Source organism: Xenopus tropicalis, chromosome 9, assembly GCF_000004195.4.
Source record: "Xenopus tropicalis strain Nigerian chromosome 9, UCB_Xtro_10.0, whole genome shotgun sequence".
NCBI classification, from domain to species: domain Eukaryota; kingdom Metazoa; phylum Chordata; class Amphibia; order Anura; family Pipidae; genus Xenopus; species Xenopus tropicalis.
In genome coordinates this window covers 72292531-72364619 of record NC_030685.2, presented here as the reverse complement: position 1 = coordinate 72364619, position 72089 = coordinate 72292531, and the positions used below count along the sequence as shown (strand labels likewise).

Genomic DNA, 72089 nt, shown 5'->3' with positions numbered 1-72089 from the left:
AAATTGGTCTATGCTTTCTATAAAACAAACTAGTTCTCATTGGACACAACTCTAAGGGGAATATTTATCAAAATGTGAGTTTAGAGCTCAGTACATACAAACTCACCCATGTTCTATTCATTCCTATAGGATTTTTAGAAGCGTATTTATCAATGGGTAAAAGTTAGTGTTCACCATTTGATAAATACAACTCTTTAAATTCCATAGGAATGAATGAAACATGGGTGTGTTTTTATGTATTTAGCTCTAAACTCACATTTTGATAAATCTGCCCCTAAGGGGATTACATTCAAATTTTATTGCACCAAAACTCATTAATTTGAATTATGTGTTTTTAAAGACTTAAATGTTCAATAATGTGCAAAAAGACCAAAGCTTGCAAGTTCATGTAGAAGTCAATGGGAGTTGTTTTTCAATTCCAGTTTTTTGAGAGTTTGTAGACCCATTGAAAATGATGGATAGAATACAAATCCACGGTTCCATTTGATTGAGTTTTTTTAAATATCAATGTTTTATTACATCACCAAACATTCAAGTTTAGTAAAACAGAAAAAAAACCTTCTAAAAATGCACAAATTCAAAAAAATTACGTATATTATCTTATTGATTACAGTCTACAGACACCCTCCCTGTAGTATCCTGGACAACTCTGGCTTGATGGGGCTAAAAATCTGTCTACTAGGATTAGTGAGTACAGTTTACAAGAAAAAGACATTTTTCACAGGTGTGCAATTTAATATAAAAATGGATAATCAGGCGTGACTAAAGATAGCCTAGGCTGCACAAAAATAATTTGTAATTATCACACATGGAATTTGATTTGCACTTACATAAATGTGATTATAATGGGATACTGTTATGGCAGGGAAATGTACATATGTATAAATGTGTATTACATTATTGGTGGCTAATAGATAACACTCTGCAGTAGCCAAGAGCACAATCTAACAACAGGGCTTCTGATTTTTAGCACAATTCTGAAGAAAAAAAAGCTTTAATATGTTTGATTCAGCTTTGCAGTGCTTTATAGCGAGGACATTACATGTATTAAAGACACAAGGGGGTATGCAATACAAAATGGAATGGAATAAAAATTTGCAATGAACTGAAAAAATAAATTTTTCAATTTTTCAACACTGGGCAAATTTGAATTTGCCCATGGGCAGTAACCTATAGCAACCAATTAGTGATTGGCCTTATTTTTTAGCCAGCTACAGGTAGAACAAAATATCTTCTAGAAGGTGGCATTTTTAGCAGTCAAAATAACTACTCTTCTTAATAAGATCTCTTTTCCAGTGATCTTTAAGCCAACTCCTGATCAGGATAACATTGAGTCAGTGTATGCCAAAATAATTTTATCTACCATCAGGTGATGCCCAAGGTTTACACAATAGTATATGGCAACATGGTCCCAGAAAGCACTATGTTGAAATGCATTTGCTGTAGAGGTCCTGATCACAAGTTTAAATTTAAACATTAAATATACCCAATATAATTGATAAATGAACCAAACCCTCCACTTTGGAAAGAGGCAAAAGTTGTCAAATGTTTTTTAACCTTAGATATAAGTTATTATGTTGCCGACAGATTTTAAAATTAGTTTTGCAGTTTAAAATAAAGGGTCAGATGTATCTAGAAGTCCTGCAGGATTCCTATACATTTAAGCTTTGGTGGAAGTGATCCAATATGAATTGTTCCAGTTTGATCAATTCAATATACAGAGATCAAAATCATGATCTATTGTTGTCCAAACCTTTAGGATTTGCTAACCCAGGCCAGTCAAAAAGAATGGGTGGTAAGGGATTTCAAATCCCACAGATGGTAATGCACAATTATATTTTTGAAAAATGTTTTTTCCCCATGGCTTTGATCAGTAATATTTTGAATCCATATTCATGGCAGTAAATTCCAGTAAATTATGTAATGATATTGAATCATTACATAATGCCATTAAATGTTAATATGAATAACTAGTGTTGAGGGTAACTTACCTCTGAAAAAATCGCAGAAACATTTGCAAATGGTGACATTTTGCAGAATGCATTGTTATCAATTGGCCACATTTTTCTTGTACCATATACATTGGCGTCAATGGCCATTTTTTCTCACTCGAGTGCCTTGGAGTCATTGGGTGTTTTTTCCTGCGCGAGACAAATTTCTTTTCAGCCAGAACAAAATACATGGTGCAATTGCAGGGCAGATATTCACTGCTTAATTGTCTAGTTTTCTTTTTAGGCAGTATTCATTGCATTATTTTTCTGCCATTCAATCAAATGCCTGAAAAAAAAATTCAAAAATATATAAGTAAAATTAAGCAAAATGAATAATAAAATGTAAGAGTGTAAAGACCATATAAAAACATATCTTTAAATTGTCCAGGGTAAACAGGGGTGAACTTTCTTGTTCTGTTAATCCTAGTTCAATCATGAAGTCCCCCCCTTAAATTTATTTATCAGGTCTTGTCAACAGTTTGGTCCAGGTTCCAGGGCACAGATAAAGAACAGGCAGTAATAAACAGTATTTATACTGTTCTTAGTTATAATTATATACTAGATTATGTATATATAATTTTATTTTAATAACCCCTTAAAGCAGTCAACTGCCATATATTATATATAATTATAAGTTGCAATTAAAAGCCTTGTATTAGTAGCATCCCCAAGCAAAAATGTCACCGTCCTTCTCTGCTCTAGGACCTTTCTCAAGTCAATCATCACATATTATAGAGTGTTAAATTGAGCCAATCAGCCTTTTACTTAATAACTTTTTTATTTTAATCAGATTTCTAACCTTTCGTCAGGGTTCCTTGAGCAATAAATAAATAATAAATATAAGCCTGACAATATTACTATCAACTATAGAAATAAAGAAAATATATAATGCTTTATTATTATTGTCGTAGTGAACGATCTCTGCTTATAGAGGATGCAATGAGAATTTACAGCACTTCACAAAGGTTTAACCTTTCGTTATTATCTTGTTAAAGCGTGATTATTCTTCCTTAATATCTCATTCTGTTCTTCGGGTCTCCAGGGATCAAGTGTAGCTGTGAGGATTTGCTTTCCTCCAAATGCAGCACTGCAGGTGATCATTGACTGGTTAGTCTGTGCTATTGTGTGGGAGTAGACATCTAATAAACAAGGCTGCTGCAGTGCAAGGGGGTAGAGAAATGGAATCCGTAGAACACAAATGAGGTCACCTTGCCTGCCGCATTTCCATTGTGGTTTCAATGAAAAACAGAATGAGATTTATTAGTTATTTGTATTAGTGCTAATTTAATGCATTTTTCTATTTTCTGGAAAATAATAATATCACACTTAATTAGCCAGGGTTCAGGTCTGTAAACTCAACTTGTAGAACAGGCACCTAATAAATACCTATGTGATATATATTAAAAGATAAAATACTATAAATTATGAAAAGTGACTGCTCTGTATTTATAAAACACTTCAATTAAGTATAACTGAATGATTTCTCTTGCCTGAAGTAATGCTACATCTAAGATCATCTTATGTACGCAAATAACAATTATATTTCTGCTAATCATGAGCTGAATGATATATGAAGCAAGAACGTTTAACAGGAATTTGCATATAGGCTCAAAACACAAGTGGCTAAAATATTGCAGGTGAAGCAGCGCCAAACCCAGTGTTGCAGACTTTCATTTGGAAACCAGCTGGGCATAGCTGTATATTGGGATGAAGATGTGAGCACTTCTCCCTCGTCTCGGCTGAAAAACGCCAACAGATTAGAAACATACGTGATATAAAAGCAGAATAAAACATATCAATACAGGTATCGGACCCCTAATCCGGAAACCCATTATCCAAAAAATTCTGAATTACGGAAAGGCTATCTCCCACAGACTTCATTTTAATCAAATAATTCACATTTTTAAAAATGGTTTTCTTTTTTTCTGTAATAATAAAACAGTACCTGTACTTGATCCCAACTAAGATATAATTACCCCTTATTGGGGGCAGAACAGTCCTATTGGGTTTATTTAATGGTTAAATGATTCCCTTTTCTCTGTAATAATAAAACAGTACCTGTACTCGATCCCAACTAATATATAATTACCCCTTATTGGGGGCAGAACAGCCCTATTGGGTTTATTTCATGGTTAAATGATTCCCTTTTCTCTGTAATAATAAAACAGTACCTGTACTTGATCCCAACTAAGATATAATTACCCCTTATTGGGGGCAGAACAGCCCTATTGGGTTTATTTCATGGTTAAATGATTCCCTTTTCTCTGTAATAATAAAACAGTACCTGTACTTGATCCCAACTAAGATATAATTACCCCTTATTGGGGCAGAACAGCCCTATTGGGTTTATCTAATGGTTAAATGATTCCCTTTTCTCTGTAATAATAAAAGAGTACCTGTACTTGATCCCAACTAAGATATAATTACCCCTTATTGGGGGCAGAACAGCCCTATTGGGTTTATTTAATGGTTAAATGATTCCCTTTTCTCTGTAATAATAAAACAGTACCTGTACTTGATCCTAACTAAGATATAATTACCCCTTATTGGGGCAGAACAGCCCTATTGGGTTTATTTAATGGTTAAATGATTCCCTTTTCTCTGTAATAATAAAACAGTACCTGTATTGGAGGCAAAACAACCCTATTGGGTTTAATTACCGTTTAAATAATTTTTAGACTTAAGGTAGGAGATCCGAATTACGGAAAGACCCCTTATAAGGAAAACCCCAGGTCCCGAGCATTCTGCATAATGGGTCCTATACCTGTAGTGTGTAGAAAGCAATACAATGCATTATGTTAACGGCAACCAATCAGAGGTTTGTTTGCTACCTGCTATTTGGTTTGTCAGAAATGGTGTAAACATTATGACTTGCAGGAAATTTCCCTCAAAACATTAAAAAGTAAGGCCATTTACAGAGAGGCCTATTTATTAATTCGTATTTATATAGTTTTATTATTTTTTTTCTAATGCAAATAAACTTGAAATTTTAGAAAACTCGAATGTTTGTTTAGTTATTGAAAAATACCTTGAATTTGTATCTTACTCATGTTTCTTAATTGGTGTAAAAACTCTAAAAAAAAATGCAGAAAAATTTGAACTAAATAAATAGATCAAATTTGGCCAAGGAGGGCTCCCATTGACTTCTACGTGACCTTAATATAAAAAAATTTAGTTTTTTTAAACAATAAGTCGAATTCATTGTTTTTAGCAGCAAAAAAATTTGAATGGGAGTAAAATACAAAGGTTGATAAATTAGCTCCTTATTGTCTCAGAATATCAGTGTCTGCATCAAACTAACAGTAAGGGGTATAGATATCATGTTGTGTAAAAAGTGGAGTAAAACATTACCGGTGATGTTGCTCACAGCAGCCAATTACATATTTTGCTTTGGTTTTCTAATTGTTGAAATCTAATTGCTGATTGGTTGCCCTGAGCTACATTAGCAGTAATACTTCACCCCACTTTTTACACAGCATGATAAATATACCCCCTTCAAGAACATTGACTCTAGCAACTGCCAACATGAACTTTTAGGAAATATAGGTAAAATAAAGGGCAATTTTATCTCATAATGTAATTATTAGCACAAAGCTGAGAATGGTTTTAAAGCACTTTTTAAGGGCCTTTATATTTTATGGATTGTTCAGTACATCTCTTTGTAACTTGAACTGCACACTGGAAGATAAAGAATGAATAAAGAATGGAAGATAAGTCTCAAAAGTAATAATTAATCCTCACAAACAGTTACTTAATAGCAACTGTCAAAGAATGCCAAAAGAAAAGGGGTTTCAAGGAAAATATAGCGTTGTGGTAGGGGTTGTGGTGGACTATAGTTTGGCCAAGTTTTAGTTTTGAAGTTTACTTGTCCTTTAAAGGAGAAGGAAAGTAATTTTGGCATTTTATTGCCAATAGATTTGCCACATTAGTGCCACCTACAACAATATATTTATTCTGCAGAAACCATTACTATACCTGAATAAACAGCTTTAGAAGCTTTCTCCATTTGCTTAAGATTGCAGCTGCCATTTTAAGTAGCTTCCTTCCTGCAGCTCTAGCCTTTATAGCTTAGATGTGAGGAAATGTGCCTTACCGGCACGGCGGGGACGCCCGCCGCGCTACCATCGGCGGGGACGCCCGCCGCGCCGTCTGTTCCCTGTGCCTGCCCCTTCATAGTGTGCGCGCGCGCGCACTTCCGTATACTTAAAGGCGCAGGCGCGCTGACGAATGACGTCATGACGCATGACGCATGACGTCAGCGCGCAATGGCGCCAAATTTGAAATATTTAAAGGGCCTTTCTATTGTTACTCATTGCCCGTGATAGGATTTGATTCCTGGTGCCTTTTGAGCCTTGTGTATTTTGTTCCTGTATCCTGCTTGTTGCCTTCCTGTGTTTTGACCCGGCTTGCTCCTGACTATCCTGATTTTCCATATCTGACCTCGGCTTGTACTTCGACTACGTTTTCGTCTCATCCTGCTGTATCGATTATTCCGGTTTGACCCTTGCCTGTCTGACTATCCTTGATTGCTGCCCGCCCCGACCTAGCCTGCCTGACGACGTCCTTGTTTAACCCTATTTGTACCGTGATCTTCGGCCTAACTGACGTTATCTACAGTCGTGCCCCTTTGTTTGCCAGAACTCCTGCCTCGTTCCCCTCGTTAAGTCCAGGTGGCATCTGAGTAGCTGAGGGCTCCTCCCGAAGCCAAAGGCGGTCACAACACTGGTGAAGCCGAGCCGAGACAAGGGAACTTGGCATCTGTTCTGGTTTAGGGTGCCGACCGTGACATTATCACGGGCCATGGAGGACCAAGATCACGTTGAGTCCGCTGCTGCTCCTCCCACTACTTCTGCTACCACTGAAGCGCTTCTTACTGTCTTGCTACAGCGCTTGGAGGATCAGGAGCAAAAGCAGAATTATCTCCTGCAGGGTTTCCACAATCTAACCCGCCAGCTGGAGACTACGCAATCTTCGCAGCAGCAACCTGTTCCTAGTTCTTCCCCTTCTGTGGGGGCATCTGCTATGGGAGGTAACACCTATAGACCCCAGGAGCCTAAGATTGCATTTCCTGAGAAATTCTCTGGGGACAGGTCAAAGTTTTTCGTCTTCAAAGAGGCGTGTAAATTATATCTTAGCTTTTTCCCTCATTCATTCCCTTCTGGTGAGGAGAAAGTAAGATTTGTTATGACCCTTCTTCTGGGAGATCCCCAGGTTTGGGCCCTTAGGCTGCCTCCCTCTGATCCAGCCCGCTTTTCCCTTGATGTATTCTTTAATTCCATGGCAATCCTTTATGATGACCCGGATCGTGCCTCATCTGCCGATTCGGCGATTCGTAAACTGCGCCAAGGGAGACGGGATGCAGAGGTGTATTGCACAGAGTTCCGCCGGTGGGCAGGAGAAACTGAGTGGAACGATGCAGCCCTGCGCAGTCAGTTCCGTATCGGGCTATCCGACTCTATTAAAGATAGCCTGGTGAATTACCCCTTGTCGTCTAGTCTGGATGATCTCATGTCCCTAGCCATCCAGATTGATAGGAGACAAAGGGAAAGAAGGAGTGAAAGGGGTCATACTAATTTTTCTGGGGTTACTTATATGAGGCCTGACTTAGGGACCAATGTTAAGTCTTCGGCTTCCCCGGTGTCTCCACCTCAGGAGGAGCCTATGCAACTAGGCCTATTCCATCTCTCTCCTGAGGAAAAGACACGCAGGCGGACCCTTGGGTTATGTTTATATTGTGGGGACAAGGGTCACTTTCTCAAACAATGTACCAAGAGGCCGGGAAACGCCCAAGCCTAAATGAAGAAGGGGAGCTTCATTTAGGTGCAGGCGTTTCCTCTCCCCAATTTGCCTCCAAGGTTCAGCTACCGGTCAAACTGTCCTGGCCTACGGGCTCCGTTAACTTGTCCGCTTTCGTGGACTCTGGGGCAGAGGGTAACTTTATTGAGGCCAGATTTGCTGCTAAACATGGCATTCCTGTAGTCCCTCTTAGTGTTCCCATGAAATTATTAACGGTGGACAAAAGACCTTTAGGGTCTGGTGTAGTAAATAAGAAAACTGTATCTTTATCCTTATGTGTGAACGATTTCCATGTTGAAGAGATAGTCCTTTTTCTTATTGAAGGTGCCTCTTCTCCACTCATTTTGGGTTTACCCTGGCTCCAGGTTCATAACCCCCAGATTAATTGGGTTACTGGGGAGGTTTCTCAATGGGGTTCTTATTGTAGGGGTACCTGTATTCCCTCAACTATAGCAGCCACCTCACTTGAGGGGTTACCTGCAGCCTATTCGGCTTATGCCGATGTCTTTTCCAAAAAGGCGGCCGAGACCTTACCCCCACACAGACAGTATGACTGTCCCATTGATCTGGTTCCAGGTTCCTCTCCCCCTCGTGGTCGTACATACCCTCTTTCCCTACCTGAGTCCCAATCCATGAAGGAATATATCCAGGAAAACCTCGAAAGAGGTTTTATCCGGCCTTCTAATTCTCCTGCAGGTGCTGGGTTTTTCTTTGTGGGTAAGAAGGATGGGGGTCTCCGTCCTTGTATAGATTACAGGGGCTTAAACAAAGTCACTATTAAAAATCGCTACCCTCTCCCTCTAATTTCTGAGTTATTTGACCAGGTTAAAACAGCCAAGATCTATACCAAGCTTGATCTTAGAGGTGCATACAATCTCATCCGCATTAGAGAGGGGGACGAGTGGAAAACTGCTTTTAACACCAGGGACGGCCACTACGAGTATTTAGTAATGCCCTTTGGGCTCTGTAACGCCCCCGCAGTTTTTCAAGAATTTGTCAACGACATCTTTCGTGACCTACTGGGGGTATTCGTAGTGGTCTACCTCGACGATATTCTTATTTTCTCTTCTAATCTAAATGTACATCGTAAACATGTGTGTGAGGTCTTAAAAAGGCTAAGGGAGAATAATCTGTATGCAAAACTAGAGAAATGTACCTTTGAAGTTTCTACTGTTCAGTTTTTGGGTTTTATTATCTCCGGCAAGGGTCTAGAAATGGATCCAGGTAAAGTGAGGGCTGTCCTAGATTGGGCCCAACCCTTTTCGTTACGCGCTATACAAAGGTTTCTTGGTTTTGCCAATTATTATCGTCAATTTATTAAGAATTTTTCTCTAATTGTAGCTCCCATCACGAATTTAACTAAAAAGGGCGCTGATCCCAGTATATGGCCTCCTGAGGCTGTACAAGCGTTTGAAACCCTCAAAAAAGAGTTTAGTTCTGCCCCTATCCTTAGACCTCCCAATTCCGCTCTCCCTTTCATTGTAGAGGTAGATGCCTCTGAGGTAGGAGCTGGGGCAGTCCTGTCTCAAAGACATCCGATAACCAACAAGATGCATCCCTGTGCCTTTTTCTCTAGAAAGTTTTCACCTGCAGAGATCAATTATGACATAGGGAACAGGGAATTGCTGGCCGTGAAATTGGCTTTCGAGGAATGGCGCCATCTTTTAGAAGGGGCTAAACATCTAGTTACGGTCTATACCGACCATAAGAATTTACTTTATATTGAATCCGCTAAGCGCCTGAATCCAAGGCAAGCCAGGTGGGCTTTATTCTTTTCAAGGTTCAATTTTTCTTTAACTTTTAAGCCCGGCTCAAAGAATACCAAGGCGGATGCACTCTCTAGGAGTTTCGACTCAGTTTCCTCCGACTCTAGTGAGTGCACTCCTATCATTCCCAGGGAGATAATTGTTGCTACCTTGAGGTCTGACCTCTCTTCCTTATTGTCCCCTTTACAGTCTTCTGCTCCTACTGAGACACCATCTGGTAAATGGTTTGTTCCTGAGGTACTTAGGGAGCAAGTATTAAGAGAGGCTCATGATTCCAGGGTGGCGGGTCATCCCGGTATTGCAAAAACCATTTGTTTATTGTCCCGACATGTTTGGTGGCCCTCCTTCAAACAGGATGTTAAAACTTTTGTCAATTCCTGTTCAGTCTGCCAAAGGTCTAAGTCATCTCATCATCGGTCCCAGGGTCTGTTAAATCCCTTACCCATCCCAGAGAAACCATGGTCTCACATTTCCATGGATTTTGTTGTAGAGTTGCCCTCTTCTCAGGGTAAAACAGTGATTTGGGTGGTGGTTGATAGGTTCAGTAAAATGGCTCATTTTATTCCTCTTCCACATCTCCCTTCTGCTAAGACCCTGGCTGATTTATTTATTATGCATATTTTCAAGTTTCATGGATTTCCTGAAAATATTGTTTCTGACAGGGGGGTTCAATTTGTCTCTAAATTTTGGCGTGCTTTCTGTACTTTGGTTGGGACGGAATTATCTTTTTCCTCTGCCTATCACCCCCAAACTAACGGTCAAACTGAAAGGGTGAACCAGTCCCTTGAACAGTATCTCAGGTGCTATGTGTCCGATAACCAGTCCACATGGTCTGAACTACTTCCCTGGGCAGAATTTGCATACAATAATGCTACCCATTCCTCCTCAGGGAGGTCTCCTTTCTTTGTCGTTTATGGGTTACACCCCAAAGCATTTTCTTTTTCTGGCTCTAATTCCCCTGTACCCTCTGCCAATTCCTCTGTCTTAAGATTTTCTGAAGTCTGGTCGCTAGTGCATGATTCACTATCTGCAGCTTCCCTAGCCCAGAAAAAAGCTGCTGACAAATCCCGTAGGGAGGCTCCCCAGTACAAGGTGGGGGATTTAGTGTGGTTATCAACCAGGAATATTAAGTTAAAAATTCCTTCTCCCAAACTGGGTCCCAGGTTTATTGGTCCATATCCCATCATTTCAATAATTAACCCATCTTCTGTCCGTCTTCAGTTACCTCCTAATTTCAGAATTTCTAATACTTTTCATGTTTCTCTCCTTAAACCTGCTGCTAACACTCGCCATCAGTCTGTTCCTCCCCCGGTGTTGATTGAAGGTCAGCCTGAGTATGAGATCCAAGAGTTCCTTGACTCCCGCCGTGTGAGAGGTAAACTTCAATATCTTACTAGGTGGAGAGGCTTCGGTCCTGAGGAGAACTCTTGGGTCTCAGTTGATGACATCAAGGCTGATCGCCTCAGGAAACAATTCCATTTAAAGTTTCCTGAGAAGCCTGGGGGTCCAGTGGCCCCCCCTAGAGAGGGGGGTAATGTGAGGAAATGTGCCTTACCGGCACGGCGGGGACGCCCGCCGCGCTACCATCGGCGGGGACGCCCGCCGCGCCGTCTGTTCCCTGTGCCTGCCCCTTCATAGTGTGCGCGCGCGCGCACTTCCGTATACTTAAAGGCGCAGGCGCGCTGACGAATGACGTCATGACGCATGACGCATGACGTCAACGCGCAATGGCGCCAAATTTGAAATATTTAAAGGGCCTTTCTATTGTTACTCATTGCCCGTGATAGGATTTGATTCCTGGTGCCTTTTGAGCCTTGTGTATTTTGTTCCTGTATCCTGCTTGTTGCCTTCCTGTGTTTTGACCCGGCTTGCTCCTGACTATCCTGATTTTCCATATCTGACCTCGGCTTGTACTTCGACTACGTTTTCGTCTCATCCTGCTGTATCGATTATTCCGGTTTGACCCTTGCCTGTCTGACTATCCTTGATTGCTGCCCGCCCCGACCTAGCCTGCCTGACGACGTCCTTGTTTAACCCTATTTGTACCGTGATCTTCGGCCTAACTGACGTTATCTACAGTCGTGCCCCTTTGTTTGCCAGAACTCCTGCCTCGTTCCCCTCGTTAAGTCCAGGTGGCATCTGAGTAGCTGAGGGCTCCTCCCGAAGCCAAAGGCGGTCACAACACTGGTGAAGCCGAGCCGAGACAAGGGAACTTGGCATCTGTTCTGGTTTAGGGTGCCGACCGTGACATTAGATCACACATTCCTAAGGGAGGGGGGGGAGTTCATAGCATTCTAGTGAGAGGGGGAGCATTAGAGGGGAGAGAGGAGAAAACTGTGCAGACTCTGGCCATGGGAATTAAGGAGTTTTCTGAGAGAGGAAGTCAGACACTGGAACATCATGTTTACAAAAAAAGAGACAAGAAATCCTGTGTTTCTTTTGATAGAGGACTCAAGTGCAGCATTACTATGAGTGCTTATGGCTGTATTTACGTAGACCTTTCTGATAAAGCTTACTTACTGTTTACCTTTCCTTCTCCTTTAATAGGAAAACTCGCACAATCCTTTACAACCTGCACTCTGCACAGAGGCTACATGCCAGACTCGAGTGCCAGAAACACTTGTTGCTTCACCATTATAAGGTTGTTCATTACTAACCTGGGTAGCAGGCCATTAGTGCTTCCTTTGATGAGGCTTATCACTTGCTAATGCCTACATTTATAAATACAATTCAGTTACTGGGAGGACCCTTGCAGAGACTAGCAGCACACTTTCTAGTAGGGAAGCCCAATCTTATATGATAAAATATATAACATATGGAGGTTCTACCTACATTAATTTGAATAGGAACACACTTCTCGAATAAGCAGGTGGAAGGAAGCACCCCGGTCCTAAAGGGAAATTCTCTGAATCCTGCCGTTGACTAAAACTTGTTAAAGGAGAAGGAAAGTAAAAACTAAGTAACCTTTATCAGAAAGGTCTATGTAAATACAGCCATAAGCACTCACAGAAATGCTGCACTGAGTCCTCTGTTAAAAGAAACACAGGATTTTGTGTCTCAGTTTTTGTGAACATGTTCTTGGGTATCAGACGTCCTCTTTTTTAGGGCTCCTTCAGATTTGGGGGACAAGTCTGCTCAGTTCTCTCCTCTCTCCCTCTCTTCACCTGCTCCCCCCTCCCATAAGAATGCATAAAAACTCACCCCCCCATCCCATCTGAGCTTCCAATGGCTATATCTGCAGCAGGAAGCTACCAAGACCAAGCTAAAATGGCAGCTGCTATCGGAGGTTGCTTCTAGGGCTCTTTACTCAGGTATGGTAATGCTTTCTGCAGAATATAGCGTTCTAGGTGGCACTAAGGTGGCTAATCTATTGCCAGTTAAATGCCAAAATGGCTTTCCTTCTCCATTAAGGTATGAATGAAATAAACTCCAACGGTTAATGACTGCACATTCAAACAAACATCTTGCTTCGGTGAAAAGTTGGTCGTAATGTTCGGTGTGGGATTCTAAGATATCCCTAGGGATAATTCTGACAAATATGGGATTTAAAGTGGTAGCTAGCCAGATAACAGTGTACATAGTCTAATATTTGTAAAGGTCCTATCTTTTCCCTGAAATTTTCCACATATGGTTTATAGAGAAAAAAAAGTATTATATCTGATGAGAACGCCATCTTGGAAATGTGAAGAAGGATGAACTGTGAGAGTATAACACCCCCAGAGCCCACGGAATCTAATGTCTTGTCGCTGCCTTATGCAAGCATCTAACTTACATGTTTTTGATTACTAATATAAAAAAAGGAAACCCCCTGACTGTTAATATGAAAACTGAAAATACAAATTATTTCATAAATGAGGCGTCTGACAAATTTAACACTTTCTCACTGTTTCGTTAATAAATATCATTTTAAATTAAAAAAAAAATCTTTATTGAAAATAGCAGATTCATTACGTACTGTTTTGATCACTGGATGCCTATGGACTTCATAGGATTAGGTGTTAAATAGACAAAAAGTGAACCAACCTGCCTTTAAAAGCACAGCATGACCATGTAATTCTCTTTCCAGTTTGTGGTAAAAAATGATGAAACTTCTTTCCAAGTAGCTATCACCCAGATTTAGTGTGAAAACTAGTGTAATTGTAATTCACGCCATCAGGGTCTATCAGCTGTTCTGTAGTTAGGGAAGGCTTGCTTTTCAAATAGGAAAGCTGCCAAGTGATCTGCAATACCTCCAGCAAGCTTATCGGATTCAGATAGGAGCCAAAACAGCAGCTGCACACATATGCAAATTGGCAATTAATAGTATAGCATTCTGCAAAAAAAAATAAAAAAATCCAAACTAAAAATTCATTGGAATTACCTGAGCTGTAACCTTAACACTGAGCTGGAGTTATTTCTTTCCTTGATTCTGGCGTTTGTTAAATGAATAGGGATTAATTGCCCTCTGGAGGTTGTTTCTCCAGTTTTCTCTCATAGTACAGAGAACCTTTCTTAATTTGTAATGGAATACAGATTGGGCAATTTGGAACAATTTGCTCCCCCAGTATTTTGTAGGGGACAAAAAGATCCATTTTGCTCTTAGTGCCATTATAAGTGACTTACCGTATATACTCGAGTATAAGCCAATCCGAATATAAGCCGAGGTACTTGAGTATAAGCCTAGGGTGGGAAATGCAGAAGCTACTGCTAAGTTTCAATAATCAAAATAAATACCAATAAAATGACATTAATTGAGGCATCAGTGGGGTATATGTTTTTAAATATTTATTTCAAAGAAAAACAGTAAACTAGCTCTGTAAGTGGAGAAGAGGGTCAACAAAAACAATATGAGTACTACCCCATGCTATTGCGCATTGGCAAACTGGCAGCAGTCCCGATCCCGGAGGACACGTAAGGGGAAATAAGTATTGCGACTGGGAGCCTAGGCTAGGGCACTGGAGGGTCTGGTTGTGGGTGGCCTAATTTGCACACAAAGGAGAGAGGGTGCTAGTCTGGAGGGACACATGGCACCCGACTCGAGTATAAGCCGAGGGTGACTTTTTCAGCACATTTTGGGTGCTGAAAAACTAGGCTTATATTCGAGTATATACAGTAATAGGAAAATCATTTCTATACCCCAAAGTAACTGCCTCGTCAAAATGCTTTACTTACCAATATATAACTCAATCCCAATATATAGCCTCCTTCAAAATATAACACTAGATTGCATACGCACTGACTTTCAATATTTGAATAGGCAAAAGACAACTAAAATCCCCTTCTTTTTAGGTTTTTCAAAGATATGAGTGTATGTAGGGTCAGTCAAGCTATAGTATGTAACAAACTCATGAGCAGACAAAAAATAAAGTGTTGACATTCTTTTTCCTGTGTAAATATAGAAAGGCAACATTCACTGATCCACTGAGGAAATGGTTATCTACCTAGTAACCTGCAAGTAGTTCAGTGCCCTTAAAACTGATCTCCGAACCCAACTGGTAAATACACTGCTGGTTGGGTTGGAAGCTAATTTAGCTGCTAGCCTAAGGCTACAAGCATGTGGCCTTGAAGACCCAGTTCATTAGGGAACTGCTAGATTTCAGACAGAACATAAAAAGGATTTTCATAATACCTCAGGTGATTATACTCTGACCAATATAATAACCAAAAGCCTTAACTCATCTGGCACCAGTGGCTCAGTGTAAATGAGATTATCATTGTTCCTGTAGACTTGTGTGCAGCACAACACTGCTCCCAGTAAAGGCAAAAGACACTAAGTTTGCCCAGAAGCAGCAACCCATAGCAATAGCATAGATGTTTATTTATAAATAGGTGACCAGTAAATGCTACCTGCTGATTGGTTGCTATGGGTTACTGCTCCTGGGCAAACTTAGTGCCTTTTATTACATAACCCCCCAAGAAGTCTCACTTTCTAGCCTGTGATTCTTTATATTAATGGTAAGTGAATATTCAATTTAATATCTGTTAAGCTGGTTTATATTACATTACATTAACATTTATTTATAAAGTGCCAACATATTCCGCAGCGCTGTACAATAAGTGGGTTTCATACATTGGACATACAGAGTAACATATAAAGCAATCAATAACCGATACAAGAGGTGAAGAGAGCCCTGCCCAAAAGAGCTTACAATCTACAAGTACATGCCAGGTTGCTTGAAAAACATTAAACAAACTAGCAAGAAAAATGATCACATATATAATAACACAAAAATAGTCTTCTATGTTGAATATCAATTACTTGAAATTAAATTGTAAAACAAACCAATTGGTTTATTAGAGGTAACATCACTTTCAAAAAAGTTAAAAGTCTTAATGACTGATTGTACAAGGTATTACCAACAGACAGAACTCAATTTTTATATGCTAGCTAGTGATGAGTGAATCTGTTTTGCCATAAAATTTGTGAAATGGCAAAAAATTCACAAAATGCATTGAAGTCAATGGGCATTTTTTTGCAGCTACTGCTTGACTTTTTTTTTTGTTAACGCTCAGTGGTATAGAATTCATGCAGAAAAAGATATCTGTATTAGGGCATGGGTCTAGCACAATTTTTTAAAACATATATTCTACTCGCCTTACTTAAAAACAAAAAGATTTTATAGCTTATAGCAATCTATTCAAGTATAATATTCACATGAGTGACAAGAGGTCATGGGCAGTTAATGAAGCACAATTTTTTGTACAATTATTTGCACTGGCAGTAGAAAGAAAACCAGCAGGTTATCATATTACCTGACAGCTGATAAGTGGTGTTAATTAAATGCTATATAACTCAGAATATCACACCTATTGCAAGGGAAAATTAAAAAAAAAAGTATATAATTTTATTGTTTTATTATATATGCTTGTGTGTGTGCATATAGCTATATATATAATTAAAGTCCAGAAATGGTGCACACAGAGAACTCCAGGTACTGCCTGGGTGCATGGTTAACATATAATTAGTAAGCACAAACAAACCGCACTCGCAGGACTTAAGCAAAAAAATGGTGTTTAATTCAACGCTTCGGCTTAGACTCAAGCCGTTAAGACAGCTTGAGTCTAAGCCAAAACGTTGAATTAAACACCATTTTTTTGCTTCATACAAGTTCTGTGAGTGTGGTTTGTTTTTGCTTACTAGCTATATATATACATGTGTGTGTGTGTGTGTGTGTGTAGCTTATAAAATATTTACATTTTGTACATGTGACAAAGGCTAGTATGAATTGCATTCCTACTATGGAGCCACCTTTAAAGGGGTTGTTCAGTTTTAATGTCCAAATCTTATTAAAACACCAACAATGCTCTCAGCATGATAGAAAATCAATTTTCCATTAAAGTAAAAAGGCCACTGTAAAAGCTACTTTTTATACCTGTTAAATCTGTCCTTCTGTCTTTCTGATCAGTTTTCTTAAGTGATGGGAATGGAAGCAGTGTCAGACTGACGGAGGCATAGCCAATAGGAGTTAAGTCTGCTGCCAGTACTATGTGTGACATCATAAAAGGAAGTAAAAGAGACTGTAGTGTTTATAGGGGTCACTGACCCCCCCAGCACAGGGTGTGTAGAAGTGAAGATTGTTCTATTAACCTGAAATGTTAGATTTGCAAATGCTGTAAACAACCTATAGCTATATTAATATAGTTACAACATTGTATTATCATCAAAGCATTAATACATCACAGTTGTAATTTACAATAGTATTATCATACAAGTGTAATATCCGACAATCCCAAGTCATATACTATTAATATTGGTCGGTTCAGGGATTGGGCAGGTTTGAAAATGTAATCTACCAATGCACAATGTCAGCCAGTGCATGTTAGGAGGTGAAGCTGAAACTACTTTCACTTATGGCTGTTTTGATCATTTGGGCTAGTTGCCCGAATAAACATACCTGTACCAACAGAAAGGCAGCTATAAAGTTTATGGCATCTTGTGCGCTCTTGTGTGTTCACTCTCTGGGCCACAAAGTCAGAAATCATTCCCAGTTGGCCAGTGTATAGCTGCCTTTAGCTACTGCATTCGCACTTCATCATTTATCCTGTTGCCATTTCTTGCATCACTGTTCTAAAAATTATGCCATTTTTACACACAAAATAATTAAGAAAGCCAGCTGTTAGTTACGAGCAATGTCTCTATATGGACACTAATTAGCATCTGCAATGGTAAGTCACACTCGGGTAACACAAAAATGAACAAAGTGCAAATCATGAAATCAGGAGCTATTTTGTTGTCACAACTGCTTATAACAATGGTACTTATGCCCATACACGCTTATTACAACTTGCACATAGCGACAATACACCAGTTCAGCCTGAAGAACTGTGCAAACTAAAAGGCATACAGTAAGCAAAGCATGCACCACGTGAGTGCAATTTACCAAAGGAGGCGCTAATATTTATCTGCGTTGGCAGATCACGCACTAGTTGTGATGCACACTATTTAGCGAATGCCCCCATTACACTCAAATTCTAGGGGGAAAAAAAATTTGCCAGTTGGTAAAAAGTGTTGATTTGCGTACATTTTTGCACTTTCTACATTTGCACTTGTGTTCATCAGTGAGCCTTTTTATATTCACAGCTTCCCTGGTAAGCTTTAAAAATAATTATTAGATAATACATAGAAAGAACCATGTTCATAAGCAGGTAGTTGTCTAATGGCATATGTCTAATTAAAATCAACATTACTTACAATTAGGCATAAACAGTCAATAGCATCTGTAGTTAAAAGAGAACATTTGATTTAAAATTGTAGACGCAGACAGAATTAATTGGATAAAACCGCCTACATAAAAATTAAAAGTAATAAAAATTATTACATTTTAAAAAGTTAAAGTGATACTGACAAGTTCTTCAATGGTATTAGACATGCATAACACAAAAATGCCCTTAAGCCACCATCAGCACTTACCACTATGACTAATGAGCCACTGAAATGGAGAGAGAGAGCTCCCGGCTAATCCGGGACACTTGACAGCTCTGCAGCAAAACCAGTAAAGTCACTAACTGTAGTCACTGGTGGAATTGGATGGATCAGTGCCTTCTTCAGTATCGTTTTTCTGGAAGTAGAAAAACCATCAATTGTGAGATTAGCTACATTAGCTGGTGCAGTCGTTGAAGCCATATAGGGTTTAGTAAGTAGAAAACTGGCCTGTAAAATTGTCACTATCTGACACGTGAGGGCACATTCATCCTAGTTGGACCAAACTTTGGATAAGCACTGACTACAGACAGGCAGAAAGTGGTGGTCAAATTAAATTGAAAGTGAATATGGTTGTAAGGAAGAGAACATTATTAAAGAAGGAGCAACACTATGGCAAAATGATAGGAATGGAGGAGGGGAGAGACATGGCAAACAGAATGGAAAAGAGAAAAACAAGGGTGAAAGAAGAGAGTAGAAGACAAAATGTGGAAAATGGAACAAATACAAAGAAGTGGAAAAAAGAGAAAGGCATGAGAAAGGTAAAGCTGAAGCAAAACTGAAAAGTTTAGTGAAGTGAGTGCAGGTAGAAAACAAAGGGAAGAGGCAATGAAAAAGACTTTGTCAGTAACAATGTTTTGGTCTAAGGGTACTGGCTTAATATTAATCACTGAAGGGGGCTTGGGTCAAATACGTTTGAAAACGTCTGGCTTAGAGAGATCACTGGTACCTAGGGCAGCACTGGACCTAAAACAGCCCTGCCTAAGGGATGAGGAAATCAGTGTGAAAAAGAGCTAACATTGTGGCACTATGCTGATAGACAGAACCCTGGAGTAAAAAGAGCATACAATTTTATTTTATAACCAAATGTGAGAAAAATATAAAAATGAATTTTGGTTATTTTTACCGATTGTCCTAAATCAGCCATTTTTTGTCCCATAATTGTGAAATATCTTGCCCTAGTTTGCCAATTTCACCCAGTCTTCTCATAGACTTATCATGTTGTCCCTAAATTGAGGCAAATTGGGGGACTAATAATTAACAAGTTCACAAAATGTTCTTCTTTACAGAAATCTTGCTCCCATCATTTTTTTGAGAAAGGTGTGTTAGACCAAGGCCAGAGTACAAGGATCTGTAGCCTGAAACCAGGGTGTCATTACAAGCCCAAGGCTGATGCCACACCAGGCATATGGCGTATATTTTCAGCAAGCTGAAAACCGCTTGCCAAAAATATGCGCCATACGCACCATATGTCCCCTACCTGTGCCTGCACTGAAATGAATGAGATACACTTGGGTGCAGGCACATGTTTTTTATGCGTATTTCAGCTACACGTATCTGCACCGGAGCATATCTCATTCATTCGAGTGCAGGCACAGGTAGGAGCGTATGGCGATATTTTCAGCAAGTGTTTTTCCGCTTGCAGAAAATATACGCTATGTGTGGCATCAGCCCAAAGGAGCATTTTTGCCTAAGGTTACTTAATTTCACCTGGCCCTAGTTTGCCCCTTTCCTTTTCAGTCAGAATAGCAGAGGAGGCTTTGATGGCAGCAGGTACTTTTTTTTTTTTTTTTGCTCCCTGGCACAAACCTAAGCTCTGAACAGGGGCATAAAAATACATTTTGGCAAAATGCATTTTTTTTTCTTTTCTCCCTAATACAAGTGGAAGGTGTTTGAGAAAAAAATGAATGACTTCTGATCAAATATTGGGAGCAAATACATTGGTGGCGGCTATTAATAAAAACAAACTACATTTTTTTTCATAGTCCCTCATTTTGTTGATGTGAAAAATCTGCCTTGTTTGCACAACAACATTGGCACTAGCGTTGCCCCCATTCCCACTTCTAACTCCGGGCAGGGGGGCAGTGACATTGCAGTTGGTAATGTCACAGGGTCAGGGCAGCTAGCTAATCACCATGTTAATCTCAGAGAATCCTACCTGGTTTTCATAATTTTGAAACTTGGACAGGCAGTTTTGATCCTGACGGCCCTTCCGAAAACTGGGCTGTCTGGGTCAAATAAATGACAGATGGCAACCCTGACAGCCTCTGATGCCACCGTAAAAAAAACAAAAAACAGCCTATGGGCCATGGCAGACAGGGAGATTAGTCGCCACGTGACAAATCTCCCTTGTAGCGGCTGACTAATCTCCCCGAAATGCCATTCCACTGGCAAGAATGTAAATTTATTTGCAGCGCCGTATATGCCATCCCACTGGCGATATACATTCTTGCCAGTGGGATGGCATTTTGGGCAGATTAGTTGCCATGCCCCTAAAACTCTTTCCGTAAATTTTATTGTCTCAGCCTTTGTTTACAAAACACCATGTGACCCTCATAAATAAATTTGCCACCTCATGTCAGAAATACTACTGTAAATACCCTGTAGTCTGCTGACATGAGTAATGGCCAAGAAAGCATATTTAAAGTATGATAGGAAATTTCCCTATTTCCTGGCCACCTCATGTCTGCAATACTACAGGGGTATTTACGCTTACATGTGTAGCAGCCAGGAAAAGAAATTTACGGTAAGTATGATAGGAAATTCCCCCTTTTCACCATGCCCTAGTAAACAAAACCTCTCTCCTTGTGGGTCAAATGGGGAGAAGGAAAATAAAACCTCTTTATTTTGTTCCCTGGCACAGGAAAAATCTAAATGACTGCAGGTGTAATATTGGGAGTTAAAGCTCTAGTGGCAGCAGGCATAGCTCTATGGCTTGGAATTTCAAATGTCACCTGGTTGCTAGGGCTTAACTACCCTAACAACCAGGAAGTGGTTACACAGCTAGAATGACAAGCAAATAAAGAATACGAGCAGCAATTAAATGGAATCTTCATAGGCAATGAGTTTTTTTGTTTTTATTATTGGAGCAGTTAACCCCCAACAAATTGCATTTTCAGCTGTGGAAAATTCCCTTTTACGCCGTGCCCTAGTAAACAAAACCTTTCCTTGACGGTCAAATGGGGAGAATGAAAAAAAAAGTCTCTTTATTTAGTTCCCTGGCACAGGAAAAATCTGACTGATATTGGGAGCTAAAGCTCTAGTGGCGGCAGGAATATCTGGCAACTTGACACAAACACAAACTACCGCGAATTGTTACTAGCAGATACTGAATGTGAGGTACGCCGTGTCTGCACGCCACGCCCCCAAGGCGGCTACGTGCCGCGTCACTGCCTTTACGTCTAGTTGTGACGCCTCAGTCTCGCGTGATGAGACTTGTGGCGACGGGATTTCCCGTGAGACAGGAGAGAATTTGCTTGCTGTTACCGGCATTGTGTAAGTAGCGATTCGGTACTACGGGCCGTGTTAAGGAAATCGGGACTGCGGGACTCTTGGGCAGTATGTACATGTTTTAGTTGTTCAGCCGCTGACCATTAAGAGAAGCATAGGAGTTGGTTCGGGTGAGAACTGCACACTCATCCTGCCGGCATTGTGAAGCAATGGCCTTTGCGTTGGGCCCCACAGCATTACAGGGCTCTTTTTGGTGCCAATATAGCATCAGCTTCTGATATGATACAGACAGCAGTATCCCAAGGCTGGTTGCAGTTGGTCTTTTGTTTTAGGAGTTTTTAATAATTTGTTGGGTATTTGGTTGTTCCTGAAGCTCTATGGCTTGGAATTTTCAAATGTCATCTGGTTGCTAGGGCTTAACTACCCTAGCAACCAGGACGCCATTACACAGCCAGAATGAAAGATGAATAGAAAGACAAGCAAGTGAAGAATATGTGCAGCAATTCAATGGAATCTTCATAGGCAATGTGTTTTTTTTGTTTTTATTACTGGAGCAGTTAACCCCCAACAAATAGCATTTTCAGCTGTGGGCTAAAAGAGGCAGAATCGACATTCCAACTTTTTCAAAGTGACACTGAATAGGTAATACAAACCAGTTGAATCTGTTCATTCAAACAGTATGAATAAATGCCATTTCTATATGCTGAAATCCAGCTGCAAAACAGTTCTTCTCTTTCTGCATCATTTGAAATCCTGGCAGGGGAGGAGGGACTAAAACACTGATGTTACAAATTGTAACAACTTGTCCACAGCCTACAGACAGCATTCAGGAACTACATAACCCACAATGCATTGCACTGTGATGTTCCTTTCCTTATTGACATCACGTGTGCAGGGAATTATGGGATTGGGAGGATGCAGGCTGGGGACAGGCGACTACTGTTACATTTTATTTGAGTCACAAAGTAGTCAGCCAGATCAGCAGGGGAACAGGGGGCGGGGCTTAGGGAACTGTTCCAAACCATATTATTACATTAAAAATCATGAAAAGGCTGCATATTTTTTAACTGATATATATTGCGAAGTTGCTTGAAATTATGTTTACTTTTCAAAAAGCATTTGTGTTTGGGTGGAGTTCCCCTTTAACTTCAGATGTGGCCAGTTATACATTCCTCACCTTCACTGCTTTTCCATTTTGAATTCCGGTCTCGCGCCCTTTGCAACTTCTTGGGCCTTTCCACCTGTGACTTTAGTCCTGCATCCCCATTCAGAACTTCACACAGAGGGACTGACACAAAATCTACCACAGTCAAGAAAATGGAGCAGGCTCATAGGGGCCAGTCTGGGGCAATTTACGTTTAGAGAGCCATACCTTATTTTTATGGTGTCTTCTTGAGTGAAGTCAACATTTTTTTTTTTTTTTTAATTTGTGCTATCTCTATTCCCAATTTTAACTGTATGTACATGTTATTCTTGTATATGAAATGCATTGCCATTGAGAATGTTGTGTCATTGTGATGTGTTGGTCTACTGTCCCCATGATCTCAGTTAAAGGAGAAGGAAAGCCTAAATCACTTGGGGGTGCCAAAATGTTAGGCACCCCCAAGTGACTTTAATCGCTTACCTTGTACCCCGGGCTTGTGCTCCTGTTGGGAGAGAACAGCACCAGCCCGGGGTACTTGTAGCGCTTCCTCCTTCCGCGTTGGCACATTGCGCATTAGAGTGAAAAGCCGAACAAAGTCGACTTTTCACTCTACTGCGCATGCGCCGGGCCAGGGATTTCGCCGCAGAAGAAACGTGGTATACTGCTTCCCCGGGCTGGTGCTGTTTTCTCCTAACAGGGGCACCAGCCCAGGGTACGAGGTAAGTGATTAAAGTCACTTGGGGGTGCCTAACATTTTGGCACCCCCAAGTGACTTAGCCTTTCCTTCTCCTTTAAAGGGAAGGAAAGGCTAAGTCACTGGTGGGGTGCCAAATATTATGTATTGTAATTGCTTACCTAATACCCCTGGACTGTGCCCCTGTTAGGAGAAAACTGCACCCGGAAGGGGTATAAGCTTGTGTTTCTCTTCCCCGGGCTGGTACAGTTTTCTCCTAACAGGTAGAAGTGATTACAATCACTAGGGGAGGGGGGTGTGCCTAACCCTAACATTTTGGCACCAGTAATTGTAACTTTCCTTCTCCTTTTAAGCTGGGTATGTGACCAGATATTGATGAACAGTTTTCATCCAACATGGGTGCCGCATGCCTGTGTTTAGGGGTTCAAACAAGCTGAACTGTGATCAGAGGTTGCATTAAATTTTAAATACTGTGATACAACATTGGCCTACCAACTTTTGCAGCCAAATTGGCTAATCTGCCATTTCAATTCTCAGACTGAATGGGCTAATTCAGGGGACCCCAACCTTTTCTACCTGTTAGCTATATTCAAATGTAAAAAGAGTTGGGGAGCAATGCAAGCATGTAAAAACTTAATGGGGGTGCCAAAAAAGGGCTGCAATTGGCTATTTGGTAGCCCCTATGTGGACTGGCAGCCTACAGGAGGCTCTGTTTGGCAGTACACCTGGTTGTTTATGCAACAAAACTTGCCTCCAAACCTGGATTTCAATAATAAGACCCTGCTTTGAGGCCACTGGGAGCAACATCCAAGGGGTTGGTGAGCAACATGTTGCTCCTGAGCCACTGATTAGGGATCACTGGGCTAATTGGTCGATTGCTACTTTCCTGCAGGGAAAAGCAGCGTCTCTAAAAGTAAACCCTCTGGGCCCTGTCACACTGGCAGGAAATCTTGATTTTGTGACCACATGCCTAGCTACAGTGGCCTATATGCTTTTAAGGTGGCCTATATCTAGCTCTTGTGATTCCTTGCTGCGGTCTTGGTATTGCTGAGGAGTCCGACATTATTGGTTTGCTCTCATTTGTTTAAAATGTTTGTAAAAATGAATTAGGTTTTAGTTTCCTACCACTCATGTTTTCCATTAGTGTTTCAGTAAGCCGGTCACACTTTTGAACAATTGGAATCATTAGTTGCTCTAATTTCATTTAAGCATTGCATACGTCTGTTACAATTTGACACATTAGGTCAGGGGTAGGGAACCTATGGCTCGGGAGCCAGATGTGGCTCTTTTGATGGCTGCATCTGGCTCTCTGCCAAATCTTTAATAAAAAAAAAGAAATAACGGGGGCGTGGCCTGCGCTCGGCGGATAGAAGACGTGTTCTAAGCCTTAGAACACATCTTCCATCCGCCAAGCGCAGGCCACGCCCTCCTCTGCATCGCATCCGGCATCCTTGGCACCCACCCTACCTTGCCCCGCAGCATCCGCGGCCAAACATATTGTATGGCTCTCACGGAATTACATTTTAAAATATATGTGGTGTTTTTGGCTCTCTCAGCCAAAAAGGTTCCCGACCCCTGCATTAGGTGCTGTTTTAGCTTCAAGTGTTGGTTGAGGATAAAGCTGTGCCTACTGAGAAATAATGTATCAAATAGTAACAGAGAGAGTCAGTGGCCAGGCTTTTTGAGTTGTTATCATTATTGACACTTATTTATAGAGCGCCAGCATATTCCGTAACGCTATGCAGCATACAGTGAATGTGTGTATATATGAAACATACAGATTGACATTGAAAAAAACAACCAATAACTGATACAGGTTATTGTGAGAGGGATAAAGTAATTCATTTTTAAAATACAATTTCAGACTTTTCATAAATAGTCTATTTTGGCTTTGCTATTCGAAAACAATATGTTTTAAGGTTTTACTTGGTCAAATAAGATGGGTAATATATTAATAATAATATAATAATAATATATTAATAATAATAAGTATGAACTCTTGGAATGTTGCAGACCTCTAACTGAAATCAAATCAATTAGATTTCAGCCTGATATTCTAATAAATTAGTTCACCAAAAAAAAAAAATATCTCATCCATCCAACTGGCAGAAATTGGATTTTGGCTGAATATATGGTTTATAGCTGAATATTTGAGTGGTTATAAAACAGCCAGTGATCTGATTGGGCGACTGACCTATATGCATCCTGTTTTATAGTTTTTTTCATGCAACCCTGTGTTTGGAAATTGAATTTTTTTTGCTGCATTTTAAATTCACCTTACATGTTTTAATGCACATTATAAAGCATCACAGTTTGAACTAGATGGAACAGGAACTGGTCTATGCAAGTGTATTTTATCTGTTAAATCATTTGAAAAAGTCTTCTAACCCTTTCCTCACTGCACACATTAACTATCACTGCAGTAAAATAAACCCTTTCCAGCATTGTATGATTCACACCTTGTAATAGGTTCACAGCTCTTTTCAAAATCTGTTTTTTATTTCATTCTCTTCTCTGACCTACTAGGGTATATGTTTTTAATGGTGTGTATAATAGGTTGAACTCAATATTCAGAGATGGAGTAATTTTGTTGTGTGCTGTTATTCTGTGGGAGCCAATTGATGTTTCTGTCCCAGGCTGTTCTCCACTCATAAGGCTAATCTACTCGCGTTCCAAAGTTTTATTAATATCAAAAGTGCCAGAAAGTACTTTCTTATTGATCCAGTGTTAGGCGTGTTGTGTTATTTCTCATGAGAATGGAAATTTTTGCTGGATTTTTTTTTTTCGCCTCAAATCAAAATTAAAGCAGTAGTGCCATCCTTCCATGCTTATGTGACAAAAAGTCACCAGGAGCGTGTATTCGGCTGAATCCGAATCCTGCTGAAAAAGGCCGAACCAAATCCTGGATTCACTGCATCCCTACTAATAATGCGTCATGTGTTGTATCACTTAATTTTACTCCCCAAAAATGCTGAAACATATATTTTGTAAACCTGCCTACATCACTGTTACATCGCTATTACTTAATGACACAAAATTGAAGAAAACAAATGAAAAAATCATTGGCAAGTAAAAGTTGGTGGATTTCTATAGAAGTGGGAATTGTCTCAAATAACTTTATTTTTCCCCAGTTTATTAAAGCATCCAAGATTTTTAGCCTCATAGAAATTTTTGATTGTGTGCTACTGAGACAATTCTGTTCCAGTTTTTCAAGCTATTGCTCAAGAATAAAACAAAAAGTGGGTGCATACATATTGTCATATTTATATTTTGCTTTTTTTTTTTGTTTAACTCGACAATTAATAAAGAAGCCTTACTATATTCAGAATATGTTACATTTGAAGATTAGACAGCCGTACAAAGGTATTTTCGGGCATCTTGTTGCCCACAGGAGAGGAAGATTTCCAACAGGTGACAAAATAATGTGTGCCACTGCTCTTAAAGGCATACTACTCTAACCCTAATTCATAATTACTTCTTTTTTGGAATGTTATTTATTATATTTTGCACGCAGTTTCTTTTGTTTTCTTTTATGTACATAAATGTATTTATTCTAGCTTATGTCTTATCTCTCCTAGTTAAATACTGTGTGTATGTTAAGTCAACATTGCTTTGGCATGTCGGTGGCTCATAGTAAGAGTTTTAGTAGCCCAAACAAGTAGGTCAGAAATGCCAGAACTTGCCATCTGTTGGCTCCTGTGACCAATGCCTTTTGTGTTTGAACTACTGAAAAAAACAGGCATTTCAATATGCAGGCGTTTTCACTTGACCTGAAATTGATCAGTTCTGACTGATAACCCAATCAGCTCTTCTTTCTACCCATGATCTCTGTGATACAATTTAGGCTAAAAGGCCAAACATATTTGCCCAACAGACCTACCCTATGTATGGCTAAACTGGCAACACATTAAAGAGCTGGAGGAGCAAGTAAAATATGAATAATTTCAAATGTATATTAATATTTGGCATGCCTCTGCTTTGCCACCAAGTTAGTTTTCATTCAACCAAATGATCAGATCAACCAAATTGTTTTATTTTTCATTGCTGTGATATTCTGACAGGTTAATGCTGCCTGTTGTCGTTTGGAATGTCAGACAATGTTGCATTCTACCAGTGTAGTGGTAGACAGTTCTATTGGATGGCTTCCATGAAAGTGCTGCTTTTTTTTTCCTTAATTAAGTAGCATATGTGGTATTTATAGTAATCGGAATCACAAAATGTATATTTGTGCCCACAGTTGTTTTTTACAGATGAATTCCTTCAGATGCTTCCTTTTATTTCCCAAAACTTATTAACTGAACATTTTCTGGATTGTTTCCAAAAAGTACAAAAGTCTCTTTATGGTAGTTTTATTTGGGGTTTTATGATATGTTTTTTATGAAGCCCTGGTACTTACTGGATTTATTCACTTGTCCAGTGGCTGCGTTTCAGTGATTTTTTTTTAATATGATTGAGGTACCATATAGTCCATACGTAAACTCCAGCCTATGTTATGTATGTATAACTTTATTTAAAAACCGCCACAAGGGTACGCAGCGCTGTACAATCTTACAAAACACAGAATTACTCACAGGGAGGACATGTTATAGTAAATACAATAAATAAGTATAAATATACAGGGAGTAAGTGCCATGTGGTATAAGACACAGTAAGAAGGAGGTCCCTGCCCTGTAGAGCTTACAGTCTAAGTGGTTGGGTGACATACAGTCACAAATAGGAAGGTAAGAGTGCACTAGGTATGGGCGTTTGCCCTTACCCGCAGGACTAGAGCATTGAGCATTGTGGGTTTCTATGAATATAAACCACATAAAATAGACCAAATGTAAAGCCCTGCTTCATATAAATAAAGCCTTTTTTATGAAAATATTTTTTTCTAGTAGTGTGTGGCATTGGATAATACAGTATAGAAACACTGGCATTTAAGTACTTAATGGGGAACTATTGGAAAAATGTTTTACAAGCTTCATTGCACGGAAACAAGAAACTTTCTAAATATTAAAAAATCTTAAATCCTGCATTGAAATCCGTTTTTTAAAAACACAAATAGATTTTTTTTATATTTAATTTGGACATTTCACGTGGGGCTAGCCATATTCTTCATTTCCGAGGGTGCCACAGCCATGTGACCTATGCTCTGATTAACAGCAGTAAAGTATGACTGAAGTTTGAGTGATATCACCCCCCCTCCCTAATGAGGGCGCTTTTTCCATTTTGTTTTTTAAAATGTCATATTTTAATCATTGTACCTCAAAAACAGTTTCAGAAAGTATTAACGATGAACATTGTTTAAGAAAATAAGACAATGTATAGAGCATTCAACAAATACTTCCTTAAAATTGTAATAATATACTTGGCTTTATGGTTTAGGTAACCAAATCCTGAGGAAGCATATGAAATCTGTTAATTAGCGTAGAAGACGGCTTCTTGAATTATAATGTGGCATTAATTAATAGGAAGACTGTTGTTGTGTTGCAATTACAACCAATATTTTTGGCATAGTGAGTGACTGAGGGTGAATATCATAAAGGAAAAACCAACTAATCAGATTTGTTTTCTGTTTCTTCTTTCACTTAGGAATATGGACCGACTTTTAAGGCTTGGAGGAGGAATGCCTGGACTTGGCCAGGTTAGTCACATTTTTATTCATTTGGTTTTTTTTTTCTGTTGTGTGCGCAATGTCACATTAGAGAGCTGTATTCTATTCTACAGAAGTGTATAAGATTTGGGGGGATATTATTTAATGCTGGTGTTTAGTGCTATATTCTCCTTTAGGGCGAAAACACTAAAACGTAGTGGCAACTAATCTGCGTAGCAAATACTCACAAGTAATTAGTCGCCGCAACTAATCTCCCCGTGTCTTCGCCACATTTCACTAGCAAATGTAACATAGCAAATGTTACATGCGTAAATAAGTTAAGCTAGGTACGTATTGATCACTGATGAGTTTGTCTACACACTTTGTAGCAAAATAGTCTGCTACAGGCCCTGCTCCTTTCATTCAGCAGTTGTCCCAACAATTACATCAGACTGGTAACCCATTCTACACTGGGCAAGTGTATTTAGAAGTTAGATGAGCAAATTATATGTACAAATTCCAGTTACACCTCAGTTGCTTTGCATCCATAGATATGAACACTTATCGGTCAGTTTGTTAACAATCCAAAAACAAAATCCATGTTTTCATAGCAAAATATGTATACCAGCTTGCTTAAGCGCAATAGATAACTGTCTCTTTAATGTTCCACAGTCGTCATTGGAGGCAGTACAGCAATGAAGCATTTTTAATGCCATTCACATAATACTGTACTTTTAAATATGAGCACCCCCACACCTACCTTAAATAAATAAGGCACAGTGTGCTTCGACACATGGGATCAAGCACACGTATTTACCTGGTGGAAAGTACAAGGATTACTATGTGCGTTGCACTATAACATTCAGTGTTTTGCTACTTGGATCACATACAATCATATACATAGAATGACCTGTGGGCTTTATAACTTTTCACTTTGTGTAGTTGGCACATAAAGGTCATGAGTTGTTCCTCTATCTTATTTTGCCCTTGTACACCACATCTTTCTTAGTTTGAGTTTGATGTGTAAAATCATACTGATTCAGATTGAGGGCTTGGTTTCCAGTTTATTTATTTGTTTCATTAGTTTCCCACTAAGCTGTATGGCACATTTTGGCCATAGCTGTTACCCATTAGAAAACCGTGACGGGCAAAGCATCTGTCACTGCTCAAAGCAATGACCGGTAGACCACAATACAATAATGCTTACTTAGACTTTTCATTTTGCCTGTCACTGCTTAGTGTTCATCAACCAGGGTGCTTTTTAGTAACATTAAAAGTGGTAAGAGATGGACAGGTTTATATTGTATGCCACAGTTTTCTGCTGGAGAAGCACCCTTGGTCAGTGTGCCCAGATTGTGACTCCTGTTGGTTAATCTTTGATATGTGAAACTGTTGCTACTTTTAAGATATATTGGTATGCACTTAATCTGTTATTTTTGGATTCAGCGGAATATGAAATTCTCTTCATTTGGACAAATATTGCACATTCAAATTTTAATTTAAAAAAAAAAACGTCTAAACAAAAATTTTGCATTCAGTTGTCTTAAGCTAAAAGTCACATGACCGGTGGGTGTGCAGCCAAACTAATTTTGGACCCTGGCTTATCCTGCCAAAGTGCGGGGATTTCGCTGAATCCCAAACCAAATCCTGGGTTTGGTGCATGCCTATATATTTGACATTTATCTGCATTGGCCCAGAAAAAACATCTGCTTTGGAAAAGTCAGATGGTTTTCTCACCTTGCATGTGAAATCTGACTTCCATTAGAGGTTGTTCGATGCGCATTTTTAATGATGTCATAATTAGGTATCAGCTGAAATATATAATCAAAATTAAACTTCCTTAATTCCAGCGTCTGTCATCTGTCTCTCCAAATGTGAGAAAATGTGTCTGAAAGGTCGACATATGGGCTTCTGTTGCAAATTTTTCAAAATGAAAAATTCTGTGTAAACAATTTGCTACCAAAATACTGAGAATAAGGCAAAAAAAAAAAAAAAAAAATAGTATGTGTGTAATAGGAGAAATATCAGTGACCACTGGGCATTGTCTTTAAGAGTACCAAAACAACTTTTGGTTTCTGTGAGCAGTTTTCCCATGTTTGCATTGTTTAAACCCATAAAGATTTCCTTCATATGCTTCATTCATACTTGTTATAGTATCTCTTTAAATGTTAAAACACTTTATAAGTCTCAATATCCCAGTTAGAAATTTCAAATCCAGTGATTCTCCCTGGGAAAGGTTTGAAGTGGAGGGCTGTAAGTAACCATCCTGACCAGTGAGGGGTAGATCTTTAGGCACCACTTACATCCAAGCACTTTAGTGACAGACTTAAGTGGACTGTACTCTCTATCTGTGTTTTGGGTTCACATCACTTGTTCAACCAATTTCAGGCACCAGAGGGTATTTTATATACATTTGTATTTTTTGAAATTTTGATGTATGAATAGGCAAGGAGTTCTACAACCTCAGACATGGTTGTTTTAACCCATGCATCAAAATACCCTTAAAGCATGGTTTCAAACACTTTTCCAGGCAAGTATTGTTTGACAAATGCTATCATAAGTTAGTCAGTGTGTTAATTTATTGCTGTTTTGGGCAATTTAGCTGCAATTTAAGATGCCTAATTCATCCCTGTCTGATCTCGCCCCTAAAGGGCCACAAAACTTTATTTTTTTACATTGATATATAATTATAGTTTCTATAGATTTATTATCACTTATTTATAAAGCACAGACATATTATGCAGTGCTGTGCAATAAAAGGGTGTATATATTGAACATACAAATTTACATGAAAAAAACAACCAATACAGGTATGGGATCCCTTATCCGGAAACCCGTTCCAAATTACGGAAAGGCTCCCATAGACTCCATTATAAGCAAATAAATCTAATTTTTAAAAATGATTTCCTTTTTTTCTGTAATAATAAAACAGTGTCTTGTACTTGATCCCAACTAAGATATTATTAATCCTTATTGGAGGCAAAACAAGCCTATTGGGTTTATTCAATATTTAAATGACTCCAGTTATGGAAATCCAAATTATGGAAAGATCCCTTATCCGGAATACCCCAGATCCTGAGCATTCTGGATAACAGGTCCTATACCTGTACAAGAGGTAAAGATGGGCCTGTCTAAAAAAGTTTACAATTATAAAAGAAAGAGCCTTTCTAATCTGGAGTTGCTCCCTTGATGTTTATCATCTCCTACCTAACCTTGTCTGTCAGTCTGCTCTTTGTGGAACTCCTAGCACCACATACTCTGGATTAGGAGGGTGTGACCTAGCACTTGGAACATAATTTGAGGTTGGAGTTGATGTTATTTGGGGGTGAGGTCTGTGGAAAATGACAGACAATAAAAGACAATGAAAGAGACCTAGTAAGAGTGGAGAAGTAGTGTAAGTAGAAGGTAATTTATTTGGGTTTTTGTGGAGAGTAAGGGGTCTCCTATGTTTGTGATATTTAGTTCTAAAACTATTGCCTGATAAAGACAACCAAGCTTGTTTTCCTTATTCATGATCTGACCACTAGAGGGCACACCTATTTATTGCTTTATCCTGTAAATTCTTTTCTCATTTTTTGTGTGAATTGTCTAAATACTATTTGTATCTGCTTTTGTCCCTATATGTAATTTCATCCATAAGATCTGCTGAATAAACATCCGTTACCTCTAATTTTATGGACACGGAAATAATGTACATGTTGCATTCTCATTTTTTACGTTCTTTCTCTTTTGATCTTAAAATATTTCCCGGCCTTCACAAATGCCTTGCTTTTTGGTTTTGAGCAGTAGTAAACATGCATCGTATTGGCCATTATTATGTTTCAGTAATGCAGTTGCCAATTAGCCATCAATTTATTCCATCTGCGAATGTATTTTATCAGATGGGATAGTTGGGTTACTTCCAGATTAGGGCATCATGAATGGCATTCAAATCTTAGCACTTGGAAGATGAATTCCCAGCATTGGGGCTGGTTATTAGAAACTGTTTGCTACAGCTTTTGAGAACACAGTCATAATATATACGGAGACCTGTAAGACCTGGCAGTTGCAGGAAATCAGTCTCTCATCTGCTCGTCACTGAGACTTGTCACATTCGCATTTAAAAGGAAAGTTGTGTAGAGAACAAGTTGCCAATCAAGCATCCACTGTCATTACTGTGTTAAATGGTATGAAGAGCATTTATAGAGAGATTTAATTTTTCCCTAAATAGACAGCAATAATGTCTACTTTGTAGCCCTCAAGATGCTGCTATCTGCATCCTCGGAACAAATGGGGAAAAGGAAATATTTCACAAATCATGATTTATGATACAAGATCAATTAGTAATTAATATAGTTTCATATTGCATGACAGCATAGAACCCAGTGTATATTGCGTGAGAAATGATTAAAAACCAGCCTTGTAAAATTCGATAAATCACCCACTACGCAGGCACACAGAGTACTGCATTTGGAGCCAAAATCTGCTCCGTGTGTCTGCACCCAGGTCAACTCAAAAGCTTCAGACTGAGGCACAGGGAAAGGCTGATGCCAGCATAGGGGCTGATTCTCCAAATCAGCCCTGTCTGGCACTAGCCTCAGTTTAGCTTCTCACAAATAACCCAGAGTGAACTGAGCATGTGTAGTGTTACCGGCACTAACATATAAGATGATCAGAAGTTATGGAGTACCTAATACATTTGGCAGATAGGGGTATAAGAAGGGTAACCAGAATAACCACGCCTTCTAATGTAAAATCCCTGTCAACAGATCTATATGTAATTAATGTAGGTAGAATTAAACAAAATGGGTACCATGCATATTCACAACTCAACAACAAAAGCTTTGATAACACTAATAAAGATGGCTTCTTTATGTTAAATCCAAGTTTACCATGCACTGCTAGTTCTAGTCATTTTGGCAGCTCTCTAGACAAGCATCTTTTCAGGTTTTGGCCACACACGTAGGGGGAGATTTCGTCGCCATCGCGACTTTATCGTATTGAACCATCGTAAACGGCGGAAAAACCTTTCTGACTTTGCATGATTTTGGAAGCCTCACAGAGGAATAAATGGCACTATGCAGCTCCAACCTGGCCCAAGGAAAGTCACGATACTGAAGCTTGAATGAATCCGAAACTTCCGTACTCGGCACAACAATATGATTTTTTCGCGACATCAACGAAAAAGTTGCGAAAAATATACAAAAAAGTCGGGATAGTGACAAAATAGTTGCAAAAATACAGATCATTACGAAAAAAGTGCATTCAGACACATTCGAAGCGTTCGTGCCTTAGTAAATCTCCCCCGTAGTGTGCCAAAATAGGTTAATCAAGTATTCATTCTTGAGAACAGGCATTATATCACTTGGGGCGGCCTTTGGGCACCAGATTGCATCCACTCCTGGTCCTCAGTATGTGATTTTGTTATATATTGATAAAGGAAGTCATCATGTTTAGCCCATATGTAGGCATATAGACAGTTGAGGGTTCAAAGTGAGAAAACAGGGTAATTTATCAACCCTTGTTAAATTTGCACCTGGGCACTAACCCATAGCAACCAATTAAATGTTTGATTTTTTTTATTCTGCCTGCTGCAGTCTGGTAACTATGGGTTAAGGGGGCCATACATGGCCTGATAAAAGCTGCTAATGAGTCTATGGGCCCTTGAATGGTGCTTTTAGGTGGCCCAACCCAACCAATATCTGGCGAAAAATTGGCCAGATGTCAGTTGGGCAGAAATCCTGTTAGGGTGAGGCCAGACTATATCCTTTCAATGTGATTTGATCATTTGACTCTTGGGCCAAATGATTGGATCAATCCAATATCGTCCTCTTTGCCAAATGAGCGGATCTTAACGTGTATGTCCACCTTTTCTGCTCAGGTGCATATTTGCCTAGTTTTTAACAATGACCCTGAATATATGTGTGTGTTTGGGCAGTTTTATTCTGTCCGTTCACAGTTGGACCTTATATATTTTAGAGAGTAGGTAAACATATGGCAAAACCAACGTTTTCTTCACAGGTAGCCAGACTGTATCTATCTAGGAGACTGCTTTATTTGTATAAATGTGTAACCTGACTTGCTCTGTCATGGTAGTGTCCCTTGCCTTAAATTAAACAAGGGAAGAACAACCATATTAGGAGTTCCTATTAAATAAACAGAACTGAAAATAACCTCTTAACTCCAGCAATGCCCAGTTTAATACAAAAATTACAGTATGAAGAGTCAGTATTTGGTTTTGCACGTACGTACGATCCTTTTTGATAGAAAAAATATGAAATGTATTTGTCCTCGTTATCCAGTGACCTGTGAAGCTGCACTCGCAGGAGAGCCACTTATGACATCATTAAGGTCATTAGATAGTTCTTAAAAAATATGTCGCACCTTTTTTTTTTTTTCCTCCAGTGACTTGCTTATTGTTTGCCTCGGTTGTGGCTGAAAAAAAAACAGGCAGCGAGTGAAAATGATCATTAATTAGGTGTTTACTGAATTAGGCCTGATTGCACAAAAAAATATTATTATCGGTAATAATATGAATTCTCAGTTACTGGTAGCAATCAGCAGAGGTTAAACATATGCTCTGGTCAGTTTGGCCACCAACTGGGTTGTGTGGGGTGTTCCTTTTAAAATGTGTTAATGGCCTGAGGTTTCACTTCATTGCCAAGTGGGATTTTTTTCATTTTTTTATTTAACACGATTTACTTGTCTTTTAATCTAATATCCAAGTTATTTTTTAAGCAATTTCCCTAGTTTTATAACCATGCAGCAGTGCTGTCTGAGCTAAAGTATTTGCAAAAGGCAGTTAACAAACATTTGTTTTTCTGGCGCTTAGCAAACGAAAAAGGTTTATTCAGAATTCCCCATTTTTAAAATTAACAGAAATTTGAGATTCATTGTCTACCATTGTATTTGTTTAATGTTAAGGGATAAACAGCATTCTTTATGTTTAATGTTTACTTCCTAATATAAATTACAAAATTATAACAAAAAAAACTTTATAATCACTCTATTTTGTCTGTTAATTAGGTAAGTAATCCCTTTTTTTTTTTTTGTAATTTAGAAAGCTATTTAAAAATGCATAATTTGACGGTAACAATTAACCTTAAGTCAACGACAACCATTGGCAGAAAGATTGTTTCATATTTTTCTGCATCTTTTTTTTTTTTTTTTTTTTTTAAACTATAATTTCTCATATCTTGGATTAAAGTAATAATGTTCAATATTTTTCCTCCATTACCTTTTGAATGTACACAATGGAAAATAAACGGGGGGAGGTTCAAAATTGCTTTGATGGTTCAATTAAGGCAGAAAATTTTGTTGACAAATCTTTTGGAAATGTGTTTCCAAAGATATTGTTTACTGGCAGGTTGGGACACACGATGTTAATGTGTAACATACTGTTCAGATTTCGGACATATGTGCTCCATTTCCGTTGGATTTGTGGCATTTTTTCATTGTTGGGCTGGTCGAAGAAATCTGTGGCTAAAAGATGTTCAAAAATTGGATTAAAAACGAGAACTTTTAAATATTGTTAATACAAGGCTCAGTTTCACAAAAAAATAAAGTTTGAAGTTAATATATATAGCCGAAATAGTCATGAATAATACACTTTTTTTGGTTTTGGAGATGCTCAGAATATTCCGGCGTTGGGGGGCGGGGAAGAAATGAGGCTTGCCAAATAAGATCCCACTCATCTAGGGTTAAAAACAGCAGGAAAGAATTCATTTCCACTCTAATGACCAAGCCTTGCCGAGCTTGGACAATAGGGAACAAGCTTCTGACTTGTACTCCTATTGCCAATTAACACCTCCTATAACAGGTTGCCTCAGCTAGTCACTGAAGCAGACGCCGTAGCTATAGTTTACATGCAGCTTGTTTTTCACACTCGTTGTTTAATGCTCATGACATTAAAGTATTAAAAGGTTGCTTATTGGCTTGCAAGAGTACCTTAAAAAAAAAAAAAAACACCATCTGAAGTAGTAGGTGCCTAAAATTTGTATTGTTAAGCCTTTACGTTATAAGTAAACGTTGCACATTATAATTGTATTGCAGTCTTTGTGTTTGGTAATCAGATCTCAAAAAAGCTGCAGTATTGTGCCCCCCCCCCCCCCCCCCCCATCTCTCTTACAGCTCATTATCTGCATATCGTTCTTATTTATTTATTTTTATCCTTTTTTTTTTTTTTCTCCCTCTCCAAGACCTTGCGCCTCCTTGAGAAAATAATCAACCATTAACACCTAACTAAAGCATATTAAATACATAAAATAAAGGATGATTGCATCCCATCTTGCTGAAACAAAGGATTTGGACTTATAAACAATTATTTTATTTGGATTTTTTTTTTCTTAAGCCTGTGATTATTTATTAGTTTCCAGCCTTATTTACAGCAAACAGAGATCAGCTTTGCATTGCAGCTTTCTTATCCGTCGTCCTGACTCTTGTTTAATCAGCAGGTATTTAATAAACCTGGCTAAGTAAGTGCTGGAAGTTCACACTAACACGAAGGTGAAGTGAAATGGCTAATAATGTTAACAAATTTGCTAAAAGGCCTTGGTAGATAACACATTAGGTTTGTGCTGTTACCATCTCAAGTGCCTCTTGTAGCACTTTGTCAACAAGCACTGTCCATGTGAAACCAAGGAGCCAGTAAAGAGCATTTAAACGCTTAATACCATAAAGACATTTTTTCCCATGTCCCACTTCATGGTACAATATTTACATAACATCTAGATGTATGTATGCTGTATATATACATTACCTCTTTGTAGGCAAGTAAGACTTAAAAATCTTTAGATAATGCTTTGGCTTTATCATTGGTGATAATCCTATACAATTCATTGATTTTACCATAAGCCAAAGTCCCACTCATGAGCTTTCAAATACTTTATTCATAACTTTCTTGCTTGTCGTAGTTTTTAATTCCACAGAAAGGCTTTCAGAGCATTTCCCTATTACATTATCATGATATCATCATTTCCCCAGACTGTGACTATGTGCAATCCCATGACGGGCTCACCAGGCTTTAGATGGATTTAATGTCCTGACTGAAGGCTGTGATTATTGCCCTGCAGGCAGGTCAGCACACTGGCTAACACTTTTAGACAGTTAGAAGCAGAATGAAGCGTCTATATTAGAGTTTTTTTTTTTTTTTTTTTTTTTTAGATATAAATCAGTCAGATACATTTTCTGTGTGTCTTGGTACTGACCTCTCAAGAAAGCTATTTGCTTTGTTCTTTTTCTTGGGTTTTATTATTTCTTTCCTTCTTTCTCTTTCTCTAATTTTTCCAGTGACTAGAATGCTGTTAAATATTGCTGTCAAATCATTCTTAAGAAGGACCTTGTTGTCGGCATTCTCATGCTATTTCAGCTTCATAATTAGAAATATAATTAGGCATGCAGAAGGGCAAATAATACAACTAATCGGCCTTGTTTTTTTTAAAGGCTAAAAAACATAACAGAACTTTGTACTGATTATTGTATATTTCTGGTAAATGTCTTGAAGTACTGAGTCCATTAAACTGGCAGGTTCTCTAATTAAGTAATCTCTTCCATTTTTATGTTTGAATTTTCCTTCCCCTATAGATAACATTCTTACTGGTGAATATTTAATAAACTAGCATTAATTTATGAAATTGAGCAAATGTAATTATTTACAATACTTGTGGGGCAAGTGCAGTTCTATTGTAAGAGACAAGGTAATTAAAAAATTACATTAAAAAAACCCTCATTTAATAAAGGAAAGTAGGTTTGAAAACATTTTTTGATTTGTGTTTTGAAAATCTTATAATTTTTGTGCTTTTATTGAGAAGTGTTAAGTGGTGAAATCTCCTTTATTTCAGAGAAGAGGGCTTCTGTTATGCTTTATGGCTATAATTCTTGCTGTCTCTATAAGTGTATTGCGTAAAAACCTACTGTTTACATCTCAAAAGGATTTTAAGCCGTTAACAGAATTAGATAGTACAGCGTTAGAAATAAAGCAAATTAGCAGGGCAACTTAGCCAACCTCAGACCACTTCGAAAAATGTGTAAATGTAATTTTATTACATTGATTATTTGCCAAGAAGTGATTAGAACTGTATAAAAAGTAATAGAAGTACAGGTAGTTGTACCTCTAAACAAATGGCATCCGATTCCTTCCCTTCCCTGGGATGCTTGAGACTTTGGTTCCTCTGGGTATTAGGGCCGATACGTATGTTCGTGCATTACCTGCAAGGGTGGTTAACTCTGCCAAACAGGAAAATCCTCTTTTAACAGTGCAGTGCCACCTGTTACCAGCGGGCATTTCATTTCACATGACTAAGCCCCATATCTGACATTGTGGAGGATACAGAGAAGACACAGCTGTAGGCAAATGGGCAAGTTTTTTTCTTTTTTTAACTTTATTTTATGTGATAATTGCCATCTGGTTAGAGGTGTCGTTATTCCTTTAGATCATAATTTAAGCTTTGTTACAGTGGTGCCTTTTGGTTTTTTTTATGCCATATAACAGTATATTTTTATATGCACTTTTTGGCCAAAAAAATATCTGGACAATTGCCTTTAAAACAGTTTATTCTGAAGTCAAGGGCATTCATATCCGGTTGGTCCTCCCTGTGCTGGTGTAGCAACCTTTACTTTTCTGGGGAAGCCTGTACTAAATTTATCTTGGGACCCAAGTTAAGTTTGTTTGGACTACTACTGTATTGTTTTTGCATCTAGATGGCTTTACCTTGCTTACAGTTAAAGATGGAAGCTCTAACAGAGCAGAAATTTGACCTATTAAACTGTTGGAAAGGTGGAATCCTATTAAGGTGCCAGGTTGAAACCTAATTAGCTCTAAGTTGAGCTAAATATCACTCTAATGCTAATGTGTTTTGCAGGAGCATACCTGTGTGCTTATGTCTACACCTGTTTCAGCATCTCTCCAGCTTAAACTTTGCTAATTAGAAGAGGCTTCCTGGTACTTTTGGACCCCTATTGTACTCGGTTGCATTGTTCAAATACATATGGGGAATCAATAATGGCAACAATAATAAAAATGTAAAAAGTTTTTTTTTTTTTTTTTTATTCGACCCTAAAGTCTGCGGTTATATCTATTCTGACTCCATTTAAAGCCAGCTTAAGGGACAAGGAAAGTTGAGGGAATAAATGCTAAACTCTGACATTTTTCTGCAGCAATACCCTGAAAAAAATGCAGACTTCTCTTTGGGAATCTCCCATAATCCAGTGGTTTTCGAGGAAGACCAAGACCGTGCTCATGGGCAGTACAGCCTATCAGTGCGGCACAGCATGCACAGGAAAGCACCTGGAGAGCTTGTTCATTAAAGTGGACGTCACTGTTGACCTTCAGAATCCCCACCCTGTGTAAATAATATGCGAAAAGCAACCATGCTTATGGTTGCCATTGCAAGGTGCCCATTCTGATTACAGAACTTCACTGATCTGCTACCTTTTAGTTTTCTCAAATGCGAGATTAGTGATAGTTCTGTTTTCCCCAACAGCCTGCACTACTGCATGTGCATTATAACACACTAAGGGGGATTCCGAACTTTTCATGCATGTGCAGAAATAGCTAAACGGCCATCTTTAATACGTAATGGAAGGCAATTTGGCAGCTGCAAGTTCAGCGGTGCGTAATACTTTAGAAAACAAACATAAAGTATGCATTATATTGTGTAAATAACTTAGCGATCAGGGAGATGAAACCAATGGTAAATATTTTAAAAGAAGGTTGCCTTGCCCTTTAAGTGTAATGGCGGTATAGAGGAAAACTGGCAATAGACCAGTGCTTGTTCGCTTACCTAGATATTCCAAAGAGCCAGTAACGGCAGATCTTGGGTGAGCATGTATTTGTTGTCCTAGATATTCTGTATGACTGTAATACATTTGTAACCATTTGTGTCATATACCTTCAGCCTTGGTATAAAGCGTAGCCCTAAATTGTTGAACCACAAAGAGGGGCTTTAAAAAATATAAAAACGACAGGGATAGGTAAATGACTCGCCTGAATATGGAGTTTCAATGCACAAAGTTTGCCCATCAGATGTGTAAACTGCATCACTCCAACAGTATTTCTCTCGACTACCCGTGTCTGGGGGCTGCTTAACGCTGAATTTTGTTTAATGTGTTTTATTTTAGTTTCTCTGTAACATTGCTAATTTTTTAAAATCTTTTTTCAGGGCCCGCCCACTGATGCTCCTGCAGTGGATACCGCTGAGCAGGTGTATATCTCCTCCCTAGCTTTGCTTAAGGTAAGGTTTTATGCCTTTAACTCCTTCTGTACTAGTAAGTTAGTAATGGCAAGGTCCCCTGCAAAGCAAGAGGTTTTATATTGCCCTTTATAGGTTTAAAGATATCAGATACCAGTGTTAAAGCTATTAGAAATCACTGCAAAATTATAAATAAAAAAAAAACAGTATTTTAATGGAACTTAGTACAGTGACTGTGCCACTGAATGCTTTACACGTCCCAAAATCAAAGGGGAAGTTAACCTTTAAACTTTTACTTTGTTATTGATGGAAGTATTTTATTGTTAGGCCTTCATGTATTTTTTTTATGGTTTAGCCTTCCTATTCTACCTCTTTTATAGTTTGCAACTAAAAATGTCAGTGACACCACTAACCAAAGAAACAAGTTGTGAGGCTTAAGGTTTATAATAATTTCTATTTGTTAGCCTATATTTATTTTTAGCCCTTCTACTATTCATCTTCCATCTTTTAGGACACCCCCGTCTACATCACACTAAAATTTATTCTTAAAAAAATCACCCCTTTAAATTGCTTCTTATTCTTCACTTTAAAAATGTCTCTACTAATGTTCCTCCTGCATTATACATTTTTTCTAGATGCTAAAACATGGACGTGCTGGTGTCCCAATGGAAGTCATGGGACTGATGCTGGGAGAGTTTGTGGATGATTACACAGTCAGGGTTATTGATGTCTTTGCTATGCCACAGTCCGGAACTGTAAGTCCTCTCAACGTTACTATTAAACATTCACCACTCATTCATATTTTAACTGAGATCAGAAAGAACTGGAACATTTGTACATATGGATATGCACTGATAAAATGTCAAGGCATGCAGTAACCATGTCCCTGTAGATTGCTAATAGGCAAGGGGGAAAGAGAAACAAGAGTCACTGCTACGGTCTCTATGCTAGTACAGGTATGGGATCCGTTATCTGCAAACCCTCTATCCAGAAAGCTCTGAATTAAGGAAATCCTTTCTCCCATAGACCCTATTTTAATCAAATAATTCAGATTTTTAAAATTGATTTCCTTTTTCTCTATAAAAATAAAACAGTGCTTTGTATTTGATCCCAACTAAGATATAATTAATCCTTACTGGATGTAAAATAATCCTATTGGGTTTAATTAATATTTTATAGATTTCTTAGTAGACTTAAGGTATGAAGAACCAAATTACGGAAAGACCCCTTATCTGGAATACCCTTGGTCCCGAGCATTCTGGATAATTGGTCCTATACCTGTAATTTAGAAACAGTTCTGCGATATTTTAGCAGCATTTCTCATTTGTTGCCTCGCTGTGTTGGAGCCAAGGGTGGTTTGTAATCCTATATACTGTGGCTCACTAATGCCCCCCCTGCCTGATCCTATCTCATCTAATTTTCTTTGGTCTTATTGTTTAGTAGCGTGGCTTTATTTGTGGCTGGTCTAGTAAAGGACAGGGAAATATAAAATTACTTGTCATTGGCAATTTTTAGCCACCCCACAATTATTCTAATCTCTAACTTTCTATCTCCTCTACTTTGGAAAACATAAATGTCTAGGGTAATTTGTTCTCACAGTGGCACTGCCATCTTGATACAGCATTACACCCTTAAACTCTTATTCTACCCTATTTTAAACAGTGCTTCAGTAATTTATACTAAGTATTCTGATTTGATTCTGCAAAAAAGCCAAAGCTGTGACAAACTAAACCCTAGGAACTTGTGCTCAGCTAGTCACTCAAAAATAAGGGACAAGGCATAGGGGACTACATTGTGCTAAGAGGCTTGTTCTTGAATGGAAACCGTTGTTGCATGCTGCCAAATTGAATTCTCTTGGGGCCTACAGGCGTAGTAACTGATTGTATCCAGTATGTGCATCCTGGATGGTAAGTTTTGTGCTCTTTAAAGGAACAGTAACACCAAAAAATGAAAGAGCTTTAAAGTAATAAAAATATAATGTAGTGTTGCCCTGCACTGGTAAAACTGGTGTGCTTGCTACAGTAACACTACTATAATTTATATAATAAGCTGCTGTGTAGCCACGGGGGCAGCCATTCAAGCTGGAGGAGAAAAGGCACAGGTCACATAGCAGATAACGGATACGTTCTGTAGAATACAATAGTGTTTTATCTGTTATCTGCTAAGTACCTGTGCCTTTTCTCCTTTGAATGGCTGCCTCCATGGCTACGTAGCAGCTTATTTATATAAATTATAGTAGACTTTCTGAAGTAAACACACAACTTTTACCAGTACAGGGCAGCAGCACATTATATTTTAGTTACTTTTATACACTTTCATTTTATGGTGTTACTGTTCCTTTAACAGAAAAGGCAAAACCAGATAAGGTCACAGTGCCCACATAACATGTGCTGTAACATGTACTAGGCTGATATTCGACCCTGTTAGCATTTGCAATTAACCACACAAGCCCGGAGAAAAGTTGCATGGTGTTCCTGTACACCTGCAATGCTTGATAATTTTTCTGCAGCTCTAACAGCATTTTCAGTGCGACAGTCACTAATGTTTGGATTGGCCTTACTCATAACTGTGTAGGCTTCTTCTGAAACTGTCATGTTTGTCACAAATTGCTCCATTTGCTAATTAACTTGATTTTAGAAGAAAAATACTGCTTCTTTTAACAGTTTTGTGCCTTGTTTTGTAACAGCAATAACCCTTTACTTTTAGCTATCTGAACAGCTTGGTTTGCAACTTGCATTTCATGCTGAAAATATTGAAATAAACGGCACACACTTAGCATGCTAGATTGAAAGAAATAGTAATGTCTCTCTTTTGTATTCTGTAAAGCCAATACTCTGGAGGAAAAATGCAAGTCTCCCTAATGCATATTTGTTTTCTAGGGTGTTAGTGTGGAGGCTGTGGATCCCGTTTTCCAGGCTAAAATGTTGGATATGTTAAAACAGACTGGAAGGTAAGAATATTTGTTCTGTGTGCTGTGATATATTATAATACTGCTTGTGAGATGGCAGTTTTTTTTCCTCTCTGCACTAAATAAAATATTTCTTTTATAAAAAAATTAGATCATGTTGGGGGGGGGTGGTCTTTTTAGTTTAAGCATCGATAATACACTAGCAATACAGAAAGTGATTCTTCCAGTTTATTTAAATTACATTGTATGTATATTTTGTAAGATTGTTGGTTCTGTTAAGCTAGGAATGGATTTCCACTTCTAAAGTTCTGCTTCCCTAGGTGAAGTTCTTACAGATTCTTTTGTTTTCATAAACTTTTGTATTCTACAAGACATCTGACCTGAAGAACAAAGTTGGAGAGATTTTAACCAGTAAAGCTTATCTCGTAAACAGGTTTATTAAGCACTACAGCCCTGCTGGTTAACCCAACATTCTGTAAAATTCTGTAGAAAGCTGCAATGAGTCTGATCCTGTATTTTAAACAGTTCAGGTGGCCCCAAGCACTTCCACAATGCTGTGAACTCTCGAGCAGGAAGCGTCCCCATATTGTTAAATAACAATGGACCTATTGGTTATAACCATGCACCAAATAAATACTCTGATGCTAGATTGGGAATAATTGATGTAGTGAAATATTTGCACATAATCAGGATATGATAGCTCCCCTTTAAAGGTCTGGACAATTTTGAGCTTAATTAACAATGGGGTTTGTTTGTAGAAAGAGTCGTGGCACCAAGTTCATCTTATCTGGGTACATGGATTGACCATGTTCTCTCAGGCTTTCTCTTCTGAATGTGGTAAAACTTCTTTCTTCTGGACTCTTATGAAGGCTTGACCTCGGTTGTCCCGTTTCTGCAATTATGGGTAATATGAGCCAAGTTCAGATAAGTAACTGCACAGAAGGCAGAGCTTTTACCGGGGACAAATATGGCGTTTGCAGTGTGGGTAGGCATTTTGCAGAATATACAGTGCAGAGAAGCTGTTCTTGTTTTTCCTTAATTAAATCGATATTGACAGACTGCTAGAAAATTTTGTTTTACATTACTTGGGCTGGGAACCAATAGGAAGATGTGCTGTACCTTGTTCAGAACGAGTTGACTGTGATTTTCTTCATACAGAAGTGCATTTGTTTGCCATTCTTCCATGTATCAGTGTCTCATTTGCTGCCTTTCCCTGCACTTACCTCAGATCCTCAGGCTGAATGCCCAAGGTGTGGGTAATGGTGCAAACCGGTCACTTATACCAAACAGCCATATATACAAAACTATAATGTGTAGTAACCTCCACAACCTTAGACCCTTCACATTTTGTTATAATACAGTCCTGAATTAAAATGCATTTATTTCACCATTTAGTTTACACAACATTCTTAACCGTTTTAAGCTGCAAATTTTTTTTTATTGTGACAAAAAAATTTATTAAAGTTAAGCACACAAAAAAAAAGCAGACGTTGGTTGCAGGATGTTCTGGAATGATACTGCTTTAGTCTTTTGTCCTTCTGAAAGATCAACTTTCTCCCAAGATTCAGTTTATTTAACATAACGAAACAGGTTCCTTTTGTTGAATTTTTGTCAAGATAGAAAATGATTTTGCATCAGTGACAAAAATCCCAATGGGCATAAACGAAAAATGGAAAATTCCACTGGGGTGAATAAAGGTCCCGAATGTCCACAGTGTTTAGAGCAGGGATCCCCAACATTTTTTACCTGTGAGCCACATTCAAATGTAAAAAAAGAGTTGGGGAGCAACACAAGCATAACAGTTGTTCCTGGGGGTGCAAATAAGGGCTGTTATTGGTTGTTTGGAAGCCCCTATTATTATTAATAACATTAATTTTTGTGGATTGGCATCCTACAGGAGGTTCTATTTGTCAGTACAACTGTTTTTATGCAACCAAAACTTGCCCCCAAGCCAGGAATTTAAAAATAAGCCCCTGCTTTAGGACCACTGAAAGCAACATCCAAGGGGTTGGTGAGCAACATGTTGCTCACAAGCCACTGTTTGGGGACCACAGTTTTAGAGTATGGAACAAGTGGTTGCTGGTCATGCTTGTATGATTATAGATGCAGTGGAGTGGAGCAGAGTGCCATCTAGACCAGGTCAGCTTGGACGGACTGCCCAGTCGATATTGGCTGACAATCAAGCAGATATTTATTGGCTGCATTGGTGTTGCCCTCTCCCGACTGGTCTTCCTAGACTGTCTTATTTGGATCATCCCTATTTGGCCCAATGTATTGGTGGCCTAAGTTGGTCAAGATCTGTTAATTTAGCAAGAGCGCCATGAGCTTGTGTTTTAGTTTTTCATATGTCTACCCATTAAGCACACTTACATAGTGGGACTTTCATTTTGTGTTCATGTTGTGTTCATGAAAATCAACATTAAAGTGCTCTTCCAAACACCATAGGCTCTCTAAATTTAAGAATTACTCTTAACTGAAGCGTAGTGAGTGTATTTGCCTTTTATATTTTGTCCCTTTCTGCTGTTCTTGTAGACTGTAAAACCAATTTATTTTAATAAAGTAGTAACCAGTTCTGCAGACATGGACATGGGATTGTATAATAACGTAGACTGGCTGTTGGTGACGATCTTAATTGCTTTATTGATTAACAGTTACATCGTAGGAAGGTGCTCTGCTTTAACGACCCACTTGATTTTGATGGAGTTTTGTTCTTTACCTCTCAACAGTTGTCATGTGCCCCGCTTTACATTCTTTTACTGTGACAAAAACGTAAAAATTAATGTTAGCAAAAGGCTCAGCGGCTGAGCGGAACAGTGCAAATTGCTTTTTGACTGAGTTCCTAGTTGTACTGCTGGTTTAATTGATATTTAAAGAGAAGATATTTACTCAAGTGCTGAAAGGGTAAAAACTGGCTCGGGGAAGGTGTGGTAACAGGGTGAAATACTGAAAGCACAATCTACTATTGCTAATGTGCATCCCTTAATGATAGCACTTCTTTGTCACACGTATTCATTTTCATGCGTTCACAACGATAGTATGGTGAATGTTCCTAATGGTGGCTTTTTCACACCACCGAGTTTCCATCTTCCTAATTTATACCCTGTTAGTTTAGTGTTTCTATTTCATATCTTACAGTGATATTGCTTGTAGTGTTTGGATTCTGAACGATTCTCTGGTTTCAGGCCTGAAATGGTGGTCGGTTGGTATCACAGCCACCCTGGCTTTGGCTGCTGGCTCTCCGGCGTTGACATTAATACCCAGCAGAGCTTCGAAGCCCTTTCGGAAAGAGCAGTAGCAGTAGTAGTGGATCCAATCCAGAGCGTCAAAGGAAAGGTACGATTAAAGATGTATTTTTTTTTTGTGCACATTATTATGTGTGAAATGTCTGTCCTGGGAATTTGTTCTTAGCCATTTGCTTATTGTCCCGTGTCTGTTGGTTAATGATGACTACTTTCTGTGTTTAAATTTTAATTTTGTAGAATTCAATAAACTTTGTCCCTAATAACCATTTATTTGCTTTTAAGAAGGGCGATATACTTCTATAAACAGCCTAAACCAACCTCAGCCTCATTGTTTAATTGTGCATTGACGTTATCTACCTCATTAGATCACTGCCAAGCTTTAACAGGCATTATCCGCCACATTTGGCGTTCTGCACAACATCTGGCTTTCAGTGTCCTTTAATCTGCTTTATACTATTAAATATAAGGCATTTAGGCTTCTCAGCCATTCACATTTTTCACATGGACGCAGGCGAATTGTAATGTATGCCAAATGCATTTGAAAAGAAATCAACTTGCAATGCATATTAGTTTGTAGTTGTCCTTTGTTTAAACGTCTTTTGTTATTGTTTGGATTTCCTCCCCTTCTCCCCTTTTCTTCCCTTTTTTTCTTTTTTTTTTTTTTTGTTTTCTTTTCTAGCCCCATATGCCATTTTCCTATTTCCTGCCTCGTGACAGCAGGGCGCAGCTCTATTATCACCTTCACAGAGCTGTCTGCAAATGTGAGAGGCAATTCGATTTTGCTCAGCCACAGGGAGAGTGGATTAGAAAAACTCAGAAGCTCCAGAAATTGGCTTCAATGGCTTACTGCTTTAAAATACTGCTGAGGTGTCTTGTTGGAACATGTCACTTCTATTGTAATGTAAAATAATAGATATGATAAAATGATCGCAATGCATCATTGTGCAAGTTTGCTTTTCTTGCTCAAAATAGTCTATCATTATGGATCTTGCTAAACATTGTGTGTTGGAGCACAGGAACCAGCGCTTCCTAGGTTTGGTAAAAGTCCCGATCGGCATTTACATAATATTAGATTTGCCGAATAGAATACGTTATGATTCTCCCCGAGACACTGAAAGTGAAGTTATCTGTAAAATCAAAATATATATTCTTCTTGCCACATCCCCATTTATTTTTAATCTGGCAGAGTATTAATTGGTTTGTTTAGAGACGTCTAAAGAACTTCTGAGAATTCAACGGTTCATGTTCGTTCTCTTAACGAGCTAATTGGATTGATTTATGGAGTGTTATATTGGTAACATGTAACTGCCTCTCTTCTGTGAGAGAATATAAAAGCCCCTTAGTTGAGTCAGTGGGACATAGAAGGCCCCAAAACAATAATAAATCAACTTCTCAGCGTTCCAGTTTAATGCTATATGGCTAGAAATAATGCCCAGCAGGATATATATGTGCTGTTTTAGTTATAGATATTAGTCTGTTGTTTTACTTTGTTACTGGATAGAGGTTTTATGAAATGTGTGTTTAAATACATTAAAATTCTTTACAAACTTGAGAGAAAATGACTTGAAATTGCTAGAATTGTAACTTGTTATGAAAGGTTCTGCGATTTTTGTTGTTTACAACAAAGGTATGGAACTTGTTATCCAAAATGCTCGAGACCTGGGGTTTTCTGGATAAGGGGTCTTTCTGTAATTTGGATCTCGATACCTTCAGTCTGCTAAAAAATAATTTAAATATTAAATAACCCAAACAATCCAATATTGCCCACCTCAAGGGGGCCATATCGGGGAAAGGTCCACTCGATTGGTGACATATTCAACCAAGCAGGTCTTTCATGGTATGGGCAGCTTAAGGTGTGTGATATGAGCTCGGGATGTTGGTAAGTCACTATGGTTGTATAGTTTGGCTGATAATCAGTAACTCTGTATAATAAGTGGCTTATCGGACATGTGACAGAGATATCCAGCAGTGTAGTGTGTCAGGGACAGCCTAGATAAAGGAATTAGGTACAACAAAGGGGATACAAAAGGAATAACCTACCTCCAAGGCCATGTAGCCTAAGGCAATTGGATGTTCTGGTATAAATCTTTGTATATCAATCATTAGTTTGTGTTTCAGTGTTTTGCTTTCATAAGTTCCAAACAATATGTCTGTATGGACAAAAACAACAGTGATGCTAGGAGGTAGCCAATCAATGGAATGCTGGCGAGTGCAGTTTTTACATAGCTATTGCTTTAAGATAAGAAAATAGTGGGAGCTTTTTCATACGTTAAACAGATACTTGTAGAATGTTACCCTTTGCCCCCATTAAAAATTGTGTGATTCCATCCTATTCCACCACTTTTTTTCAAATCCATGGGTTAATCTTATTTCAGCCTCTTTATTTTTCCAGGTTGTTTAGTAAATAGAACCAGAGTGGATCCTCTGAGAATAGAGCCAGAGAATGCAAATACTCCTAGGAATGTGTTTTCTGGAACCAAAATTGACATTGTATAAATAATTTGAATGTGTCTAACGTCAAGCACACAATCCCATCATTTCAGTGATATGCATTTGGCATAAGTCAATTTCAGTTGTTTCTGCTTTCCAGTGAAAATGGCTTAAAATGTCTGATTTCCCTAAATTTTTTATGCTGTGAGCCTACAGGAGACAGCAAATGATGTTTTTCTCTTGTGTATGCTTGACAGTGCACAGCAGCAGAAATAACCTAATAATAAAGAACCCTCGCTGCACTCTCACTGTCACATGTCCCATTTTAATTTTTAAAGGATTCAGAAGGAGAGCAAGAAGTTGATAACCGGTCTGTTGCAGGTGATAAAAGATGTTTAGATGGGACATTAGTCCTTTTTTTTCCCCCCACACCTGGCATATCAACAATGCTTGTGTGTTGATGGAATACATTAGAAGGGCAAGCTTGACTTTGAATGGAAGTGGTTCCGCGCAGGTTGGCTCCATTGCTCAGGCAAATGAAATGCTTTGTGCTGCAGTTGTCGCTCTGTAGAATATCCTTGAGATTAGAATGTAGAACTAACATGTTGAACTTGGCTTCTATGGCTGGATTCTTTATTCCAAAGCTTGCAGAGAGGATATTGTCCTATGTGGACAATAACAGATAAGTTCTGGCTTTCATAGCTGCTTTATACCATGAAACTATTTGCAAATTTAAGGGAAAACTATCCTCCTGGAGGAGCTTGCAGCAGTAGAAAGGAGGCTCACAATGAAATACAATTCCATAGAGAACCTTAAAGGTTGATCTATGGTAAAAACATATTTGATTTCCTTAATATTTTTGAAACTGTGGCTGATGGAGTTGTAAACTGATATGTTCTATATATCTGTAACCTTCTTATTAGCGATGAGGGACCAAAGGTTGAGGAACCGGGGGGTATTAAGCTTAAAAAAAAAAAGTTCAACACCACTGCAATGAATGGTTTCAGTTCACTACTCTGCAATAGAATTTACTTGTTGACAGACAAAAATGAATAGTTTATAAATAAGTTCAAGCCCTTTAAATTACCCTAAAGCAGGGATCCCCAAAGTTTTTTCTATCTGTGAGCCGCTTTCAATTGTAAAAAGAGTTGGGGGGTGACAAATAAAGGCTGTCATTAACTATTTGGTAGCCTCTATGTGGACTGGCAGTCTGAAGAAGGCTCTATTTGGTAGTACACCTGGTTTTTATGCAACTAAAACTGGACTCCAAGCCAATGCTTAAAAATAATCTGCTTTGAGACCACTGTGAACATCCAGTGGGTTGGTGAGTTGCTTCTGAGCCACTAGTTGGGGAGCACTGCCCTAAAGCCAGTTTGAGTTGACATTGTTTTCTTTAATAAATATTTTTGGTTGATAAATGTATATTTAATATATATAGTTTTTTTATTGTTTAATATTTTGTTCACCATACTATATGCATGTAATTATTGTACCTGTCCATCCCTCTCTGAAATATTTAAATTTTAGCATTAGTGGAAGGTGGTCAGAGACATTCCCTATAGCAGTGATCCCCAACCAGTGGCTCGGGGGCAACGTGTGGCCTCAAAGCAGGGGCTTATTTTTGAATTCCTGGCCTGGAGGCAAGTTTTGGTTCTGTAAAAACCAGACTTACTGCCAAACGGAGCCTCATGTAGGCTGCCAGTCCCCATAGGGGCTGCCAGATAGCCAATCAGAGCCCCTGTTTGTAACCCCAGGAACATTTTTCATGCTTGTGTTGCTCTCCAATTCTTTTTACATTTGAATGTGGCTCACTGGTAAAAAAGGTTGGTGATCCCTGCCCTATAGAAATGATCAGAACGCCACCATCGAGCGGTGAACAATTTAAAAAAAAAAAAAAATTGCCTCAGAGCTGTACAATGTAAGTTTCAATCAAAATATACAGGATGGAAATGTTCTGCACTTATGTTTTGTATTTAGAGGGGAATAAAGTATTAACTTTGCTTATAGAGAGTGTGTATATATTTTAGATTTTTATTAAGTGAACCCCACAACCCCAAACAGCTGGCAGCTCTATGTAGGATATAGTTTAGGCACAGTGCTGTTTAATAAGCAAGCGTCAGCTTGTCTGGGAAAAAAAAATGAGAATAAGGCAGATGACAAAAAGCAGACCCTTTATCCTTAAAAGAAGACAAATTTGGAAGGATTCTATTGTTTGAAAATAATCTGGCATTTATTTAGTTGAACTGAACAATATTTATTTTTACATTCCATGGGTCAGTCACCTGCCATCTTTGTATAGAATAAATACGGAATGGCGTTCTTGTTTTTCCAAGCCATGACGATTCCTCGAGCGAACACAGATGTACAAAAAAGATGCGCTTCTATTTTTCTATTGACAGCTTCCAAATATTTAGTATCTAATTCCAAGACTCGCAATTAGTAGAGAATCCATGGTACTGCAACGGCACATCCCACCAGCTAATTATATTTGCAAGGTCAGAGAAAATACATATTTCCAGCAAGATAAAGGGCTGTATTAATGCGCGTCTTCTACTTGGCTGTTATATCACAGTTTGTTGATCTGAAATATAATGTGTACAATTCACAAATTTGTCTTGCTAACAGAAAGTGGTGTGTGTGTGATTGTGTTTATTTTACTAACCAGTATATTCACAGCAATCACTTCCAAATATCTCTCCAGTAAAGATGTGTTAATTACAAAACAGACAAGGTCTTCTATTATATTAAAGCTTCTAACAAGAAGACAGCAGGAATCACACATTTAAATAGCATCATCAACCCCTATTTTAGTCCCGTGTTTTGATCCGCGAGTTACGCACAGACCAAAGGTGCTATTAAAGCCTGAGTGTACGAAATAGGCAGCAATATATGAACCAAATTTATTCAACAAGAAAACAGACCTTTAACATGATTTTAACAAGCCGGCAAAATTATAAGCCATCATATGCTGCCGATTCATGCGGTGATAATAAAGGAAACAAATAGATGGCTTCCTAATCTAGCCAACCCGCTAATGGGTTCATTACAAAATGTCTTCTGCAAAAGCAACCACCTAAGTCTCAAGGCAAGTAGGCAGCGTTTTAGAGCGTCGTCTACAGCATCTTTGGAATTTGGGAATCGAGCTTCTGAGCTGAGCGCCATTGTCGTTGCTGCCTGAAGAGGCTATTAATCTATAGGGGTATAGGGTGTTTGCCCAATGTAGTATTACTGGTGTTAAAGTGAGCATCCCTGCTATACATCATATGTCGGCCTATGTTCTATCTATATAATCTGTGTATTTACCATTAACATTATAGAGCTTCTCTTTCTGTATCTTCCCTACTCCGATAATGAGCATCTATATATTTTTTAACCTACCTGTTCTGCCTATGTTACTTTGTATCCCTCCGTGTTCTTTTTACCTTCCGTTATTGTTATTCAGAGTTAACATGTGCAACCCTAATACATGTTTTTTTTCCGCTTAATCGCAGTCACTTTAAATATAAATCCAGAAGTCCACTGGGGCATGTTCCTCGAATCTTACTGTGGCATAATTAACACCTATTTCACCCTAACTCATTAGAGCTTTGGACATGAGCGACTGGAATTATTTTGATATAATGGTCTGACAGAAGCCTTGGTTTCTCACTGTGCCTTAATAATAATAAAAAAAAAAAAAAGTAATTAAAATACTTAGTAAAAATTAAAATGCAGAATAAATGGCTAATCGTATTTATGTTCATAATTTTATTTTTTCATATATTGATTCTAATTTTAGTAACTGCTTGGTTCTATATACTTAGCTTCCTTAAGGCAGTTGCTATAGTGATGGCAGTTGATGCTGTTGTGTTTTTTTTCCCCAATGTTAAAGTAGGCACTCATTTTTTGTAACATGATAAATCCACCGAATATGAATGCAGAGTTTTACAATAAGGCTACAGGCATGGGATCTGTTATCCGGAGACCCATTCTTCAAAAAAGCTCAGGAATACGGGAAAGGCCATCTGCCATAAACTCCATTATAAGCAAATAATTCTAATTTTCAATAATGATTTCCTTTTTCTCTGTAATAATAAAACAGTACTTGATGTTAACTAAACTGCATGAATCCATAGTGGTGGCAGAACAATCCTATTGGGTCTATTTAATATTTAAGTGGTTATTATGAGCACAAGGTGCATCAGGCAGGATTTGCAGAGAATACACATAAGAGCATATTTATTAACAATGGAGACAAACCTCACCAGTGATGTTACCCATAGCAACCAATCAGCAATTCGATTTTAATGGTCACCTACAAGTTAGAAAAAAAATCTGATTGGTTGCTATGGCCAACATCACTGATGGTGTTTTTTTCCAGTGTTAATAAATACACCCTATAGAGTTCCTTTAGCTTTAGGCCAGTAGTTCCCAAGCTGTAGGCATTGGGGTATTCAACATGAATGCCAGTTAGGGTACATCTTAAATCCCTGTTTGGAGATCAATTGGGCTAAAGTTTGGGTTGAAAACATACTTTACTGCCCTGGGAATTCTTAATATATCAGATACTAAGCAGATACTAATACATATTTTTTTTTTTTTTTCCTGTTCCACTTTTTATGACCTAAGGAGGGCTCATAACATTGGACCTCCAAGGGACTTAAAAAGGTTGTTTACCTTTACATTAACTTTTAATATGATGTAGACAATCCTGAGCCAATTTGCAATTGATTTTTAGATTTTTTTTTTTTTGTAGTTTTTCAGTTATTAGCTTTTTGTTCAGCAGCTCCCTAGTTTGGAATTTCAGTAGCTATCTTGATGCTAGGGTCTTGTTTACCCTAGCGACCGGGCAGTAGGTAAAATAAAAGACTGGGATATAAATAGGAGTGGGCCTGGATTGTAAAAAGTTAAAAAAATAAATAAATAAATAAATAAAAAAGTAACAATATTAATACATATGGGATCCTTTATCCAGAAAGTTCCGAATTACGAAATGGCCGTCTCCCATTGACTCCATTATAAGCAAATAATTCTAATTTTTAAAAATGATTTCTTTGTTTTCTGTAATAATAAAACAGTACCTGTACTTGATCCCAACTAAGATATAATTACCCCTTATTGGGGGCAGAACAGCCCTATTGGGTTTATTTAATGGTTAAATGATTCCCTTTTCTCTGTAATAATAAAACAGTACCTGTACTTGATCCCAACTAAGATATAATTACCCCTTATTGGGGGCAAAACAATCCTATTGGGTTTATCCATTATCTAAATTATTTTTTAGCAGACTTAAGGTATGGAGATCCAAATTATGGAAAGATCCCTTATCTGGAAAACACCAGGTCCCGAGCATTCTGAATAATAGGTCCCATACCTGTACATTTGTAAGCTTACGGAGCAATTGGGGGTCAGTGACCCCCCAATTGAAAGCTGGAAAAATGTTGATATGGAGAGCAAATAATTTAATAGTGAAGACCAATTGCAAAGTTGCTAGGAATATGGCATTCTAAAACATACTAAAAGTTAATGTAAAGGGGATCCACCCCTTTAAAAGTTAAGCAACTGCTGCCTTGGGGTATAACTGGTCCTTTAAAGGCACAACATTTTTCCTCTTCTTATTGCTAAAATAAAGAAAACACTCTGAAATTCACATATGCAAATCCAGCATAGAAATGTGGAATAAAATTATAAAAATAACAGGATAGCTGGGTCGACTTTTATTTTGAACACACCAGATTGATGATTTGTGCAGCTAAATTAGTTTTCTGTAGTAGTTTTCACTTGCCTGAGCAAACGAAGTCTAACACACCATATTAAAGACAGGCCCCTTGGAGCACGGCATGGAATATATTATACGCACTGTAATGAGATGGTTGTTGCATGTATAAAATCTTCCTGTAATTGAGCAGAGAGAAAAGCAATAAGGGTATATTGTAAAAACAGCGTTGCTAGACTTCATACAGATGCTTATTTCCCAGAGTACTGTGTGTGTTTCCAACCCTGGCTTTTAGCTGTGAAATAAAGTTGCTGATTTCAGTCGTTGAGGCATTAAAATTAAAAATATAGAAATGTTAGTTCAGAATTAAGACCAGTGCTATGGGCTTGAGTTTATAAAGTTTAAAAAGTAATGTTTCCATATTCAGCTATCAGACCCCTTATCCAGAAACCCATGAATTACAGAAATGACATCTCCCTTTGACTCCATTTTAATCAAATAATTCACATTTTTAAAAATTATTTCCTTTTTCTCTCTAGTAATAAAACGTTAGCTTGTACTTGATCCCAAGGAAGATATAATGTAATTAATCCTTATTGGAGCCAAAACTATTTTATTGGGTTTAATTACTGTTTAAATAATTTTATTAGCAGACTTAAGGTAGGAGATCTGAATTACGGAAAGACCCCTTATCCAGAAAACCCCAGGTCCCGAGCATTCTGGATAACGGGTCCCATACCTGTACTATGTGAAGTAAACAGTGTGTAGCAGGTATGAACAATCACTAGTATACCACCTCTGTTAAATATATATTTAAGTGCCTTAAAGTTAATAATAATATTATGTACTGCTGCCCTGCACTGGTAAGACAGGTGTGTTTGCTTCAGAAACACTAGTATAGTTATATAGTAACCAGAAATAAGCTGCTATGTAGCCATGGGGGCAGCCATTTAAAGGAGAAAGGCTCAGGTTAGATAGTCGATATGGTCTGTAGAATATAATGGTGTTCTAGAGAGCTTGTGTGTTATTCGCTATTCAGCCTGTGCCATTTAGCCCTATTTCAGTTGCCTCTATTGCTGCACAAGAGCTTGTTTATTTGAACGATAGTAGTGTTTCTGAAGCAAACAGATTAGCTTTACCAGTGCAGGACAACAATACATTATATTTTCATGACTTCAGAATGCTTTTATTTTTTGGTGTTAATGTTGCTTAAAGTGGATAGTCATCTTTATATTATAGATAGAACAACTTATAAATAACTTAATATCTTGTGTTAGCTTTTAATTGTCACACTACATAACAGATCTTTATTCTTTATAGAAAATGGGTGTAATGGTGGTAGTAATATTCAAAGATAAGAGAATACATATGATCCCTTTGATTTGTATTTCTTTTTAACAATTTTATGACTCTTTGCCATTTACCCCGCCACTGTCACCTACTGCAATGTCACTTCCCTGCCCCCCCCGGCCGGAGTTAGCAGCTGGCAAAGGTGGCAACCCTAGAGCCTATAATTTTGTGCAAATGGGCAGATTTTTCACAAATCCAGGACAGAACAAGTGCTAATTTAAAAGAACACAGTGGGCAAAATTGACCAAAAGTATTTTTTCAGTCTTCGCTTTCTCTAGTCCTAACTCAGAAGTGAGCAGGGTCCCTGTCCGTTCCACAGCAGAAAGTCCCCAGGCCCCAAAAAGGGTTTGTGTTTTATGTGAATATTAAGACACTATTAGGAACAACATATGGACTAATTCTCCTCTATAATCTAGCCACTTGTGAGAAACCTCCTTTTCATATTGTGGTCTATACTTTATATCATTTAGAGGAACTGTCTTTATAAAAAAAAAAGATATAGCAAACCAAATGTGGACTGTTAGCTCTCACAGTGTTTATCCAAGCAAATAACAGGAACCAGTCCAAAGCGGTACATAAGGTTTTTAAATCTGTGGGAGCCATATCAAGCATACGCAAATGACAAGAAATTGGAATCCAAAGCCAGCGAAGCACAGAATGCTTTTGGCACATTAATTATGGTTAGAATTTTTTTATGCTGATTTTAAAGTCACAATTTTTATGTTATGTGCGGCCTCATGTTGGAAAGCCAAAACATATCAAAACCTGTACAGCCAGGTCAAGGAGAGATTATATGTTTGTCTTTGTTATATTCAATCATACACTAGATTTGTTTGACTAAGCAAAAAAAATAAATAAAATATATGTGTGTGTAAGATTTTAGTAATGATTTGGGAAACAGCCCTTTCAATTCTATATTAAGTTATATGCAATAAAAGGGTACTAAGTTTGCCCAGGAGCAGTAACCCATAGTAACCAATAAGATGTTTGCTTTTAAAACAGGTGACCAGTAAAATCTACCTGCTTATTGGTTACTATGAGTTAGTGCTACTGGGCAAACTTAGGGGCACATTTACAAAGGCACGAATGCTCGAGCGTTCATGCGAACGCTCCGAGCGTATTTTCGGCGATTTTTTCGGGCGCCCGGACTACTTTTTCGTACGCCGCACGACTTTTTCGGATGCTTGCACGAAAAAAAAAGGTTTTACCACTGTTTACAATTGTTCGGTACGAAAATTTGGTGACTTTGGGATCGCCAATATGATATTTTCGTGACTAATACGATTTTTTCGTAAGGATTTTCGTGATATTTGCGATCTTCAGAAATTTTCGTTTCCAATCCGATTTTTTCCCATTCGTGATTCGGATTCGTGGATTAGTAAATGTGCCCCTAAGTGTATATTATTACATAACCCTGTAAAGGTATGGAGATCCAAATTACAGAAAGTTCCCTTTTCCAGAAAACCCCAGGTCCTGAGCATTCTGGATAACAGTTTCCAGACTTCTATAAATTAATACAAAATTATAAAGCATAATATATTCTGCATAAACATATACATTTAATTAGGTTGGTTGCTATGGGTTACTGATCCTGGGCAAACTTAGTGCCTTTTATTACATATCCCCCTTAAGGCGGCCATAGATCAGTGGATAAAAACTGCTGACTCGACCCTTCCAAAGTTGGTAACTAACTGGCCAATGTATAGGACCATTCTGAAGGCCTACCCTCTAATATCAGCTAGATATTTATCAGGCAGGTAAGAAAATACCTTTCGATGTGGTCACCTTTCAACACGTCTCCTTGGGCCCTCATTATAATCTGATGATTAGCAATTCGACCATTCAGTATGGCCCGGTGACGTGGAGGCCAAATCATTTTAAGATCAGCAGATCTTACAATTTATGTCCAGCTTAAAGGTGGCCATACATGGGTAAGATCTGCTCTCTTGGCAACCTCTTCTCCCAATATCCCCAGTTCTGGGTGGGCAATATTGGGGTTCTATTGGTATAGAACAGCAGGTATAGGCGCTGTTGGTTTGGGGACCATGTATGGCCAACTCTGGGATTCATGGGGTTTTGAGACAAGCAAGTAAGTCGATCTCTCTTTACAAGGAATTGTATTTTAATTGATCTTTTGACAGTGAAGGTTAGCGAGGATTTTGAAATGAAAGTGGAGCTAGAAGATCATTCTTTTAACACCATAGGTTTTGTTTTTATTGTTGTTTGAAGGCAGAAGCAAGTTGATGATTATCTTAAACAAACTCCAATTCTCCAAGTTAACAGAGAACATTGCTTTATGTAATACGTGTTGTTCTTTCCTATTTATGTTGCAGTATAACTATCTGCATAATTGAATCCCCTCCTTTATCAATACAGTGATTCTGGTGGTACCATTGCATTGCCAATACTGATAATAATGTATTGAAGTTATATACATATATCATATATATGGTCACTTAATTTATATATCCTGAACTTGTCTAACAAAGTCACAATCCAGGTTACATAGATAAAAGTTTAAATCTGTCAGAGAAGCACACATTACTCTAGGAATGTTATTGCTGGCTGGAGTTTTATTGTCACGCATATCATAGTAGCGTAATTGATATGACAGGAGTGGACCCAAACCACAGTCCCATAGCTTGTGCTCTCTTTCTAATGTAGTTTTTTCACGACATTGAAGATGATGAGAAAGGACCTAAGGTGTCAAACCTGTGCAGATCATTAAAGTTTTTGCATTAACCTGTTTAGAAAAGAGAATCTATGTATTTGTTGTTTCATAATACAAGAGAAGCTTATAATTGGTGTTATATGTTTGTTAACAGGAATATGGCGATGTCCTGCTGGTTTCGCTGGCAGGGAAATCTTTTGTTATTAATGTTCTAGTTATATTTGTTTCCTTCTTTCACTTAATAAGGGGTTGACTTTATTTCTTGTCCTCTTACAGGTTGTTATTGATGCTTTCAGACTGATTAACGCTAACATGATGGTCTTAGGGCATGAACCACGACAAACCACTTCAAATCTTGGGCATTTAAACAAACCATCTATACAGGTAAGTAAGGCTTCTTTGACTGAGATTTTTGGGTTTTTTTTAAAAAAAAAAAACAGCATTTATAAGGCTCATTTACAAATGTGACCAGTGCAAAGTGCCAAAATGATACATAGTAAGTACAGTGTTTGCCCCAGGCCATTACATCTGAGGTTCATATCCATATAGAAGCTGGTAGGACTTTGCTGTATTTGCTGAAGGGCACAGACATAGTTGAGTAAACACTATTATTTTAGAGCAGGAGAGAGGGTGGAAAGGCACATTTATTTTTCTCCACCACCTGGGCCAATTTTTGTTCCGCCCAGTGGGAAAGAACACTAAAGTTGTTTGAATTCCTTGTAAATAGGTAATACTTGGGCAAGTACATTGAGCAATATTACGAATGTGTATGGAAGCATGCAGTGGTGTTCCATGTTTTCAGTTGGTTTTGTTTGAGTAATTACTACTGGGCCACCCCTGTTTCAGTCTGCTTAAAAACTGAAGCTTGGGTGGAGCTGCTCAAGGTCGATGAACTGAAACCCAAGGCCAAAAGTAACTATAAAGTTGCTCACGAACAAAAGGTAAATGTCCTGTAGTGATCCAATCAGAGCCCTGATGTCAATCCAATTGTGCATCTGTGGTACTATTTAACCTTCAAATTAGTATGATGTAGATATTGATATTTTGAGGCAATTTGCAATTGGTCTTCATTTTTACTTTTTGTGGATTTTCGGCTATTTAGCTTTTCAGTCAGCAGGTCCCCAGTTTTTCAGCAGCTATCTGGTTGCAACCAGTCAGTGGTGAGAATGAGAGACTGGACTATGAATAGGTGAAAAAAAGGAACAATAACAATAAAGTTCTAGATTAAAAATGCAAGAGATTTTGGTTGACGGGGTCAGTGACCCGCCATTTAAAACAGGGGTCCCCAACCTTTTTTACCCATGATCCACACTCAAATGTAAAAAGAATTTGGGAGCAACACAAGCATGAAAAAAATGTACCTAGTGGTACCAAATAAGGGCTGTGATTGGTTATTTGGTAGAACCCATGTGAACTGGCAGCCTACAGAAGGTCAGGAATTAAGCACCTGACTTGATGCCACTGGGAGCAACATTCAAGCGCTTGGTGATCAACATGTTGCTCGCGAGGCATGGGTTGGGTATTACTGAAAGCAAATAATTTAATTCAACTGTAAAAAAACTGAAATAATGACCATTTGCAAAGTTTCTAGGAATAGGACATTCTATGACATATTGAAAGGTGAACTACCCCTTTAAACATTGAGGTTCACAAGCATCATTTAACTAACCTGAACAACCCTGAGCAAATCCAGCTGTAACAGTGATCCCAAATCGCTTCCAAACAATGTGGGAAGCTGCTCTATACTTACCCCAAAAGAATGAAAAGGGTAGTTTTTCTGTAACAGATATCAAGCCAAGAAATTATCGTTATTGTTAAGTTGCTTTTGAGGATTTTTATAATAGTTGCAACATTTTAATCCCCTCTCCTTTAGAAAGGGCCCCTATTGCATGTTGTTGCTATGGCACAGCTCTGCGCACACACAGCGACAGCCCACGATGCACAGTTCAGGGGTTCCTTTACAAAAACTCTAGCAAGAATATAGATGCCAGTCAACTTGAATAACAAATATAACCATATTGTTTTGAATATAAAAACAACAAAATGAACATGGTTAACATGGAAAAATACCTCCTTGCTCACATAATTCTTATTTAACTACCCAGCTAATTGCATAGGTTGTGACAGAGCATCGCTCCAAAGCCATTTTTGTCTGTCTGAAAGCAAAAAAAAATCTCTTCCAGTAGTGTATTGCTGAATGTCTTACTGGAAACCATTGTGATGATCCACCACATAAAATTATGTTCAGGGAGGCCCACGAGTGAGCCGTTGTTTTTTATATTACATACCTTTCTCACTGCATCCAGATTTATTTTGTTTCTCCATGTTCTCCAGTTCACGTACAGTTTCCTACAGTTCATCTTCTCCAGTTTCTCCAGCCAGTTCAACTACAGCTCTTTTACCGACTTCCTGCCTAGCATGAAACTCCACACCTTTTGCTTTCTGAGCCCTCCTTCTCTTTCCGACTAGGATTACCTCAAAGAGGTGCCTACTGTACATACGTGATTGATTTTAATTGGAGCAGAGGCAGTGAGCATGCCCAGTAGGCACCTCTTTGAGGTCATCATAGTTGGAGAGAGAAGGAGTGCTCAGAAAGAAAAGGGACAAAGCTTCATGCTGGACCAGGAAGTCGGTAAAAGAGCTGCAGTTCAGCTGCTTTTAATAGAGAAACAAAATAAATCTCCACGCAAGGAGAAAGTTATGTTATTCTGGGGACTGTACAGAGTTATTTTAGGGGATTATAAAATAAAAGGCTTACTTGTCATTTAATATACAATATATAATGGGACACTATGCATTTAAATTAATCTGTTTATAGGTCTCCCATTGAAAAAAAAAGAATAATTCTGTAATCTTGCATGTTATTATAGTCTCTGTTCACTGTTGGGAGGTGGTTAGTGATACTACCCCTTTAAGGACCAACTGTCTGTGCGCATGTCAAACTGTGCATCACTTATTGTGCCAGATGCACCTGTGCTAATGACTGGACCACCTGTTCTCATATGGGGAGATCATTATTACCTTCACTGTAGCATGGCCTGGTGACCGAGTTTACTCACCGTGTGTGCCTGCCCTAAACAATATGTCAAGTTACTTGTTATAATTAGGGGCAGTGCCAGGTTTGCTAGAATGCTTGGAAGCTATGAAAAACTAGATACTAAGTTTAGCACAATATCTTCTCATGTTTCCCATATATCTCCACAATACAGCCCCATGATGAATCTTTACTTTATCAAATAACAGTAAAATAAAGGTTTGCCTAACTTCAGATTAATATTGTAGATCTTCATTTACCTTTACATTTCCATTATCTGCATTTAGTTCAGTCCTATACATGCTCTGGTTTTTTTTTTTATATCAAATAAAAATAATTTTACTATTTTAGAGTTGTATCTGGCAATTAAAATTGTTCAGCGCGTTGATCTTTGAATTCCGGAGACATATGACCTTGATTTTTTTTTTTCCATTAAGGAGGCCAAAGAAATTTTCAGCATTTTGTTTTCCATCTGCTTAAGCATGATTCTGGAAAGAGCGACCTATTCGGCACAGATGGATACCTACTTTTCGTATAACAAAAGTTTTTGTCACTGCAGGAATTATGTATATTTTCCTCCTCCAGTCCAACAAGATCAGTAGAATCTTTTCTACCAAGCTGCCATATAACATAAATGCAGTCATACTCTAGTTCAAACCTTTGAAATGCGTAGTAGAATGGTTATTCATGAACTTGTAGCTTGGTGGTTGGCCAGTTTAGTTCAAAGTTTATAGAACAGGTACAGGTATCGGACCCCTTATCCGGAAACCCATTATCCAGAAAGTTCCAATTTACGGAAAGACCATCTCCCATAGGTTCCATTTTAATCAAATAATTCACATTTTTAAAAATGGTTTCATTTTTCTCTGTAATAATAAAACAGTACCTTGTAGTTGATCCCAACTAAGATATCATTAATCCTTATTGGAGGCAAAGCAATCCTGTTGGGTTTAATTACTGTTTAAATAATGTTTTTAGCAGACTTAAGGTAGGAGATCCGAATTACGGAAAGACCCCTTATCCAGAAAGCCCCAGGTCCCAAGCATTCTGGATAACAGGTCCCATACCTGTACCTCTTTGGAGAGGTGAGCATTATAAATGTGTTGCTTCAGCAAATTTGTTTATTGTAGGTGAGATTGAATGTAATTTCCTAAATCCGAACAATGTCACATTTGAGTTGAGTTTATAGCAAGTGTCTTATCTTGCCCTCACTGTGGCTGTCTGTGTTCTGTATGCCCTGGAACTCTATGGCTGTTACCACCAGGGCTGCAGGGTACAGAGTAGAGCCCCTTGTTCACTCTGCATAGAGCACTGTTATTGCACCTGGATGTTGCAATCGGTGAAATTTACTGCAATCTCCCAGCCAACATTTAAAGTGTCCATACACAGGCCGACCAATTCAGCAGTTTATCTGCCCGTGTATGGGGCCCTCTAACGGGCCTAACAAACCAATATCAGCCCTTAAACTAAATGATTGATTTGATTATTCCAATATCGCCTATCTTAGGTGGCACTTACTGTAATTTCCCAGCCGATACTTAAAGTTGACATTCACAGGCGACCGATTCAGCAGCTTATCTGCCCGTGTATGGGCCCCTCCAGTGGGCCTACCCAACCAATATCGGCCCTTAATTCAAATGATTGGATTATTCCAATGTCATTCACCTTAGGTGGACATATTGGAGTTGAGCAGATCTCATCATCATATTGCCAGCTTTCCAGCCTTGGCTGCTTTAGACCAACACAGTCAATGATAGAAACAAATCTTTACATCTATTTGCTCCTTAAATTTATTCTCTAGAGATTCCTGGCTTTTAATAGCTTGACACGTTTCAGAGTACCGAAATAGAAAAGTATATTAACCTTCTAGTTGGTTTGATTCATTTTTTGCTAGGGGAAGATGATCAGCTGTGCAATAAGACTTGGACAGTAGCCTGCCTGCACTCCAGTGACTTATATTTGGTATACCCTTCATCTAAACATAGGCCTGTCATGAGTATTGGTTACATAAATAAGCGGGCAAGCCCAAACTGGACACAAGTGTCACAACTGTCATTGTTGCCCTATTGCTTAGGCTCATGGGACTCGGGCATTCCTGATTGGTGCACTCCTTTCACAGACAGTAAAAATACCTTCTCCGCTAGCAGAGGTTTCACACCTGAATAGCATTTGTGGTGTTTTAATGCAACAGTTAACATTCTCAACTGTAACTCACCCACCGACACAAGTATCTAGAGTAGGGAGTATTTTCACTATTGGGGAGTGCATTGGAAATGGCTGCCAATGGTTGTTTGATCACTTTAGTTCTCTTATAGTGATTGTATTTAAAGATTATCTTGGACTTGGCAGCATTGATTTTCAAATTGCAGCATTGCTTTGTGATAAAGTAGACATTTGTATACAATTTTTCTTGTAGTTGCAAAAAAACCTCTGCCACATTGTTTCCCTTATAAAGATCTCTTAACGACCTTTATGTTTCTCTCTAATGATTAATTGCAAACGAGGAGATTAGTGAGGCATGTGTACAAATGCGACGTATTCAATGCAGACAATTGGCTTCCGCCACACACCTTTGTAATTCTAGATTGGTCTTGTTGTAGTTGGAGCCACGGCTCAAGGGAATTGTGGTTTGGAAAATCTCATTTCAGCCAGGGCTTGTGATTAATGGATTAAAAAAGTTTAGTTTCTTGTGTTTTGTCTTTAATACTAAATAAATATTTGGATATTTTTTTTCCATAAGTCTTGGGCCAAAGAGTTAATAGCTGAAATGTCTGAGGTTGGTGCGACGGAATAAAGTGGTACAATCAGGGGAAATGTTTAGCATTTAATGAGTATGTAACAGGCTCCTGTTTGTTTTTGAATGAGTGTGGACATGCCCATACTTGCTAGTTCCAAGAGAATATATTAAACTGGACCCTTTAGCCAGCGTGTAATGACCTTCTTGGAAAACACCACAGCACCATAACATCATTATTTTTAAAGTTAACTAGCTCTTTCTTCAAAGTCCAGGGTGATTACACCCTCCTTTGTTTTCTACTAACTGCATAGCAACAGTTAAATGCCAAACTATATTTTTAGTTAAATACAGCTGGCATTCTATATTATTTTATTTGCTCTGTTGTGATTTTAAATTTTTTTTGTTTTTTGTGAAATCCAAGGTTTCGAAAAACCTTAAATAATTATGTTTAAATAGGAAACCTAAACAGCCTGAGTGTGTTCTGTTTGGTTGCTCTTTCCAAGACTAAACCGCAAGAGGTTTTCTAGAAATGAATGTTTAGCACATAGAAACACATATATTGCCTTTATATGCATTATAGGCACCTCACAATGATTGTAATCACTTACCCGATACCCTGGGCCGGTGCTCCTGTTACCTGAAAACTGCACCGGCCCGGGTTTCATGCATCTGAGCCATCCTCTTCCTTCCCTCATCTAACACTTTGGCACCTCAGTGATTAGACCTTTCATATAAAGGTACCAGTTCCTTTTATTGACGGATCATCCTTTGTATGTGACCATTTGCCTTTCAGACCAATATTCAATTAGGGCTCGTTCACTTCCAAGGTGGGCGTGTGGTCCTTGAATGCTCAGCACAGGCCGTCAGATCCAGTCAGTGTCTTAAAGGAACAGTAACCCCAAAATATGAAAGTGTTTCAAAGTAATTATAATATAATGTACTGTTGCCCTGCATTGGTAAAATTGTCATGTTTGCTACAGAAACACTGCTATAGTTTAAATAAATAAAGCTGCTGTGTAGCCCCGGGGGCAGCCATTCAAGCTGTAAAAAAAGGAGAAAAGATGCAGGTTACATAGCAGATAACAGGTAAGTGCTGTACAATACAATGGTATGTTATCTCATATTTAACCTGTTCATATTCTCCTTTAATTGGCTGCCCCCATGGCTACACAGCAGCTTTGTTTACTAAGCTATCTAAATGCATCCCATCATGCATCTAAAGGGTGCATGATGGGAGTAGTCATGCACAATCCCTTGAGGCCCAAAAATGTAGAGCAAAGTAGAGTTTTAATTCTAGAATAAAGGACACATGGTTCAACTGTTAGGTATGAAATTACTGTCCAGTACAGTGTTGTATCGGCTGCACCCAACCATAAATATGAGGGCTAAAACACAACTATCGAGTAACCTTGTAAACGTTTTCTTGCTTTGTATCACTTTACATTGCTAATGTTCACCATTTTGCTTTTCAGGCTCTTATTCATGGTCTTAACAGGCATTACTACTCCATAACTATCAATTACAGAAAAAATGAACTTGAACAGAAGGTAACTGTCAATGTGAGGGGGTAAGGGGAATCTTTTAAAATAAGACATTTACTCATTTAAAGTCCTCCTTTCTTGCTCAGATGCTGTTGAATTTGCATAAAAAGAGCTGGATGGAGGGGCTGACGCTTCAGAACTACAGTGAACACTGTAAACTCAACGAGACTGTCGTAAAGGAGATGTTGGAGTTGGCCAAAAACTACAACAAGGTCATGAATGTTGCCTGGACTTTCACTTTTTTCACGTTTTTTTTTTTTTTGTATATAGATGTGTAAATGTTGGTTAATTTTACCTGATATTATGTTTCCAGTACAGATCAGCCTGTAACAACTTAGGACTTAAGCATGTTAATAGAGCTAGCCCAACATATAGTGAAAGACAAGTAATAACAAAGAAACATTAACACTAACTCTGTAGCTCACAGAGTGACCCCCATTTGAAAATTAGAAAGATTAGGACATACTCTAACATACTGGAAGTTAAGCTGAAGGCAACCCACCCCTTTAAAACTATAGTTATTTTATATTTATTCCCCTTTGATTATAACTTATCATTGAGGAAATGTAAGCTCTCCACGCTGCGGGAACTGCTTAGTAACTGAGCAAATTAGGGAGGCAGCGAATCCAGGACTTGGTTCAGGATCCAGCCAAGATTCGGGATTTTCTGCAGGATTCGGATGCAGCTGAACGCATGATCCTGGCCAAACCAAATCCGAATCCCTAAAATCATGTGACTCTTTGTCACATAAACACAGAAGTTGAAAATGTGTCACCGCTTCAGTATTCACCCAAATCTTTCACAAAGAATTCGAGGTTCGGCCAAATCCCAAAATGGAGGATTCAGTGCATCCCTAAAGCAAATACCATGCATTGTCATTTGGAGCCCATTTTATTCAACGTGGCTGCTGCCTTTTAAGCTGTGCATGCCAATTAGAAACAGGGCTAGTTAGCTTGGAATGACTTGTGAGTGAAAGCCCAGCAGTAGCTTCGGTTGGGCATTTATTACAGATTGTTTGTCTTGAGCGAGAGGAACACGTTCTACCTGTCGTACTCAATTAGAATAGATTTTGTTAATTGGAATCACACGTGCGAGCGACACCTGGGCACTTCTGCAACTTTTATGAACAGGTCCTTATTAAAAAGCACTTTCATTGTGGGGAAGGGGGGTGGGTCATTTAGTAAATGGAAATTATTTGTTCTAATTATTGCAACGTGCTAAAAATATAATTGTAAGTGCAATTTGAGATTATCTTTACATATTAAATGGCAGTTTAAGACATATTAACAATCACATTAAATCCCTTTATGCATTAGCCAATCAACAGCACTGTACCACCTTCCCAACCAGAGTTCCCCAATTTGTACATCTCATGTGTCCTCTTTTTCCTTGTCCATGTTTTAGCAGCCATAAACAATATGAAAAAGTTGTAGGGCTGAGTTGTCCAGCTGGTATTTGAGCCACATGTGGCCCTTAAAGGTATTTATGCCCTGAGCCAATGGACAGTCTCTGAGCCTCATACACAGGGGCTAGTCCTGAGCCAATGGACAGTCTCTGAGCCTCATACACAGGGGCTAGCCCTGAGCCAATGGACACTCTGAGCCTCATACACAGGGGCTAGTCCTGAGCCAATGGACAGTCTCTGACCCTCATACACAGGGGGCTAGCCCTGAGCCAATGGACAGTCTGTGACCCTCATACACAGGGGCTAGCCCTGAGCCATTGGACAGTCTCTAACCCTCAAACACTGGGGCAATGCCTTTTAATAGCATCATTTGTCTGATCATTCTTGTTGGCTTTATATTCACTTTATTCTATCTACAGGCTGTAGAGGAGGAAGATAAGATGACACCAGAACAACTTGCAATAAAAAACGTTGGCAAACAGGTATGTAGTAACCTAGGTCAGGGGCTTCTAGCTTGTGGCTATACTGATATAGACTGCTATACTAAACAAGCCATCGGGACACTTGGCTATGCCCTAAATCATTTGTGCATTCCCCCAATCTGAATACTGGCCACCTTGATCCCACCTTTGTTCTGCTAGGCCCGCCCCCTTTTCTACTAACCCTTGTATTTGCTTGTATTTGTGTTTACAAGAACAGGAGATTCAGGACAAAATTTTGCTTTTGTAACAATGCAGAATAGGGGAGTTACTGTATACTTAGGCTTTACTTAAACATTAGGTTTTTTACCGTAATCACTATGAACCAGCACTAGCGGTTGGTTTAATTCGGTTTTCTAATGGTGACTGTGATTGAAGAGTTCATCAGAATTGTTATCCTCAGAAATGGAAGTTCCATCAAGATGTCCTGTTTACGTTCATATGAATGACCCGTAGCTGTCAGTGCCTAATGACACATTCCTACAAAGTTTAAAAAAAAAAAAAGGCTCAGAAATCCAAAAAGGCACCTGTTAGTTGCTTCCATGTTTGAGAAGTGACCACAAAGGCATTATTTAATGGCTGCCATATTTGAGACGCCTAAGTGCATTGATGACTGAGCAGGCATGCCAAGACAATGGCCTCCTAGAAGGCATCCTTGGCATACACACATCCTCCAATACTGTTTAAGGCTGATGCCACACGTGGCGTTTTTACGCTGCGTTTTTTCTCAGCCTAAAAACGCTGCACAAGCCACACGTGGCGTTTTTCAGCCTAGAACTGGTGACGTAAGCAAATCCCGTTGCCATGGTGCTAATTGTGTGAAATAGCAAAAAACGCTGCGTATTTCCGCTAGGTCTGGCAGCTGCCTTTGCGTATACATAGGAATAGCTTGCTTTGCAAGTACTGGCGTATTTCAGCCTACGCTTGAAAAATCTGTGCTAAGGCGTTTTCTAGCGTATTTACGCTTTGTGTGGTTTGCTTTGCGTCTTTTCAAGTTATTTCTATGGATGATGATATCAGGCGTTTTTCAGCCGCCGAGAGAATTAGAAAATACGCAGCGTAAAAACGCCACGTGTGGCATCAGCCTAAAGCTGTGTTTTTGGAAATATTTAAAATTCTTTACAGTTTATTAATGAAAAAAAGGCACATTAATTACTGTTTCTTTTCCCCCCTTCAGGATCCCAAGCGTCACTTGGAGGAGCATGTGGATGTTCTGATGACCTCAAATATTGTTCAGTGTTTAGCAGCCATGTTGGACACCGTGGTATTTAAGTAATGGACTGAGTGCGTGTTTGTGTCTGCTTATAGTGGTGGGATACAGCATGTCGTCTGATCTTCGGGGTAACCAGCAGCCCATATTAGAGGATGCCTTGTACCTTCGCTGAACTCACGATAAAGGATATCTTCATTTGCCTCTGTGTTTGCTTTGTCTTGTTACAATTATGCACATTGGTATCAGCAAAAAAAAACCCTGTCAAGGAAAAAGAAATAAATACATCTTTGTTTATATAATCTGTTGGGCCTTTTTGCATGTTATTCAATTGCAACTTCCAATATGCTTACCCAGACTGCACTGACTGGTAGCACAGGGAGTTGTAGTTAAGCAACAACGGGGCAGTCTATTCATTGGCAAAGGGTCTGGAACCAAAGGGGTTAAAGCTGCACTGTCACTGGAGAATGCAGTAGTAATCTCAGTTACAGGTGACTCAAAGACATCCAATAACATGAACTGCTGGTTAGAATGGGGGACAGCTGGCATTGTCTGCAGTCTGGGAGCAGCGCAGTAACACCTTTCCGTCTCCATTGTGCAATTACTTCTGTTCCTAGATGGCAGGGTGGCATGGGAATACATCAGGGCACATTTTTTTTGAAGTTTGCATTTGATATTTGAAAGAAGTGTATGACAAATGTATTATCTTTTGCTTCATAATAAAATCCTTCTCCCTTTACATTTGCTCCATACTGAATTTGATGAGATTGTGCATGTAAATGGGAAACTACTATATGTATGTGAATTACCTATACACATGGCCAACACTTACCTGCCGTGCTGCAAAATAAGTAGTTTATATATGAGTAATTATATATGATCATTGGCTGAATGCTGACCCTGGCTTTCTGGCATAATAATGGGCTGCTATTGAGTTTAGGGGTTGCCCCTTGTTTTGTATTGGGGTCTGAACGGGCACAACCCTTTCTTGAAGCTATCTTATGTATCTGCCAGTACAACCACATCAGGGAGAGAATTGTATAACTTTACAGCTATCTCTATCAATCCCCTTTTTCAAATATTATACAGAAACTTCCTCTCTTCTAGTCTGAATTGATGCCCATGTGTCCTGTGGAAGGGATTACTGGTGAATAAAGCATCTGAGAACTTATTGTAAGGGTCACCTATATTTATAAATAGTTTTATAGATAGTTATCCTAATCCCCCTTAAACACGTCTTCTCCAGTTAAAACATTAACTACTCAACTTGGCCAGTATTTCCTCATTACTGAGACTTTCCATACAGCTTATTACCCTTTTTTTAAGTTTTTATTTTGCATTTAATATTCAACAAGATAGAGGGATAGTATCCCCTTTAGGTAAAAGAACAAGAAGGAAAGAAAAGAAAAAAGTGAGCTGGGAGGGAAGATATCAGGGTTAGCAGCATTATTTAGAAGCAATTAAAACAAGAAATTCCTTTCTAGTGAAATACAGCTAAAAGGGTTCGTTTGACTCCAGCCATGCCTAGTTGCCCTTTGGCCTTTCTAATAATGTTCAGTTTGAGCACTGGAGACCAGAACTGTGCAACCTGTAAGATATGGCCTTACCAGTGCTTTGTAATTGGGTAAGTACTGCCCTCTCCCTATACCATTCTTGTTACAGCTCAAAGCCATGTTTGCCCTTGCAGCTACTCACTGGCATTGCTTGTACAGCCAAGTGTATTATCTACAACTCTATGCTCCTCCTTAATGGATTTGCCTACAATCCCAATAAGGATATACATGTAAGCGACTTGCATATTTTTACATCCCTGGTACATGACGTTACATTTATTAACATAATCACATCTGCCAATTAGCCGCCCAGTTTGTCAGGATGCAAGGATGCCACATGGTGGAAAGAATTAATAGGGCTACAATTTTTATGTCATCTGAAAAATTTCTATATTACTTACAATACCTTCCCCCAAGCCATTAATGAACAAATTAAATAAAAGTGGACCCAATATAGAGCCCTGTGGGACCCCCCTAAGAACCCTGCATCAAGTACCCATTCAGCCAGGTTCCTATCCATGTGCAAACAACATTGCAAGGACCAACAGACCTTCGTTTAAAAAGCATGGTT

General features: G+C 38.6%; 1 protein-coding gene across 2 annotated transcripts; it reads left to right on the top strand.

The window, feature by feature from the left end:
* Window positions 1-21699: 21699 nt before the first annotated feature.
* psmd14 (proteasome 26S subunit, non-ATPase 14) lies at window positions 21700-70704 on the top strand. 2 transcript variants are annotated; one of them, NM_001030465.1, is given in 11 exon segments: window positions 21700-21728; window positions 29096-29147; window positions 41234-41305; window positions 41899-42018; window positions 44143-44213; window positions 47354-47504; window positions 59836-59943; window positions 66803-66877; window positions 66958-67083; window positions 68696-68758; window positions 69933-70704. In NM_001030465.1, coding segments are annotated over 10 exon segments (933 nt in total). In that variant the 5' UTR covers window positions 21700-21728; window positions 29096-29099; the 3' UTR covers window positions 70032-70704.
* The last annotated feature ends 1385 nt before the right edge of the window (window positions 70705-72089 follow it).

Coding starts and splice junctions, on each gene's coding strand:
- psmd14 (XM_012970490.2), top strand. CDS start 29,100: ATGGACCGACTTTTAAGGCTTGGAGGAGGAATGCCTGGACTTGGCCAG. Junction 42,019..44,142: donor CTATGCCACAGTCCGGAACT/GTAAGTCCTCTC, acceptor TTTGTTTTCTAG/GGTGTTAGTGTGGAGGCTGT. Junction 66,878..66,957: donor AAAATGAACTTGAACAGAAG/GTAACTGTCAAT, acceptor TTTCTTGCTCAG/ATGCTGTTGAATTTGCATAA.